At 38.3% G+C, this 72,089-nt stretch overlaps 2 protein-coding genes, 1 long non-coding RNA gene and 1 other non-coding gene across 5 annotated transcripts; 1 reads left to right on the top strand and 3 right to left on the bottom strand.

Annotated features, from left to right (window-relative positions):
• Window positions 1-9,873: 9,873 nt before the first annotated feature.
• On the bottom strand, window positions 9,874-10,659 carry LOC149815485 (uncharacterized). Its single transcript, XM_089990553.1, has one exon. It carries the CDS (start codon window positions 10,657-10,659, stop codon window positions 9,874-9,876), a length of 786 nt encoding a protein of 261 aa, XP_089846679.1.
• A 6,494-nt stretch (window positions 10,660-17,153) lies between these two features.
• On the bottom strand, window positions 17,154-17,676 carry LOC149815484 (uncharacterized). Its single transcript, XR_016428060.1, has 3 exons — window positions 17,566-17,676; window positions 17,357-17,486; window positions 17,154-17,272 (listed from the first exon to the last, which is right to left on the bottom strand). It is a non-coding gene; the product is annotated as an uncharacterized LOC149815484 (long non-coding RNA).
• A 10,253-nt stretch (window positions 17,677-27,929) lies between these two features.
• LOC149815483 (mitogen-activated protein kinase homolog NTF3-like) lies at window positions 27,930-60,139 on the bottom strand. 2 transcript variants are annotated; one of them, XM_089989577.1, is made up of 3 exons: window positions 59,362-60,139; window positions 55,626-56,052; window positions 27,930-28,929 (listed from the first exon to the last, which is right to left on the bottom strand). In XM_089989577.1, exons 2-3 carry the CDS (start codon window positions 56,046-56,048, stop codon window positions 28,249-28,251), a joined length of 1,104 nt encoding a protein of 367 aa, XP_089845703.1. In that variant the 5' UTR covers window positions 56,049-56,052; window positions 59,362-60,139; the 3' UTR covers window positions 27,930-28,248. The 2 variants fall into 2 exon arrangements, with proteins under 2 accessions (XP_089845703.1, XP_089845704.1); XM_089989578.1 differs by having other exon boundaries at window positions 55,626-56,058; window positions 59,362-60,135.
• A 5,599-nt stretch (window positions 60,140-65,738) lies between these two features.
• On the top strand, window positions 65,739-65,810 carry TRNAH-GUG (transfer RNA histidin (anticodon GUG)). Its single transcript has one exon. It is a non-coding gene; the product is annotated as a tRNA-His (tRNA).
• The last annotated feature ends 6,279 nt before the right edge of the window (window positions 65,811-72,089 follow it).

The raw sequence follows: 72,089 nt of genomic DNA, 5'->3' as shown, positions 1-72,089 counted from the left end.
GGCCTTGTTGGCCCAACTCCCAATTTGGATAGCCACATCTCTTGCTTCACCAAGGATGGGCTTGGTCTCAGAGTTCACCATTTTGATGGTCCCCTGCTTTGGCCCAGGCTTCATGCCTAACCGCTCTACCTCTTTCTGCGAGAAAAAATTGTGTGTGGCCCTAGAGTCTACCATTGCTAAATTAGACTTTTCATTCATAATGATGTTTAAGTACATGAGTTTCTTACTAACTTGCATGTTTTCAGTTATGTGACTTCTAGCTACGTTAATTGATCGCATGGTCACCATCTTTGGTTGCATGGTCTCAATATCACTGCATTCTGCTTGTGCAGCATTGGCATGCTCATCATCCTTTACGAGTCACTTTGGGCATTGCCTTACGATATGCCTATCGCCACAGAACCAACATGTAACAACTGCTCCTTTATTGTTGTTGTTATTTTTTCTGAAGTTCTGTTTCTTATCAAATTGGTGGGATGTCGATGCCTCACCTTTGTTGTTGTGTCGCTCATCCCTCTTGCCTCCATGGTTAGGCTTCTTCCCGACCTTGTTTGATGGGATAAAGGACTTGCATTGAGTGTCAGCTAAGCGCTCAATCGTCACATATGCATCTTCTAAAGTACTCGGGTTGCTCCTTTCCACTTCAGACTGTGCCCATGGTTGAAGTCCCACAATGAACCAGTTGAGCTTGTCTTTGTCTGGCATGTTAGGCACCTCAAGCATGAGCTTTTGGAACGTTCTGACATAGTCTTGCAACGAACCAGTATATTTAAGATCTGACACCATCCTGTAAGCCTATCTTTGTGCATTCCTCGACATGAAGTAGTTGCGCAGTTCCATTTTAAAGTCATCAAAGGTGTCTATCATGCATTGACCCTTCTCCATGTCACTGCATTTTTGCCTCCACCAAGCTATAGCATCTCCATCCAATAGAGTCGATGCAGCCTTGATCCTGATCTCTTCAACTGTCACATTCTGAATATTAAAGTAGTCTTTTACTTGGAACAAGAAGTTCTCAATGGCCTTGTTGTCACGAGAACCATTGAACTTTACTGGTCTTGGCACATCAATCCTTGATGGCTTCTCACCATTTACCCCATTTAGGGTCACTGCCTGTTGCAATGTGCAGTGCTTCAACTGAAGCTCCCCTACTTCAGTCTGCAAGTTGGTCACTGTTGTCATCAACAAAGTGACCTGTTTCATCAGCAAGATTACCTGCTCTTGCAGGCTTGCCACCATACCATTCAATCCACCGAATGATTCAACTGCCCATGAAATCGCTTTTTAGTGCGAAGTCACATCTTCCACCAGCTTGTTGACAGTTGCAGTCATATGCTTTTGGCCCCGAGGTGAACTCATCTCCTCAGCTCTGGCAACTATCTTGCCTTTAGTGTTATGCAAGTTTTGATAGGGCACCATGATGACTTGCTCACAAATCGTAGCTTGTCGACGCCAACTCTGGAATCCTTTCTCCAATATGAAAACAGGCTCTAGTACCACTTGTCACAGGCCTATTTCTTTCAATAAGCCAGCGCAGTGCAATGGTCCTTTCTCACCGCTGCAAGCCTACTTATCGCTCGCTTGCCAGTCGCGAAAACTTGTAATCAGAGAGCAAGAGAGAAGAATAGCAATCACAAGAAGCAATCACAACGAGGGTGAACAAAAGAAAGCTCAACACATTTGATGCTTTACAGTTCAAGTATACGAGCTGCCCGTTCGGAGTATTGATTCACCTGAACCGGGCAGCTTACATCAGACTCAACAAAAGCAAACCAGACTCTAGACGCAACTTTATAATGTAAGTCCCAAGGGAACATAGTATCCTTTTTGTTTTATCACCCTTAAGTTTCTCATTCTTCAACTGCTGTGTGTCCTCAATTAACTGTCAATTAATAGTATATTTACTTTTGTTAAACACAAGATGGTCAGATAATTGTATCAGCATATTAACCAAGATATTGAAATTTCATGAGTTTAAACGCATATTAACCAGCAATTAGAGTATCGGCATATTAACCAAGATAATTGGAGTTTAAACTCATGAGAGAGAGAGAGAGAGAGAGATCATCTCTTTGACCGGATATTTCATGATAATCAAAGCTCATTAAGTGTTTCTGAAAAAGTTGAGAAGATTTTATCTATTTGGACCACGTACAAAATTTGGTTGGTTGGTTCCTTTGTCGTTCAAAATTGATGGCTGATAGCCCCACAAACTTTCGTTTGGCTTGTTCAAACTAGTTCAGAGACTAGCATTCCAAAAAGCGCACTTGCATGACAAACGGGACAAAAGAAAAGCAAAGGGAAAAAAACATTGTGATATGGGTGGAAGAAAAAATAAAAACTAAAAAAACAAAAAAGAGCAAAGAGGGATTTGTGGGGAACAAACATGTCTTTGGAAGGTCTTCACTGCATTTTTGTACTTTATAGATGTTGCCTTTGTTGCTTTCATATGGCTTTAGCAAAGAAAATAGTGCTGCACTGAGAGGAAAAATTAGCTGACCGAAGGGTCCCCTACTTAAAGCAGCAGCCAAGTGATTTTTTCTTTCCCATCCTCTTTTTCAACTTTCCTCAAAGTAGGGATGGCGAACGAACTCAAATAACCGAACATGAAGCGTTCAAGCTCAGCTCATTTTTGTAGTGAGTTGAGTGGAGCTCAAGCGTATAAAGAGCCGAGTTCGAGATGGCTTGTTTCCAAAAAACTTATAATGTCTCAAAGCTGAAAAGTAATAGTATTCGAGCTTTAGACCTACTGAGTGTGAGCTCAAAATGCTCATTTAAAGAGAAAATGCATTGTTTAAAAGTAAGCAATAAGATTTTAACTCTAAACCTATTTCTTGCAGGCCAAACACTTCAATTATTTATTTTATACTATATTATGATATAAAATATATCTAAAGTATATTTATCAGCACTTAACAAGCCTACCTGTTATTTGTATTTGGCTTACTAAACTTGTTTTACGAGTTCGAACAAGCTCTAATTGCATGCCAAACCATGAGCGGCTTGTCTACCTTCAAGGTTCAGATAACTAAGTTAATGGACCATCTCTCTCTCTCTCTCTCTCTCTCTCTCTCTCTCTCTCTCTCTCTCTCTCTCTCTCTCTCTCTCTCCTAATTGACATATGCATCTTTATCCATTGAATATGATTGTAAAATCTACATTCGTAAAAAGATGTAAAGAAATGCAATGTGCATGTATAGTTTTCAAACCTTTATTTCAATGTCCACATGAACATTGGTCCTATTACGGAAGTAGTGCACCATTGATTCCGTATCCATTTTTCAGATTTACCGAGAAGCACGCCTCCTCCTTTTAACCGTTACTTTCAATTGCTTATCAAAAGAAAAACAGTCAGACACTTGCCATGCAATGTATATCTTAAAGTTGCTTATCTGAAAGCAGCCTCCTTGATATGAGCCTTCCTACAGCATATCTAGAAACCTCTTTTTGGTTTTTTCTTTCTGCTTTCTCCACGAAGTTTCCTTTTTTCTCAGTCGACTCTGTAGGTATGACACTATGATGGTTATTATAATACTAATTTTTTACTTCATCGTTCAACTGATTACATTATTCCAGATCATATGGCATCATGATGTTGTAAAGTAGATAAAGCTAAAAGCCACAGATTGTTAATCAGTTAAGCATCACATGGATGACATTTCTTTTGGAATAAAGGATATATTCAAATCTAAAGTTGTCAGACTAGGATGCGAAAGAGAGAAGCAATGCATTTTTAAATGTATAGGAAGCGGGAAGCGAGAAATAAAAAAAAAATATAAGAATTGAATGAGAATCAAAATGAAACACTAAAAACTAAAATAAAAGTGACAAATATTAAATTTCATGTTTTTTTAGTGTGAAAATTAAATTTTTAACAAAATCTAAAAATGATGACTACTAATTTAGAGAAAGCACATGAAAGTGAGTGAGAAAAGTGAGAGAAAATACATAAAAAACAAGAAAAGTTAAGTAAGAGAATATATAAAAAGAATAGATGAAGCATGCCGAAATCATAGGAGAAGCATGGGAGAATTGAGGTTCTCATCGAGTTTCGAAAGCGAGGAGTATCGTGATTCTGAAGCGAGTTTCTAGGAAGCGAGCTTCCCACCTATCTAAGAAACTTCTCGTAACTTTGTCCAAATCTATATGATTAATGGCTATATATTTGCTATTGACTACTGTATAATGTAGTTGAAAAATCATAGGTGTAAATTCTATCCACTCAATCTGACCATATAGATCACACTTTGGATCATCTTTTTTTTTTACGGAAAAATATGATTTTTTCAGTCAATGAAATTTTGGTACATTGTGAACTGTTGAATTTTAAACCCCATGAAAAACCTAAGTATTGCAGAAAACATGATCTAAAACCTGTTTTCTAGTAAAGAAACTATGTAGATTATATCTATAAGGTTAGATCTACAAAAAAAAAAACTCATTTTCTACTAGATTGCATTTACAAACGACTGTAGAAATTTTTTATTCATGACTAGAACTATTAACATAAATATAAAGATGTGATAAGAAATTCTATCATATATGTAATAAAATTCGTTGGACTCTGACCCTTATAGCAGGACTGAATTAGCAAACATCACTCTCATTGCCAAGCCTCTTTCAAGTGGCAATCAAATGGGAGTCCAATCTCTTTCATGCGCGCATATCTGGACCTAGACCTATATAACTAGCTCAAATTTATGAAAAAGGGTACCATCCTACCTTGCCCACAAAACAATAAAACCGTGGGTCACTAAACTAGTGAAGACAATGGGCTTAGAGCTTTGATAGGTTCCTTTCAGCTTTATTTATAATTATTATTTTTTTCATTGAAAGGAAACGAGAGCTTTCAACTTTAGTTTATGATGATAAAGCAATTTATTTTAGTGGGCTTTTATCTCGGGTATCAATGGTCAAGTTTTGCTTGCTTGTACCATCTTACTGGAAGGTTCCTGCTAGCTACACTGGTATGATCCCCCTAATATTGGATATTCTTTCTGTCGGGCATGACCAATGTATCGGTCGGTAGTAATCGCCATCCTTATCTTAAAATAAGAAAACATATACCTGTCAAATATTTCCTTTATTTTACTGACCATCTTTTAGCTCTACTGGTTCTTTTTTCCACCGATTAGTCACTTTTGGGCACAGAAAGAATTCTGACCTCTCTTTGGGTTGCTCATTTAGAAAGCATATATTCTCCATAAGGAACAAAGTTGAACTCATTAAAGCGTAGGAATTAGCTAGCAAACAAGCTTGTTTTACCTTTCTTGGAGACAAAAACTTAAATGGATGATCTGGAAAAGTTGGGGGGTGTGGGTGGATCTCATGTTCATGATTTTGAGGTAAAGACTCCTAACAGGTGCAGGTGCAGGTGCACCTACAGTCACATCCAACAAGTCAAGGAATCTTGGTGGGTGGCTGCAGTAACTGCATATATAATTCTGCGAACACTAGCTCTGAGGTATCTTGGATGCCATTCATTTATGAGATGAACGGAAATTCAAACACCATCATTTTTTAGTATTTTTTAGTTGTTCATTTTTTGTGCTTTAGATGAGGTTCATTTAAAAGATGAAGTGGTTGTGAAAATTTCTGTGAGATCCATCTGAGAGGCAAACTATCCAACTATGGTGTTTGGGTTGCCGTTCATATAGCAATGGCATCCAAGGCACCTCTGACGATAATCTGTCAGAGGTGCCTCTGACCTGATCTTAGGCAGCCATTTGCAATGATATTGCGGTATTGATTGCATAATACCCTATCATGCAGTGGGTTTAACAATGCTTAGATGTAGTCCTCTTAATGTTCATAAGTATGACCAGTTGGAGACCCTTGGGGCAGTTTAGAAGCCAGAAAGATGTAAGAAAAGTGATGCAAAATGAAAAATTCATACCCTTTCAAACTAGAGAGACTTTTTCACTGAGGGAGTTTTCTAAAAAGTACATTTTTTTAATAGAAAACATTCCTCCATGGAGTTAGAGGAATGTTTTCTACCAAGAGAAAATTTATTTTTACACTCCCAACCACCCATCTCACCATCGCCACCACCATGCATCTGACCATCATCACCGGCACCCTAATCCTCTCTCTCATTTTTTCACATTTTCTAATTATTGTTTTCTCATGCTACACAAACAAGCGAAAAACTTTTTTTTGAAAAACTTCTCATATCAAAAACTCTGTAGGCAAAACTTTCTTTTCCTATGAGAATTTTTCTCTCTTCCAAACGTGCCCTTTATTTCAGGAAGTTTTTGCGGAAAATTGCTGAGGTGGCATCAATTTTTCTTCCTTTTCAGCAGAGTGAATCAAACATCCAAGTATCTTTACGGAAAAATGTCATGTTGGCATTTGGCATAAGTGAGCTGCAGTTTGTTCTCTCACTTTATTCTTTTCGTGTGGGAATCCCTTCAAACCTCCCCTATATGAAAGAACTTTCACTGAAGTGCAAAGCTGACATAACTTTTTAGAAATCAGTGTTCTTTCCCACGATTTCTTCATAGGAATCAAAGAAACAGGAGAACGCAGTGGTTTCAAGCATTCAACTTTGTAATGCTGTTGCTAAGATTCCTTGATATAATGTATCACATACAGTATCGAATTGTAGACCACAGAATTTATGGGATCTGAGAAATGCATTGGCACGTGATAATTGGACGGACAATGAGAGGTGCCAGTTGCATCACACGAGATAAAGCTGTTTATGGAACTTCCCCTGTATACACATTAAAAGCATTGCATGATTTGATTGACAAGTATGTTCTCATGTAAAAAAATACCACGTTACTTATACATTATATATTTTTCATATATTATATTTAAAATATATTTTTTATTAAATATAATTGTTCATATTTTACAGGTATATATATTTAAAGATAGCGATGGTGGTAGCTGCTAGTTAACCGGGTTTTTGAAAGGTTTTTTTCATGTTTTTCTTAAATCCAATCATAAAGTTTGACATGGTCAACTTACTAGGAAACACACTTGGATCATGTGTTTTTTGATAATAAACATGATTTTTTAAGCCTTAAATATTTATTAAAATCTTAGATCATTAATTTTTAAAGCTCATAAGAACATACCTTTTTATCGGAATCGGCTGATCCAAAAGTGATTCCTATAAAATCAAACATGTAGAATACATTTGTACAGTCAAATTTAAGAAAAATATGAATATTAAAAAACTTCAAAAGGCCAAGCAGCTCTCTCTCTCTCTCTCTCTCTCTCTCTCTCTCTCTATATATATATATATATATATATATATATATATATATATATTACACTTAAAATTATATATCATACATAAAGTACATATATTTATATTCGTTTAAGCTAAACAAGCTGCTCTTGACTTGGCTCACCAGCTATATGAGCCGATCATAAAAGAGTTGGTCAAACTGAACCAAGTTACGAGCTGTTCGATTCATTTAATTATGAGCTCTACCTATACCTAATCGGTCAGCATTGTGAGGCCCAACAATCCATTCATTAATGGCAAATCTTGTGCCACTCTGACTTTCCATGCAAGCTCACGCTACCTCTCTTCCACTTTTCAAGGCTTCATCGATGTTTGCCTTTTTTTTAATTTCATTCAAGCTATATCCCATCGACTCAGGGGCGTAGCTAGGGGGGGGGGGGGGCAGTCCTGCCTCCCCAAACAGTTAAAAAAAAAAAAAAATTTAAAAGCCCAGTCCTACCCCTGCCCTGATTCCATATGAAATAGATTTTTATCCATTTTTTAGCCCAGCCCTGACTGCAGCTAGTTTGATTTGTCCATATGAAATAGATTTTTATTAATAATTGTAGCCATTTTTATTTTATCTCAAAAAAAAAAATTCAGGGGCGCTGCCCTCGAACCCCCGACTATCACACAAATAAATTTTGTTTTGCTACACCCCTGTTTGCCCTCCCCTCACATGAATCCTAGCTACGCCCCTGCATCGACTTGGTGCTAAATCTAGCTCAGGTCTCCTCTCCTACATGCTTGAACGATCTTAGCTAATATATCATTTTGTTGATTCTATCCTCCCGTCTGTACTGTAACTCATTCATCATCCTGCTCTTTTATATTATTTCGCACATCTTGCTATATTGTCTACCTGGCAATCATTTGTTGCATCAAACAATGTCTATAAAACATCCCAATGTACGTATAAGCAGCAGCCTTTTGATAATAGCATTTTTTTGACAAGATGGGTGTAAAAGATTGACAGAAAAGTCGAACTTTGAATCAAGGCACACACGCACACAAAAGATTTTGACGTGGTTCGGTCTTTCAACGTGAGACAGCGGGATTTATTTACAGAGAAAATCAAGTTGGGATCAGCCACTTCCCTTCTTGAGATGAGAGGGACGTTGATTAGTCTCTTTACAATCATGACTATTGCTGATTACAAGAGGATTTTATCACAACAACCCTTGGTTTTCTTGTGAAGCTCATCTTTATCAGTAACCTTCTTGACGCCAACCTTGAAGGACTTCTTCCTAATGTGGTTATGTACGATGGTTTCCTTGTGAGACTGGGTCTCATTAATTAATGGATCTGGATCGTAGGTCTTGACAGGGTGAACGCTCTGTGTCTTTTTTTTTTGTATGAAAAACATGAAATCACCCCAGAGCCGGCTAAGTCTGATGTACCGACCATCGCTTTCTCAATGGTGTAAACCCATGGCACCAGGGGCATAGCTAGGATTCATGTGAGGGGGGGGGGGGGCAAACAGGGGTGTAGAAAAAAAGTTGGTGTGATAGTTGGGGGTTGGGGGCAGCGTCCCCGAAAAAAAAAATTGAGATAAAATAAAAAATGGCTATAATTATTAATAAAAATCTATTTCATATGGACAAATCAAACTATCTGCTGCAGTCTTTTTCAATCTCAACATAAAGTTCTTAAACATTATCTAATGGCAATATATAATACTGGTGCGATAATTTGAAGTTCATAACAATGCATAAATTTTATTTATGACAAAATAAATCAAAATAAGAAAGTACCAACTAAAATGGGCCCCGACGATTGCTCGCAGCATAAAATTCATCTATAAGAGAATCTATAACTAAAGTCATAGTATATTCTCGTTCGATGTACAATGTCATACAGTCAGCAAGAAAATCGTCGTTCATTTTGTTACGAATTTCTGACTTCACACGCTTCATCACTGAAAATGCTCGTTCTGTAGTGGTCGTAGAAACTGGTAATGTCAATACAAGACGAAATAATCTATTTAGCATGACATAACTTTTTGACCTTCCACTTGCAACCAACTTTTGATACAAATCAGGTAGAGTAGGTACTTGAAATCGAGGATCAGAAACCACATCAATTTGATAATGTTGTAACTTTGCTTTCAAGTAAAATATATCTTGCGGTGTAAAATCTTGAGGATAAAACTTCTCTGCAAGCTTGCAAATATCAGTTATATTAAAGGATTCAAATGAGTTTCTAGGATCCAATGTCGCACTGAGAGAAAGAAGTTTGACTGATGTGTCATTAAATCTAGTATTTAACTCTACCAATAAGAAATCTATAGCTTTATTGAAAACATCAAAATGATAGTGATGCTCAACTGAAGGATACTCACGACCACGGGATCGACCAACCATATATGAACTACTAAAGTTAGGTAGGCAAATATCATTTGTTGAACAAAATGATGTTACCTCTTGAAGGAATTTTTCTCAATCATCTTCTCTCAAAGCTTGAAGCACAGTCTTTGTAGTGTAGACAAATCTCATAGCAGTCAAGATATCTTGATTTTTCTTTCGAAGGGTCTGACATAGAATATCAGTAACTGCAAACATTTGATTCATCAAATGCAAGACAAATACAAATTCAAAACTTATAATGCAAGTGTATGCACCATCAACTTCAGCCTAAAATCTAGCACTTGGAGAATTTTCAATCAGGCACTCAAAGACTTTACATGTTGCAACGTACATATTCATCAAGCTCTTTACAAATTCATAATGAGAACTCCAACGAGTAGCTCCAGCTCTATGCAAGTTTCCAATCTGATTAGCCCCACTTCTTGTCGACCGTTCTCCAGTTTCTAACAAATGCTCAATTTCTTTTCTATGTGCAGCTTTCAACTCACCAACACGCTTAGACAAAGAAGTAATAATGTTAACAACATTATCCAAATGAGAAAAGAATTGCCAAATGTCACGAACATCCTTAGCTGCAGAAATCAATGTTAATTGCAAACGATGCGCAAAACAATGGACATAATATGCATAAGGACAATCCTTCAGAAATAATGCTTGGAGCCCATTCCAAGCACCCCGCATATTACTAGCACCATCGTACCCTTGTCCTCGCATATTCTGAATTTGAAGGTTGTGACTACTAAGAATATCAGAAATTTGATTTTTCGAATTCAATGAGGTAGTATCACTAACACTTTTAATTGCAAAAAACCGTTCTCTTAAAATTCCATCTTCATTGACAAACCTCAATACAATGCACATTTGTTTTCGTTTAGATGCATCTCGTGTTTCATCAACAAGGATACAATACGGTGCATCTCCAACTTCATTACGAATCATACCTTGTACTCGGTTTGCCATAATATGCAAAATCTCCCTCTGGATATCCGGAGAAGTGTACGTGGCATTTCTTGGAGCATTAGCCAAAACAACTTTACCAACATCTGCATTCATTTTTCCAGAATAATCAACCAATTCAATAAAATTTCCACGATTCAATGAAGATAAAGATTCATCATGGCCCCTAAATGCGCAACCTTGGAGCGCTAACCACTGAAGAGCTAACATTGATGTTCTTACTCTCAAACGAGCTTTCTGACATTCCTCTTGGGATACAAATTCATCACTTTGTCAATGTGATGACCCAGTCTCATCAAAATCTCTGCATTTCTTACACATACATTATGATATGAAGACGGTGAAGAACCGACATGGGTAAGAAAAGCAAATTTTTCTCCTTGACTAACCCTCTTTCAATTATTAAATGCAACAGTTGCCAATGCTGAGAGATTCGAAGAAGGGTTATTATCAAGAAAAAAAAAAGCAATAAAAACAATATGCTTTATCTTCGGTCAGAGAATACTCTAGCCAACGAAACTTATCATACCAATGTTCTTGACATCGACGCACTTGTTTACCACATTGTCTACTTGGGTATTGTGCAAGTTTTGGTTAAAAAGGTCCTGCACTAAGATAAGCTTGTCTAATTCGATCTCTTTCTTTAACAGGATGATCACACATATGCTTTCTCGTACACGGATCTCTTTCAATATAAAAATCAGATTCGAAAGTTGGATTCAAATATGGAATATGCTCACATGATGAAGGAATGGTTGGAGTAGGACTTGGAGTTTCCTCAACTTGTCCATCTGAAGAGTTGTCTAACTTCAAAAAAAATGATAACAAGTTTTTTCTTTTTTTAGTGCTTGAAGATTGTCCTCTTTCCATTTTAAATTCTACAAATAAATAAGATACTACATGAGCAATGAGTAAGTGTATGACATTTTATGATATTTAAGGAATGAATATCATTTCACACAAGATGAAAAGATAAAGCATGACCATGGAGAAACAATGCTTCATTCTATGCATGCAAAGTAGATTGGCCTTTCTCTTGCAAGTAAACAGCAGGAAAAATAACTCCTAAAAGGCCTTTCTTATTTATTCAGACAAATCCTTGTGGAGTAAGCAGAAAAAAGTGTCAACAACGATCATTAAGGCATTCAAATTGTGCAAGAGGATAAAAGAAAAGTTGATACAGACAAAGAATGACTCATGGTTACTATATATTCATTAATACAGAATGAACTAAGCATAATTATGTTCTCTGAAAAGGCAATGCATTCAAATCATTGCCATGTATTCAGCCCAAGTACCAAAAGACATTGATTATACAACTTGTGTGCAGTAGTAGTAGTAGTAGTAGCATCAGCAGCAGCAATAATTTTTCTTAACAAAATGAGTGGGGATTAGTAATCATTTAGGGCATGTTTATCTTGATCACGGGTTGCATTTTTGCATGTTTGCAATGCTCCTATGAAAGTTCTAAAATGTGATTAAGGACCACAAGAAACCTGTGAAAGTTTGGATTCATGCAAGATGGGAAGTTCAGCAATTTAGCAGAAGACAATAGAAGTCTTTGGCATGGATGATTTGCATTTTCATCAGATGATAAAATTGAGAGATGAGTGGGCTAACTTTTGAGAAGTGGACTTCATTGAAACTAAGAGAACAAGAGTAAATAAAAAGAAAATGACCATATTGAGTCATTTGCACAATAGAGCCACTTCTTAAAATTCTTGCAATTTTACTATGAGATTTTCAAAAGCCAATATATTCCCCAAAAAATCAAGGGTTTCAAAATATCACCTACTTTGAAAATATCAGGATTATATTATGATAGTTTTGCATTATTGCTACAATAACAATATATTTTTAAATTTTAAATTCTTCATATATTTTATTAGAATTTGAAATATTTTTATATTTTTTGGAGAAAAACAAAGTTTGTTAATTTATTGCAAGATTTTCTTTTGCCAAGAAAAACCTGATACTTGAGAATCTCCAAAAATAATTAGTACAGATTCCTTCTAAAATCAATTTTACTAGTTGCCTCCAAATCCAAATAAGATACAGGGAAAATTGAAACAAAGACCCAACTGTTCTTTTCAATTTGTTCCTCTATTTCATATGACCCACATTAAAAGAACCTCTTTTCCAAGATTACTTTTTGTTAAATGAATTGATGAAGACAGATTTTCATTTTCAACTAATGAAGAAAGACGATGAGAATCAACCTAGAGAGAGAGTTCGATTTGAAGATCACTGACCGAGGCTTGCTGAGAAACTCTGCAACTCACCGGAAGCCGACGCTGAAGCCAACACCGAAACGGAACAAAAGAAGCAATCGTGGCGGCGACCGTATCTGGATTCCGCCAGCGTCGTCAGCTGTTGCAAGTAGGGAGAGAGAGATGGGGGAGAAAGGGAATACAATACGTAACAGGGGCCATGATTTAAAACCCTATCGGGTTTCGGATCCGGGTCAGGTCCGACTCGGGTTTGACCCGGCTTCTGAGGCAGGATTGGGCTACAGCCCAGTCCTGCCCCCCCCCCTGCATGGTGCACCCCTTGCCCCCAAGGAGTCACCTTTTTTGGGTGTGAGCAAAGAACATAATGCCCTTACCCCATCTTATCTACAAGGGAATGACTTGTGTGAGAATGATATAGTTAATAGTAGTTATTAACTACGATTTAATAAGAAGTCGTAGTTAATAATGGGTCTTGAAACTTTTAACTATGGCCATTAACTTTTAACTACGACTACAACCGTACTTAAATAGTCGTACAGAGTATACCCTCTATGGCTGCAAAGGAGCCGTAGTTGATGGTTTTTTAAGTATTCACTACGGCCAGCAATCGTAGTTAATACTCGTTCGCAAAACTTTTTGCGGGTGGGTAAAAGAAACCCTACTCACCTTTTTTTTTTTGCCCTCAAAAAGTTTCATCTTCTCAAACCCTAGCACCCAACGACGATCATCGGCAATCTACCACCAACAACACTCTCTCTCTCTCTCTCTCTCTCTCTCTCTCTCTCTCTCTCTCTCTCTCTCTCTCTCTCTCTCTCTCTCTCTCTCTCTCTCTGGTTAACAGAGGAGATCACGAGGAAGGAGAAATTAGGGGGTTTCCTCTAAAGTTTGCAATTTCGAATCATCGAAGGTATTAATTTTTATCTTAAATTGTCTGATTATGAAGAAATTAGGGTTTTTCCTCCCTTGATCGATTTTTATTTTTATTTTTCAATTTCTCGCTTTCTTCTTTCTTTTTTTTTGATTTGATGTAGGACATGTAATAATTGATGCTAGGGTTGGATGTAGTCCTTTAGTCATCGATGGGTTTATTAGAGTATTGAACATGTATTCAATGCAGGGATTGATTGAATAGGTTCAAAAAGCATTTCTATGCAAAAAACTTTGGTTCTTGCTTAATTTGGCTATGAAGTTGATATCTAGTTCAATTGTGCTTTAACTGCATGGGTGCGGAATCATATGACAATAGAACATCGGTCTTAGGAAATGTATGGCATCACTATGTTTTTTATCCATTTAAACAATATACATGTTACTAGAAACTTGCATAAAAGTTACATCACTTCTTCGTCATCTTGGCCTAGCATATGCCATTATAAAGGCCTCGGCATCTTCTTCTTCTCCCTTTTTCCTCTTTGTTCGAACTGTTTCTTTTGGCTTTTCAATATGCCCTTAAAATACCTTGGGCCTCTTTTTCTTTACCGTATGAATCTTTCTTTTTACTTGGTCATTGGATATTCATTGAAGCTGTTAAATCCACCATGGCCTCTTTTGAAACTAGCATTTTAACTATACAAGTATGAAGGTGGTTAAGGTTGCAGTACCGTTTTACTAGACCTGATCTAACCTTTTCATTATAAATTAATTTTGCTAGTGTATGTTTAGTCCACTACAACAAAGCAGTAGATTAGCGACGACCACATTCTGTCGCTAATCCGTCACTAATCCGTCGCTAACATGGTTAGCGACGGATTAGCGACAACGAGGCGACAGTATGCTTACGTCGCGAATATTTCGACGCTAACTGGCGACGGAATTATTTAGTCGCTAGGTCCGTCGCTAATTGCGACGGAATAACGAGCGCTATATTCCGTCGCCAATCCGCCGGTACTAAACGGCGACCACGGCTTGGCGATGGATTTAATTCCGTCGCTATGCCGTCGCTAGATTAATATGAATAGCGACGGATGGTTCCGTCGCTATGCCGTCGCTAGATTAATATGAATAGCGACGGAATCATCCATCGCTAATCCGTCGCAAACACGAAAAAAAATCAAAAAAATTTATTTAAAAATTAATTACCGAGAACTGTACAATTTCTATTTTCTGTACAATTTACATTTCCTGTAAATAAAAAACAAACCACACAAAAAAAATCATATAACAAGTATCTACAATAATTAATCGTTCCACCTTAAAATTAAGAAGTTTAATTATTTACAATTCAACAATTACATTTAGGAAAAATAAAAAAAATAGAACTTCTTCAACACAGTCCTCTAATCATCTCCAAGATTTTGTGCGTCTTCTTGTTCATTGTCTTTATCTGTCCCTTCAGCTCCACTACCCTGATTATCGCTAGCAGCCTACACAAGAAAAGAACAGTCAGTATTGATAAACAAAATATAATGAAATAAATTACACACTATATGTGATTCTATCATGTGCTCACGTGTGATCTAAGGCAATAAAAAAACTCTATATGTGATTCTATCATGCTCATATGTGTGCTAAGGCAGTCAAAAAATTGAATATGTGATTATAGCATGTTCATATGTGTTCTAAGGCATCTAAAAAAACTCTATATGTGATTCTACCATGCTCAGATGTGCTTTAAGGCAGGCAAAAAACTATATATGTGATTCGATCATGCTCGTATGTGTGCTAAGGCAGTAAAAAAATTGAATATGTGAATATAGCATGCTCATATGTGCTCTAAGGCAGGCAAAGTCAAAAATTTTATATGTGATTCTATCATAAATGATATATAACATGTTCATATGTGTTCTAAGGCAGTTAAAAAACTCTATATGTTATTATAGCATGCTCATATGTGTGCTAAGGCAATCAAAAAACTGAATATGTGATTATAATATGCTCATATGTGTTCTTAGGCAGTCAAAAAACTGAATATGTGATTATAGCATGCTCATATGTGTTCTAATGCAATCAAAAAAACTTTATATGTGATTCTATCATGCTCATATGTGCTCTAAGGCAGACAAAAAGTTTTATATATATATATATATATATATATATATATATATATATATATATATATATATATATATATGTGTGTGTGTGTGTGTGTGTGTGATTCTATTTTGCTCATATGTGTGCTAAGGCAGTCAAAAAATTGAATATGTGATTATAGCATGTTCATATGTGTTCTAAGGCATATAAAAAAACTCTATATGTGATTCTACCATGCTCAGATGTGCTTTAAGGCAGGCAAAAAACTATATATGTGATTCGATCATGCTCGTATGTGTGCTAAGGCAGTAAAAAAATTGAATATATGAATATAGCATGCTCATATGTGCTCTAAGGCAGGCAAAGCAACTTTATATGTGATTCTATCATGCTCATATGTGTGCTAAGGCAGTAAAAAAATTGAATATGTGATTATAGCATGTTCATATGTGTTCTAAGGCATTTAGAAAAACTCTATATGTGATTCTACCATGCTCAGATGTGCTTTAAGACAGTCAAAAAAACTATATATGTGATTATACCTGAGAGGGACCTGGAATCGAAGATCCCCTATCCTGAACAGCGGCTTTGATCTCATTTCGGAGAAAGGGGGCGACGGTGTATTGGAAGTAGTTATTCAGTGATTCATTAATGATCTCGCGTACATCATCACCGGAAAGAATAGTCGGCTGCTTGGAGCTTATGTCGGCGCAAGAAGTCGGTGAGCCGTAACTGGAAGAACCAATAACTGGTGAAGTGTTCATATTACTCCCAAACCCGAACACACGACCTTTTTTGGGTTCACCTGCTGCAGTCACCCATGCTGTAGGATCAAATGATGGATGTTGAGTAGCGTCTTCGCCATATCGCTCTACCATCAGTTGCTCATATGCCTCCTACAAAATAATGTTTAAAGTATTCATTAATAATTAATGATAACATTATGATAACTTGCATATATATTACAATGATTATTAATAGAATTAATACATACCGTTGTCGTTCTCGCCTTCTCTGATACGAAGACTCCTGTGGTCTTCCGTTTATGTGTTTGTACAAACACATCCTTATATGGTACACTGGCTCCTTTTTCTGCTTCCTGCGAAATTAAATGACAAAAGATTTAGTACACAAGTTTGCAACAATACTTATAAAATTAATATTATATATTGATGAGTTACCATTTTCTTTAGGTGGCTCCCAAATGTCTTAGATCCACCTGTGTGTAGATGGGCTTCGGGCATCTTCGATCGATTTTGTGAAGCCTTCGCAGAGCGATTTTTAAATGCATCTCCCGTCCACTTATCGCACATTTCATCCCAGTAATCTCTCCTGATAGTAATAGGACCATGGCCCTTCCACAGTAATGGATCATCTACTACGCCAGATTTTTTTTTTGCTGCAGTCTTCATAGTGTGCAGCATGTCTGCAAATCGATTGGCAGTCACCTTCTGCCACACCTTCCTTGCATCATTTTCTTCCACCGTAGTTGCAAAGCGATTCGAAGCCTACAAATATTTTCAGAAAGTTAGTAGACATTGCTTAAATAAATTAAATATGAAACACATTAACTATGAGGAACAACTGTATACCATGAATGAGGACCACAATCTGTCTAACACCTCCTTTGGGTACTCTTTCCATTGAGCAACTGGTCCTGGTAGATGTTGAAGAAGTGAATTCCTAATCTCCCGTACTACTTCTTGTGGCTCAAACCTCGTGCTGCACATGAATTGTTACACAGTAAATATCAATATAAAATATTTAAAAGATATGCAATAATTGAAAACAAAATACTTACGGTCGATTATCGATATACACTATTCGAATGAGTCTTCTTGTGCCAGCCTGAGAAGACCATGTTTCCTGTGTTGGCTGTTGACTTGTGTGATCAACTGGTGTAGGTGGGTCGTGTACAGGCGCAACATCATCTGTAAAAAAATACATTAGAAATTCTCAGAATGTGCATTTGAACTAATCAAGCATCTAATTAGTTATATGATATACCTATCACAGAAGCCCGTGAAGATGAAGGTTGAGTCTGGGTACTACTGGATGAGCGACCACTATAACCTCCACGAACCATATTCTAACAAATAACATATGTCATACAATACATTCAAATAATTCACATCAAGTATTACAATGCATTCAAGTCATTCACATCAAGCATTGCAATGCATTCAAATAATTCAAATCATTGACATCAAGTATTGCACTAATTCAAATCATTCGTTAATTGCACAAATTTTTAATCATTCACACCAAGTATTGCAATACAACTCACATCAAGTATTACAATGCATTTAAATAGAGGTTTGTAGTATAAGATTTTGCTCACTAGCTTGAGAATTCTTCCTCGTCACTAGTTTGACTTTCTTCTTCTTCTTCTTCTTTTTCTTCTTCTTCTTCTTCTTCTTCATTGTTTGCCCATCCACTTGGTATATCATTTGGATCACATTCCTCTATGAATGTTTCATCAGCCAATGGAGATATGACATGCATATCATGCGCAACATCGTGACCATAAGCGAAGTCACAGACATCATCTGATTGATAGTAATCACTGTCTTCAGCTAACTCATCTTCCTGTAACTGATCATACTCGGGGTATAGTTTGGATTTCACCTTGCAAACTGCCCACCATTCATTTCTATCTGACTTTTTTATACTCGGATATGAAGTATAATAAACTTGTTGAGCTTGCGAGGCTAATATGAATGGTTCATATGTTCCAAACCTGGATTTATGATTCACCTCCACAATGCCTGAAGCTTTGTCGAGTCTTGTTGCAGTTGGATCAAACCAATGACACTTGAATATCGTAACCCTGTTATTCATGCCTAAGTAAGTCAACTCCATTATTTCTTCTGAGGATGCCCACATGACGGGCATGATATGTCATTTTCCTGCTCCTTGAAATACAACATGCAGTGATTTGGACAAGCATCAATCCTTTTGTAACCCATACCTAGAGCGTTGACCATAACTTTCGCACGATAGAAATTTTGTGGCAATTTCTCATCTTTAGGCAACATACTCTTCACAATCATGCACAAACGGTCAAAACATGATTGACTCAAATTATACTCGGACTTCAAATTCATTAGTTGAAGAACTGCAGACAAGATAGTGTGACTCTCACAACCGTTCCAAAGTGGCTCATCAGCATCTCTAAGTAAATCATAAAATCTACTAGCTGCATCGTTTGGTGATTCTTCATCTACGGCAGTTCTTACATCACTAGAACTCATAGCAGAACCCAGTTCTGTTCCTGCAGCATCAAATATCAAATTCGTATATGGATTATCGTGCACCACATTCACCTGTGCATCAAAATCGTTTCTAAATTCTTCTCCATGAAACGTCCAGTTCTGATAATCACTCACAAAACCCTTCCTGTATAGGTGATGTCTAACGCCATGAGGTTCTACAAATCGATTATTCTTACAAATCTTGCAGGGACACCTAATCCGACCTGTGGGATCTACCGTACTGACACTTGCCGTTGCAAATTCAATAAAATTATCGACACCATCCATATATTCATGCGATAACTCATTGTCCACTAACCTACGGTACATCCATTCACGGTTTGCAGTCATTCTGTCGTATGATGTTACGAATAGTATCCTAACCAGTTAAAAGAGAACCATCAGAATGCTATGATGAACAAAATATCAAATTTATCATGCAATATATGATGTCATACAATCACAAGAATTATGATGCATGCATTGATAACTTAATATTTTCATGTGCAAACTATTCATGACACGATACATTCATTTGAAGCATGCTTTCAGTATACAATTTCACATGGAAGACATAATCAAATTGAAAGTAACAACATGTAAGCATGGATACAATCACATCAAACATTGCAATACATCGAAATAATTCATATCAAACAAATGTCAAACATGTACCTGCAGCAAACACACTTTAATATCCCACTAACTACTACCATGCATAGCATGGACTCCGTACTCCAAAAATAAGAACACTTCCATTCTCATACATTAAAATCATGCTCAGCATGATTTCCGAACTCCAACAAAGCAGTCCTAGATATCAACAACTAAGTGAGTGTGTGAACAATAAAGTGTTACATTCAATAAATTAAATAACATGTGATGCGCTTGCATCACTTACTCACCACGGGTATTTACCCGATTTGCATTGTTTTTGTCACTTACTTACCACGGGTGGCGGGGCACAAGCGAGTTCCGTTGAGAAATCTGCAAAAAACACTGTGTTAAAATGAATATTGAAGCTAATTAGGGAAACACAAACACTTATGCAATGCAAAAAACAACTAAACTGTTGATGATATATCTAATGATGAAATGCGATGAAATAAAGTGAAAAAGAAGCATTGATGATATATTTTTTTAAACTAGCGTCTTCCCCTAAAAAAAAGGGAGAAAAATTATAAGTGCACTCTGAACCTTGTTTTTGAAGCTTGAACATCAATGTGCACAACTCAACTTGCAATCTATTTTTCTTTTCTTGTTTTCATAAATGTGGACGTAAATCAACATCAGAAATTTTTAGAATTGAATAATGAGAAGTTTTCAAAGTTAATAATCTGTATAATAATAATAATAATAACACAAAAAAAAAACATTATTATTAAGCACATTAGTGGTAAGTCGATTTAGAAGGTACATGACCATGTGAAAAGCTTCATTCAGCAAAAGTTTTGGGACTCCATTGTTTTCTGAGGTCTAGGAAATTGTTGGTGTCTCCAATTCTCTATTGGGCAATTGTCAAATAGGTTTAAAATAAGTTCCAACCTTACACTGTAAATCCTTCATCATCCAGACATCTACCCATTAAATGCAGAAAAAGCAATCATATCATTGAAAGGCAAACTATGAATTCATAGCATGTACTAGAAACGTAAATTTATCAAATTACACAAGCATCACACACTTGTTGAAAGCTAAGTTCCTCGTGTTGTCCATTACAAATCAATGACTACCTAGTAGTAACAATCAGAAACTAGACAAGTTCTAAGTTTTAACCACCTTACCTTCCACATAAAACAAAAGTAAGGTTCTTTTCAAAGAAAAAGAAAAAATTTATTAGAAAGAGAGAATATGATATTCATTTTTTCATTTAGCCATTTGAAATTTTAGCATATTTCTCAAGAGGCTCAATGTAACAACACCCAAAGTGTACGGGCAAGACAACAGATAACCCTTGGGATAAACAAGAAAAACAGAATCAACAAGATAAAGAAAATGGTAGGTAGAATCTCTTAAAATGTAGAAAATTTATAAACTTGAATTTGTATTGTTGCAAGTAAAAAAGTGTAAATTTACTGCTAAATTGGAAGTATATGATACATGAAAGATCAACATGCTAATTGTATACTTCAGTGACACCAATGAGCAGCCAGCTTGCCGAAAACAACAGCAAATCATAACAAAAAAAAAAGACATATCAAGTCCAAATAAAGCACACAACACCTGAAATCACCACAATCTTGATAAATATATTTCATTCAGGACAATTTGCTAAGAAGATGAATTGGAAGGAAGGATTTCCTAAAGTTGAGGGTGCCATGATCCTTTACAGTCGATTGCTGCATAATACACAGAACCAACAATATTTCCAATACTGTTTCTCATTGTAATATCAGACAGCAAAAAGACTGGCATCAATCCTCAAAGAAAGATTCAGTTGTCAAGCTAGGCAACACGTGAAAATAAAGAAAATCTACACAAAAAAATCATTCAAATCTGGTCCATTTAGATCTAAATTAGTTAGCCAACTATCTCAAATACACAAGGAATCCACAAAACCAGATAACAGACATGAGTGCATAAAATTTTGCATTCTGGAGGTCCTGGAAATGGTTCAGAGGCCTCAGAAGTAAAGAAACACTAACGACAAATGAAGAAGAAGAAGAAGAAGATTACCTGCGCGTCGCCGGGCGGTGGCGGGAGGTTGACGGGGAGCGACAGCTGGCGAGCGGTGGATGGGGAGCGATGGCTGGCGAGCGGCGGCGGCCGGACGGTGGTGAGAGCCGACGGGCGGCGGGAGCAATACAGCGAAACAGGAAAAAGAGAAAGAGGGATGGGATTTACGCGACATTTAGCGACGGCTTAGCGACGGAAACATTCTGTCGCTAAGCCGTCGCTAAATCAAAATACAAAAAAAATGACGGAATATATTCTGTCGCTACGCCGCCGCTAATTAGCGACGGATTAGCGACGACAGAGTTCCCTCTCTAAATCCATCGCTAAAATGGTGTTCTTGTAATAAAAAGTAGCGACAAAAAATGCAGTCGCTAATCCGTCGCTAAGTAGCGACAGATTAGCGATAAAATTTGTTTCCTCGCTAATCCGTCGCGAATTAGCGACAAATTCTATCTCTAGTTAATCTGTCGCTAATTAGCGACGGAAAAAATCCGTCGCTAATTAACAATTTTCTTGTAGTGGTCCTACAGTTGTTGATTGGGTTGCACTATGTTGAGCATATATTGTTATGGCCTCTAAATTGTAACTCTGATCCTCAGCCTGCCTTCATGTGAACTGGGCCTTGATTGAAAAATATGAGTCTGGCTTGCTCTAGCCAAAGCAATGTGACATTGAAAAGTTTCAGTAAAAATTATCCAAATAGCAAGCCCTTTTTGGAGCAGCTATTGAACTAATATGGTGACATATTGTAACTTAAATTGGCCATGCCAAGGTAAGGAACTAGTCACTACCACCATATTGTAATTAATATGCTGACATATTATAACTTAAATTGATTAAATTGATTGCAAGATATGGACATTTTTATACTTGAACTTATATATCATGCATTTCCTATTGTTGTTGACTAAAGATTCAGTTGATTGCCATTCCATGGTAGCTAATGAATTGTGACATTATTGCAGTCAAAGAGTTTGTTGTTAGGCACTCCAATTTATGAGTCCATATAAATTTATTATTTCTCAGTTTCAGTTTTTACTCTATAGACTGCATATAATATTTTATGTCTACTGCAGTTGTGTCATGTTTATGTCTTCACATGCCTCCGAGCGATTTATATTGCTCATGTTTAACATTTTTATGTTTAAGCTTTTATATAATTTACTTGTTTGGTATTGTACAATTTTACAAAAAGTTTTTGACAATGGATAAGAGTTGGGTTAGAAAAGATAGAATGTCTAGAAAGTACGATGAAGGGGTTAGATGAATTTTATTAATTATAGTTTAGCTCATGACATGACCATTGATGGGATGTTGAAGTGTTCATGTACAAAATGTTATAATTCATTGTATCGAAGTCGAGAATTGGTTAAAGAGCATATGATAATATATAGGATGATGAAAAGTTATATTGTGTGGTATAAGCACGAAAAGAGTATAGTGTCGACATTTAAACATGAGCACATGCTAAGAACTGAAGATGATCAATTAGAGAATGATATGAAAGGCATTCCATATCATAATATGGTGGATCTGCAGCATATCATATTTGAAAACCAAGCCCCGATTGAAAAAGTTGGTCAAGAGATTTTAGAAGAAAGTGAGTTACCCAATGCCAGCGCTTCTGATTTATATAAATATACATATGAATTGGGCAAAGCTTTATTTCTTCATTGTAAAACTCATACAATATCAGCTTTTTTTGTCAAACTTTGGCATATCAAAATCCTTTGAGGGTGGAGCAACAAGTCATTTGAGATGTTACTTAAATTGATAAGAGAAGTGCTTCCAAAGAAGTCGAGTTGGTCATATAAGTTCTCTTAGCGCAATAGGATTATTTTAAGCTTGAGATTGGACTACAAGAAAAAATCATGCTTGTCCGAGAGACCATATGTTGTACTATAAAGAGTTAGAGTTCAAAGATAAGTATGATGTTTATGAAATTTCATGACAAAAGAATCCATAAGCTAGTGCTAAAAAAAGAATTCTAGAAAAGGTTTTGCGATGATTTCTTTTAAAACTAAGACTCTAACATTTGTACATGTGCAGGAAAACTGCAACAAACATGAGATGGCATTATGAGAAGCACACTAAAGATGAGGTGTTAAGACATCCTGCTGATTCTATAGCATGGAAACACTTGAATGCAATGTATCCAACATTTGTAGAGAACAGTCAAAATGTCTGACTTGCTTTAACAATTGGTGGTTTCAATCATTTTTGCAACATGAGTCTTGGACACAACACGTGGTTGATTATTCTTATCCCTTTAAATATGCTTCCATGGGTAAAAATGAAGCAGTCAAACATGATCGTCTTGTTGCTTATACATGATCCTTCATGTCCTAAAAATGCCATAGATGTTTATATGAGACCTTTGGTTGATGAGCTAAATGAGTTATGGGAAGAAGGGTTGAAAATATATGATTCTTCAAAAAAAGACATTTGAATTGTGTGCGTCTTTGTTATAAATAATACATGACTTTTTAAGATATGGTATGGTATCGAGTTATAGCACTAAAGGTTATAAGACTTGTATTATATGCCAAGATAGTACTTGTAGCGTGCATTTGAAACATAGTACTAAGATTTGCTATATGGAAAACCATAAATTCTTATATGAAGAACATCAGTTTCGTAGGAACAAAAAAGGGTTTAATGGTACAATTGAACTTAGAGGAGCTTACACCCTATTAACAGAAAAAGAGGTTGTTGAAATGCTAAGTCATATTATAAATACACTTGGTAAGAATCATACTAAAACTAAAGGAAAGCGGAAGATGAATAAAGCTAAAAGAGCATCAAATGAGGAGGAGATGCCAACATTTTCTAGTAACTGAAAGAAATTGAGTATACTCTACAGCTAACATATTGGTCTGAGAATAAACTCAAATACAGTTTAGATGTTATACATATTCTAAAAATGTATGTGATAATGTGCTTGAAACTCTGTTAGACCTTAAGTTTAAATCAAATGATGGTTTGAATGCTCGTCTTGACTTGAAGGAGATGAACATAAGACCCGAGCTTGGGCCACAACAACATACCTATAATAACAAAAGAATTATTTCTCCTGCTCGTTACACCATGTCTAGATTTAAGACAGAAATATTTCTCAAGATTTTAGAGGGCATTAAAGTTTCTAAGGGCTACTCCTCTAACATTGCAAGGTGTGTGAATGTCAAAGATCGAACGATATTTGGGCTAAAAAGTCATGATTCACATGTCATTATATGCAATAGTTTCTACCTCTTGTTGTTCGGAAGACACTGCCTAAAAAGATAACTTCCATCTTGATTGAACTTAGCTCATTTTTTCGAGAATTATGCTTTAAAGTTTTGCGGGTTGAGGATCTTCAGCGTTTGCATGAGAGCATTCCAGTAATTTTGTGCAATTTAGAGCAAAATTTTTACCTACATTTTTTTTATGTTATGGTACACTTGCTCATGCACTTGCCTTCAGAGGCAATGCTTGGTGGACCTATCCATTATCGTTGGATGTATCCAGTGGAAAGTTATGAGCCAAGTGATTTGTTAAATTATATTCTATCAAGGTGTAAATGAATTAACCGAGGAACCTGTACACACTCAAAACTCATGCACGTAATCGAGCTCACCCTGAAGGTTACATTGCAGAAGACTACCTCGCATATGAATGCCTCGCATTTTGCTCAAGGTACTTAGGAAATGTTCAGAGTGATTTTGTCGAGTACTACGGTGCAAGGTGTGGATCGTTGATGATCTGTTGTATACTTGAAGCATAATTGTGTTGGAGCCCATTGCACCAAAGGCATTGATCTTAGTGAGGCAACTCTCATTTTAAAGATAGCGCATTGAACGTGTGCCTCTGATCCTACCCAGTTGTCATTTTGTCCGACCCTCTATTTATCTTCTTCTAACATCTTAACCATCCTAACTTGTGAGGAAGAGTTTCCATGGCATGAAATTATTGTTAAATGACTTGTTCAGGTCTAGAAGGCACAATAGCATGAATTTATGGTCACCAAGGCAACTTGACGGTACTCCAAGGGGGGACTTGATTTTTGGTTAACCAGTAAGGTTGAGTAGGCAGAGTTTCAAGTCAGATTGCCCCACCCGCGGTTTTCCTCGCTTCGGTGACGGTTCCTTATACAACAACAACTACGCCTTCATCCCAAAACAATTGGGGTCAGCGATATGAACCAAAAAAGAAATTCATTTATAATAAAAAAAAATAATAAAAAAAAGACAATGTTTCCTTCAAAAATATATATACAATGACAATGTGAGACATGCGATAGACCCTGAGGATGGCTTGGGTTGACGACACCTACACAACCCGCCACAGTAATAAGATATTCTCTTGGATAGCGATCATTGATCATCAAATATAAAAACTGCTAACCATGAATGATGGCAGAGCCGCAGAGCAGATACAGTGATTGGGCCTGACTACTTCACAAAGTACTCGAACCACACAGAAAAATACTGTGTGACGATTTTCTGTGTTTTTTGTTTCACATAGAAAATCATTGCCCATGTAGCGATCCTCTGTTTGTGTTTTACATGGAAAATCGCTACATGCATTCACTTAACCACACAACAAAAGGAGATATCTCATGCCTGCCAGTAAGTTTATAATTTGTTTTTGTGAGACAGAAGGCAGTGTAGCACTTGCTCACCCTATTGCAGTGTTCTGGCTTTGACAACCTTGAACGAGAGGTGTTGTTTTTCCCCAACTCTTATCATTCTCTCTGCTGTTCCGAAGAAGTGGTTTTTTCCAAACACTGCATTGAAAATGAGTTGACATCCCACTGCCACATTTCAACACCATTCACAAGAGGATGTTTTTGATAACTCTATCCTCATATTTTGGCAACACATGAAAATGGTGTTTCCATCTCAATGCAAGGCTCCCAAACAGAGCACGTATGTGGCAGGATTGCATCAGCAGACTGAGGAGAAGATCAGACACCTAAGGACGATCCAAACACAATGGTGTAGGAAATGTAGATAACAGAATTAGATGAGGTTTTGACGTGGGTGTTTAAAATAACTTTGTGATTCACATGCCTAGAAAGAAAAGTGCATTTTCAACAAAAAAAAATACGCACTAGCAAGTCTTATTTCAGTTTGACAACAGAATTTGGACAATGATGCTTGACCAAAGTTCAGGTATATCAAGGGAGGTACTCTTTTGAGGGGTCCAGCCAAACCCTCATACTCGGAAGCAGATCAGGTCATGCTGAACATGAGCGTTTTTTCTCATGCCCACATCGTGGCCGTCTGTTTGTATTTTAGATGAATGCCACGTGGTTTGGTTGACTTTTGAGCTTTTTAAAATGCAAATCGGATGGCCACGATGTTAGCATGAGCAAAAACGCTCATGTTCAGCATGACCTGATCTGCTTCCCTCGTACTCTCACAGTTAATACCTGGTGCCTTTCTCCTTTTGTACTTCTAAATGTCTTCATTTTATTTAATAAAAAATAATTTTGAGAACAAAAAAAAAATCTATTATTAGGGTGCATTTGTGTGGCAGGGGAAAGATATATTTTCCTTAGTAAAACAGGAGAATCTTCCTATCAAGAAAGGCCATCAGCCTCCCATTAGTAGGAATTGCCAAAACATGGTTCTTACAAAATTTGTAGTCAAAATATGGCATTGGAAATGGAGTTGCCAAAAAAACATCTCTAATAATTGGTGTTGATGTGTTCTTGGGGTTGTAACTCCATCGTCAATGCAGTGTTTTAGCAACATCCACCGATCCAAAACAACAGAAGGTATTGAGGAAAGTGCAACACTGCTTCCAAACTGCAGAGGGTGTTGGGAAGACGGCAACACAACACTAAATAGGAGGTTGTGTTGTGGTTTCCCCGTGATCTCACAATCTCTTTCTTTCTCCCATGTTGCCGAGTCTTGCTGTTTGTGAAACAATGCATTGGGAATGGTGTTGGCAGCCCCAACACCATTCACAAGAGGATGTATTTGGCAACTCATCTCTCAACATCACACATTGGCAAAAACAATATTTTGGCAACACACTGAAACTGTGTTTCCATCCCAATGCAAGGCTCCCAAACATAGCCTTAAAGACTTCAAAACAGAGCTTCAATTTCGTCATTCAACCTCTCCATGCAGCTTTGTGTGTGGAGGCAAACGTACCCTTAACAAGGTTGCAAGCCAGAGCAACAAAGATGGACAACTAAGCAAATAAGAAAAGGACAAGAAGATCATAACAAAATCATGGATCAACATTGTCAAGGATAAAGAGTTTGATCAAATTACACAAGATCTTCATACATTTAACGTATCAGCAAAACAGATGCACCAAATATACAAGCGAATACTTGTTACAGACACGTATGTACATATCTTAAGTCAAAAAGACATAGCCAGCTTACAAGGACTTTGACAGATGCATTATTGATTAAAAGACTAACGCATGTTTATGCCAAAAACTCTTCTTCCTTAAAAATACCTCGATTATTCTGGCTAACTTGGGATAATTAGCTCACTGAACTGTAGCTTCTTCACACATAAGTAGAGCCAAAAATTTTAAAAACTCAAATTGGTCTAGGAGTTGGCTAGAGCAACCTCCGGATGGTAGTGAAGCATTTCCTCCCACATCATCTCTCTGATCACTTCCTCACTTAGGTCTTCGTCTATGTCAAGAACAACGGGTACCTGTGCCACAGGATCAAGTTTTGGATAGTAGAGAGGCGACATGTACGGATGCTGGAGTGCCTCAGTGACAGTAATTCTCTTCGAGGGATCAAATACAAGCATCCTCTGTAGCAAGTCAATAGCCAAAGGATCGGCATGTGGATATAAACATGCTAATGGTGTCCCAGGAGAGAAAGGGAGGGAGTTCAAGTACTTCCGAGCCCTTGGGTTGTCAATGAATTCAAAGTTAGAATCATCCATGGTACCCAAGATACTGATTATCCGCTCCAGTTGGTCGAGACACTCTGTCCCAGGGAAAATAGGTTTCCGCCCCAGTAGCTCAGCAAAAATGCACCCAACAGACCAGACATCAATCGAAGGGCCATAATTGTCACAGCAGAGAAGCTCAGGCGCTCGGTACCAGCGGGTTACAACATACTCAGTCATGAATTGTTCTTTGCCACTGCTAGTGCGAGCAAGCCCAAAGTCGCAGATTTTCAAATCACAGTTTGCATTCACAAGGAGGTTACCAGGTTTCAGGTCACGGTGAAGAATGTTAGCTGAGTGCAAGTATTTGAGGCCTCTAAGCAACTGCAAAAAGTATCATATGTTAATAACAGGAATTCATGTAGCTTACTGAAAATAAGGAAACAAACATGCCTTTTAGGAATAAAAGAGAAGTTGTATTGACTACCCCACAGTCATTCATTGGAGCTTTCCCAATCTGCATTCGTTATTAGTTTCCTTATAATTTTGTAGATACTCTAATTCAAAAATGTCACCCGCACCTAGGTTTATCTTTGTTCAAAATGGACTCAGTCAACTTTGACCGAGTCCATTTTGGTTCATTTAAAAAAAAAGAAATTTGTTGTGGGGGTTTGGGCACGATCGCGACCCCGACTCCTCTTCATCCTCCTCCCCTCTCCCCTTGTTAGAAAACGACTCAACACACTATCAATAGATCGAAGCAACAAAAAAGGAAAGAGGAGAAAAATAACCACACCAAGAACAAGGATTTTACGTGGTTCGGCAAGAGTTGCCAATGTTCACGGCTGCACTAAGATCCACTATTAAGATCAAGATACACACATATATACAAAAGACATTGCCCTCTTTAAATACAAAAGGTATAGGACAACCTATTTTGGATAAAATTACAAAACTACCCTAAAAAATTCATAGTTGGATCCACGAAAATTAGAGATTTATATCAAAGTAGAAATCAGGTTCCACAACACTCCCCCCCCCCCCCCGACTCTGACTCTTCTCCCTCCCCCTCCCCATCCTAGATTATTAATTTGATTTATTGCATGAATTTATGCATGATGAATTGATGATATGATAATTGTTTTTATGTCATTAGTGTTAACTTAAAACTATTAAAAATTATACCTCCCCACACCCAAATTTTTTAAAGTGTTGCATCGCCTCTTCCATATGACATAGAGTCAATAACATGACCTATATGCAACAAGGACCTTTGTAAATTCTATAGAATGTTTGTCTCATGTATTACACACCCTAATTAAGATTACTATGAAGATAAGATATTGAGGTGTTTGCCCCTCATGATTAGAGATACAAGGGGTCCTGGATGCTCTATCTTCTTTCTCTTAATCCCTTCCTCTTGTTGTAAGGTACCATTTTACGTTGTATTAGATTCAAATCTCTCTTTCTCTCTCATAGTCCTTTTCTTCTTTCTTTCCTCTTTTCTTCTGTTCTTTTCCTCCCTTTGTTTTCTTTCTTTTCCTCTTTTCTTGCTCCGCTTATCCCTTTTCCTTTCTTTTTTCTCTTTTGTTCCTCATGTTTCTTTCTTTCGACTCCGTTTTTCTTCCTCCCTGTTTTTTTCCTCTGAGCATGATGACATATCACAGACGTCACCTTGCACTTGCTCACATCAACCCTCGAGTTGCAGACATAAGCATGTTGATGTCACCTGTTCATTTATCAATTGTTTTCCTTGTCGCTGCATAAAAAGCCCTTATTTACAGCCATGGCACAGCTGAACGGTCCCTTTGTTAATTGCCTTCACCTAGTTGATAATGGATATATACTGGACTTAAATTAAAGTGCTGAAAGTCTTTAATCAGGTTTACTTTTTTAGCAAATATAAATCTAATTAACCCTGATATAGACTGGTTATAGTATTGAAAGGTCTTTAACCAGATCTGCCTACTTAGATAACTTTGGATCCACTATAGTGCTGAAAAGTCTTCAACAGATCCAAGTATCTATTGGAGCAAGTGGATATGGGTCTTTAACCAGATCTGCCTACTTGGATAACTTTGGATCCACTATAGTGCTGACAAGCCTTCAATGAATCCAAGTATCTATTGGAGCAAGTGGATATGGGTTGAGGTGAGATCCAAATGGTGGTTCAAATGATCCAGATAGACCCAAGTAAAGGATGCACCTAATGAAGTTGGAGGAAGGTTGTAGAAGATAAACTCATATTTTGTTTCCTCTTTTCATGGTGGTATCCCTTGTTTTATGCAATTAATGTATCTTTCCTATATATGAATGAGATCGGACAGCCTCACTCCTTGTGAGAGTGAGAATCCTTCGAGAGTGGATGTAGGTTGAGAACCAACCAAACCACTATAAGCCCGTGTGTTCCCTGCATTTTGTCTTTTCTTTGTCTCTCATACCTCCGTATGGTATTAGAGCCGTAAGAGAACTGTGTGTGATTCATCAAACCTGTGTGAAGAACAAAGATTATCTTCTTGATCTCTTTTCTGCTTGTCCTCGTATTACTGTGGTGTGCAACCAGGTGTTGGCGTGATCCAGGTGCTTGAGCAGTCATGGCCAGGTTGCTGGTGTGACTGTATGGCTGTTGCCTAGTTTTGCTGCTTCCAAAGTGCTGTGCTGTGGCTGTTAACTGTGTGCAGTTGTGTTGTGATCAGGGTGCTGTCATAGAGTGCTGCTGTTTTTTGGTTGCTGGATGATCTTCATGGCTTCTTTAAGGACAGGAACGCATTTGCTAGTTTAGTATCGATTAAACTCGATAGAAATAATTATCTTTTATGGCGCTCCCAAATTGAATCCATTATGTTGAGTCAAGACTTGTTGAAATTTGTTGATGGATCGTTTCCTTCTCCCAATAAGTACCTAGATGAGGCTTCCAAAAATCCTAATCCTGAATTCCTAACATGGTGTTTTGGCCTTAAGCTGGATAAAGGCCACAATCAGCGAGCATGTTCTTGGTCAAATCATAGGCATGCCAATTGCCGAAGATGCTTGGGTAGCATTGGAGAAATCTTATGCATCCTAGTCTAGCTTGTGTATCACACAGTTGAAAGATCAACTTAGAGATGTTAAGAAAGGCGGTGATGATATGGTTGCCTATTTGAATCAGGTTAAATTGTTGGCCAACTCCCTTGCTGCTGCTATTGAACCAATTGATGATGATTTGGTTCAATACGTGATAAATGGGCTCTCATCTGAATATGAGAGCTTTATTACTACGGTGACTGCTAATAAAAATTTACTATCTTTCTATGACCTTTATGGCATGCTTCTCAACCAAGAGAGAAGAGTTGAGATGATATGATCTCGATCTTCAAGCAGTGAATCAAATTCTGTTGTTTTCTATACTCAAAGAGGAAGAGGTCATAATAATAATGAGAGGAAACTATAATGATAAAGGAAGAGGTCGGTCTCAAGGAGGTGGTCGAGGTCATCATAATCAGAATCATGGTGGAAGTAATAGAGATGAGATCATGAGAATCAAGCCAATCAAGGTCATGGAAATAATCGGAATTCCAATAATGTTACCTGTCAATATTGTGGTCATCCTAACCACACCTCTCGACAATGCTTTGACATTGCACGAACTTTCTCGGCCATTGTTGTGTCTTCTCAACAGGGTCATCCTTGGTACCCGGGCACCCGTGCGACACACCATGTTACTGGTGATGATGAAGATATGGTGCACAAGACCGAATACTCAGGACCAGATTCAGTGATGGTTGGAAATGGGGCTTAGCTGACAATCTCTAACGTTGGTAATCTTCTACTTCCTTCCAAACATAACTTTATTTTGTGTGATGCTTTACATATTCCTGGTATAGCTCAAAATCTCATTTCAGTTGGGCATTTCACAAGAGATAATGACTGCACCTTTACCTGTAATAAATCTGGTTTTGTCGTAAAGGATCATCAGACAGAGGATATTCTAAATCAAGGACTGATGCATGATGGACTCTACCCGTTCATGACTGTTAAAATGTATATATATATATATATATATATATATATATATATACACACACATGAGTGTATATGTATATATTATATATTTTTGTAATTGTTTTATTATTGTAATATGTTTTGCCCATGTAGAAGCATTTTGGTAATTTTCACTTATGTAATAGGTATTGCCCATTAGGGGCAGTTTTGTCTTTGTACAACAACTACGCCTTCATCCCAAAACAATTGGGGTCGGCGATATGAACCAAAAAAGAAAATCATTATGGGTCTTCCACATGAATCCTTCTCCTCCAATCATTTTTATCCAATGCCATGTCCTCGGTGAGGTTCAAAGCATTCATATCCTTTCCTATCACCTTCATCCATGTCTTCCTAGGCCTACCCCGACCTCTTTTAACTAATATATTTTCCCATTTCTCCATCCTTCTAACTGGAGCATCATTAGGCCTTCGCCGAATATGTCCAAACCACCGTAAACGATTCTCTCTCATCTTCTTTTCAATGGGTGCAACGCCTACCTTCTTACGTATCTCCTCGTTCTGAATCTTATCTTTTATTGTATTTCCACACATCCATCTCAGCATACGCATCTCAGCTACACTCATTTTTTGAATATGATGTCTCTTGGCAGCCCAACATTCCGTACTATATAGTAAAGCGGGCCTAATAGTCGTCCTATAAAACTTTCCCTTCAACCGCAATGGCATTCTACGATCGCACAACACTCCAGTTGCACTTTTCCATTTCATCCACCCAACCTTTATCCTATGATTTACATCTCCATTAATTTCTCCATACTTTTGAATGATAGATCCCAAATATTTGAAACAATCATCCACCGGTATTTCTTGCTCACCAAGCTTCACTACACTCCCATCACTACTTCGTTGCTTACTAAACTGACATTCCATGTATTCTGTCTTACTCTTACTCAACTTAAAACCTCTTGCTTCCAATGTTTGTCTCCATAATTCTAACTTAGCATTAACCCCAACTCTAGACTCATCAATCAAAACAATATCATCAGCAAACAACATACACCACGGCACATTTTCTTGAATTGATCTCGTAAGCTCATCCATCACTATAGCAAATAGGAAAGGGCTTAAAGCAGATCCTTGATGTAACCCAACCGTTATAGGAAAATTGGTTGTCACCCCTCCACAAGTGCGGACATTGGTTACTACTCCTTCATACATATCCTTAATTATACTAATGTACTTGAGAGAAACACCTTTCTTCATCATTGTCCACCAGAGAACATCCCTAGGTACTCTATCGTATGCCTTCTCCAAATCAATAAAAACCATATGCAAATCTTTGTTTCTCTCTCTATTTCTCTCAATAAGTTGTCTAAGAAGATGTATAGCTTCCATAGTTGATCTTCCAGGCATAAAACCAAATTGATTCTCCGATATCATGACAACCTTCCTCAACCTAGACTCAATCACCCTCTCCCAAAGTTTCATAGTATGACTCATGAGTTTTATACCACGATAGTTTGTGCAATCTTGTATATCACCCTTATTCTTATATAGAGGCACCAAAGTACTCTTCCTCCACAAATTAGGCATCTTATTTGTCTGCCAAATCTTGTTAAAAAGATTTGTCAACCATTCTAAACCTTTCTCTCCCAAGCATTTCCAAGCCTCGATAGGTATACCATCTGGGCCAACTGCCCTTCTTGATTTCATTTTCTTCAAAGCCTCTGCAATTTCTTTCTTTTGAATCTTGCGCATGAAGTCACGATTCATCTCATGAAAAGGAATAGAGAAGTCTCCAAGATCTTGAGCATGACTTTCATTAAATAGCTTATCAAAATAATCTTTCCATCTCTCCTTAATCTCCTCATCTTTGACTAAAACCCTTTGCGTTTCATCTTTGATACATCTAACCATACCCAGATCCCTCGATTTCCTATCTCTCATCTTTGCAAGCCTATAAATATCCTTCTCGCACTCTTTGGTATCCAACTTGTCAAGTTTTGTCTTTGTACATTGTTTTTTATTTTTTGTCTTTTCCCTTTTTTATGAGGGTATATTGAACAAAGTCCAATATAGTCATTGGGATCTCCCCAACGGCTTTATTTATATCCGTTGGGAGCATCCCAATGGCTATATGGCCTCTTGTAATGCCTATTTAAATGGGTTAAAACCCTCTCTTGTTTCTTAATGTTTTTCTAAGCATTCTCTCGTAATAAAGATCAATGTTTTTAAAGTGTATTTATGTTGTTTTGTATTCCCATTAGTGGCTATTGTAATCTTGTGTATTTGCCATTGATTGGCTTGTGTATTGTCCCTTTGTGGACTTGTATTTGTACACATTTAGACTCTTTGTTGCCATTATATGCACTTTGTGCTTGTGTAGTGTCTTAGTGCCTTTGTATTGTCCCTTGTAGGACTTGTACTTGTGCTTGTGCACATTGTAGTTTGTTTTCCGTTTGATTTCATTACATGGTATCAGAGCCAAAATATTCATCTTGGTATTTGACTTCTTGTGATAGATTCGGGATTCGTTGAATAAGGGAATCTTAATCCGATAAGTATTTTAAAATATTTGTTTATTCTTGTTTTGTTGTCTATCTCATGAATTTTGTATGAAAAAGCATTTGTTTATGATTTTTTAAAAGAAAATTTATTAAAAAAAGTTGTTTGTTTGTTGTTCCTTTTGAAAGCTTTTTGAAATATTCTGTGTTTGATTATAAGCACATGATTAAGCTCTTTGAAATTTCTTTATATATGTTTTCTTGTTTTTTCAAATGTTATTTGTGTTTTTTATCCTTATCTTGGACTTAGTTGAACTTGTATTGGTGGTCTTTTTCAATCTTGTTTAATATTTTAAAATGATTTGAAATATTTATTTTAATTTTATTTAATGGTTTTGTGTGTTGTTCACACGCACAAGTATGATCTTATGAGATTTTGCTTAACTTGTGTTTGATTTTTCTTTGACGTACTTGTATGTGAAACCTAGAATACTTTATGTATTTAAAGTGTTAAGATTGTATTTGGTTGGGTCTTAGTTATCATGAATATCTTGTTATTTTTTGGAACTTTGAATACATAATTTTTTCCCTATGACATATGATCTTTGTGCATTTATGATTGTCTTTCATACACATTGATGAATGAGTTTGTTTATTCGTGCATAAAGTTTTGAGCATGATTTCTTCATGCATAACTTGTTCTTTTATGGGAATTATGTGCTCATCCTTGAGGAATTTATGTTGAACTCCTCTGAGGTTTATGAATGCATTTTAAATGTGCATTTTAAAAACTATTAAAAATATTTATGTTTGAACACTCTCTTGTTGTCTATTGTATGTCCTTGGTAGCTCATTTTGTATTCCTTTTGTTCTTAAAAATATTTATGTTATTGTGTGCTCTCTTCTTGGCCCTTTTAGTGGTGCTGGAGGAAAATTTACCAGCCTTGAGTTTTCAGATTTTTTAAAGATACAAGGCATTTTTCATCGTCTCTCCTGGTCATACACGCCCCAACAAAATGGACTTATTGAACGAAAACATAGGCACACGGTTGAGCTAGGTCTCACTATGTTTTTTCTTGCGACACTGCCTCTACATTTTTGGGTTGATATGTTTCAGATTGCTGCCTATTCTATAAATTGTATGTCATTGTCCAGATTGATTTTAAATCTCCATTTAAGATTTTGATGAACAAAAGGCCTGATTACAATCAGATGAATACTTTCGGGTGCACCATTACCTTAATATGGTTCCCTACAGGAAACACAAGATGCAACTCAAAATTAAAGCATGTGTTTTCATTGGATATGGGATCCAACACAAAGGTTTTTACTGTTATGACCCTGTTACTAAGCGAACCTTTGTGTCCCATCATGTGATTTTTTATGAGATAATTTTTCTTTATGCTGGGACCCAAGAAACTTTGACTACCGGAGATGTTGTAAAATGGATATCCCAGAAAGAAAAGTCCCTTATTCATGCTATAGGTCAAAGTAGAAATCCAACAAGTTCCGAAGTCACCCAAAAATCTCTTCCAATTTCCCTACCAAACCTTCAAAATATTGCAAATAGAAATAACCCAAATCATGATCAAATTGATCATATTGAGTCTGAAACCAACCTAACAGTTGGTCTAGATGAACCTGATCCAAATTCTCCTGAAACCATACACGAACCCAACCCTCCTGTCACACAACCTATTCTTCAGACCCATCCCATGACCACCAGATCACAGGATAGGACACATAAACCAAGATTGTTCTTTGCTTCTAAATACCCTTTTTCTGCTGCCCTAATGCATCATCTTGTGTCAGTGAACCTGCCACCTTTACTCAAGCCGACAGAGACCTTAGATGGCTCTAAGCTATGAAAACCGAATTTGAGGCCTTTCTCAAAAATTGTACCTAGACCTTGGTGCCTGACACCCCACATCAAAATCTTGTGGGATGTAAATGGGTATTCAAAATTAAAAGGCATGCTAATGGATTCATGGCTCGGTGCAAAGCCCGACTTGTTGCCAAAGGATTTCACCAAGAAGGGGTTGATTACTTCGAAACCTTTGGCCCAGTCATCAAGCCAACAACGATTCAAGTCATCTTGTCTATCGCTACTCAGTTGGGATGGTCTATCAGGCAATTGGACAACAACAATACTTTCCGGCATGGTTTTTTGAAAGAGACCGTCTAAATGGCTCAACCACAGGGATCTCTTGATCCAAATTATCCATCATATGTTTGTAAACTTCAAAGGGTTATTTATGGGCTTAAACAAGCTCCCAAAGTGTGGTTTGAACGATTGAGTACTTTCTTAAAAAGGTTGAGATTTACTGGATCTCATTCAAGTATCTCCTTATTAAATCGGAAGCTCAAACAAGAAGTCACCTATGTTCTTATTTATGTGGATACGTAATTGTTACTGGCAGCTCCAAATCCAATATTCAAAGCCACACAATGAATTGGCAAATGAATTTTCTATTAAAGACCTCGTGGACCTAAGCTATTTTCTGGGAATTCGGATTGTCAGGACGTCTCATGGTCTATTTTTGACATTACACAATGTGCTTCGATGGAAGGTGCCAAACCAATTAGTACTCCAATTGGTTGTTAATACTCATCTTTCAAAATATTCAGGAAACTTGGTTTCAGATCCAACTTTATATATTAGTATAGTTGGGGCCTTACAATATGCAACAATTACCAAACCCGATTTGAGTTTCATCGTTAACAAAGCATGTCAGTTCATGAATTCACTTAATCAAGACCATTGGAGTGTAGTTAAGTGTATTTTAAGGTACTTAAAGGAAACAATTTTGCATGTGTTATCAATAGAGGAAGATACTACGTTGGGAATAATGACTTATTCTTGTAATGAAATAAAAACAAAGGCAAACAAGAGCCTGTTATAAGCTTACAAGAACACAACCAACCCACAAAAAGAATCACTTATGGATCAATCCGCACCACCCATGCAAGGGCCAAGAGACTAAAAATAAAAGCTTTTGTATTACACAATGCTTGAGAAAGCATGGAGAAGATAAAGGGGAGAACCCCCTACTTATAACAAGAGAAAGAGATAGGGAGCAGCCCAACTAGCTGTCGGGCTGGATCGTTGGGAGCAGCTCCAACAGCTAGTTGGAGTTGTCCCAATCGATACAACAACAACAACAACTACGCCTTCATCCCAAAACAATTGGGGTCAGCGATATGAACCAAAAAAGAAATTCATTTTGGGTTTTCCACATGAATCCTTTTCCTCCAATCATTTCTATCCAATGCCATGTCCTCGGTGAGGTTCAAAGCATTCATATCCTTTCCTATCATCTCCATCCAAGTCTTCCTAGGCCTACCCCGACCTCTTTTAACTAATATATTTTCTCATTTCTCCAACCTTCTAACTGGAGCATCATTAGGCCTTCGCCGAATATGTCCAAACCACCGTAAATGATTCTCTCGCATCTTATTTTCAATAGGTGCAACACCTACCTTCTTACGTATCTCCTCGTTCTGAATCTTATCTTTTATTGTATTTCCACACATCCATCTAAGCATCCGCATCTCAGCTACACTCATTTTTTTAATATGATGTCTCTTGGCAGCCCAACATTCCGTACCATATAGTAAAGCGGGTCTAATAGTCGTCCTATAAAACTTTCCCTTCAACCGCAATGGCATTCTATGATCGCACAGCACTCCAGTTGCACTTTTCCATTTCATCCACCCAACCTTTATCTTATGATTTACATCTCCATCAATTTCTCCATACTTTTGAATGATGGATCCCAAATATTTGAAATAATCATTCACCGGTATTTCTTGCTCACCAAGCTTCACTACACTCCCATCACTACTTCGTTGCTTACTAAACCGACATTCCATATATTCAGTCTTACTCTTACTCAACTTAAAACCTCTAGCTTCCAATGTCTGTCTCCATAATTCTAACTTAGCATTAACCACAGCTCTAGACTTATAAATCAAAACAATATCATCAGCAAACAGCATACACCACGGTACATTTTCTTGAATTGATCTCGTAAGCTCATCCATCACTATCGCAAATAGGAAAGGGCTTAAAGCAGATCCTTGATGTAACCCAACCGTTATCGGAAAATTGGTTGTCACCCCTCCACAAGTGCGGACATTGGTTACTACTCCTTCATACATATCTTTAATTATACTAATGTACTTGAGAGAAACACCTTTCTTCATCATTGTCCACCAAAGAATGTCCCTAGGTACTGTAATAATCAAAAAAAAAAATTATGTTTGGATCCGGGCCGGATCCAGACCCGGATCTGACCCAGGTAAACAAGTCGGCTGCTGCGTGCTTTTAAAAGCACGCAGCGACGAAGGGGGGGAGGTTCTGGAAACCTCCTTCCCCCTCTCGTCTCTCGGTCTCTCTCGTCTCCTTCCTCTGCGTTGCCGACCCGCCGCCACCTGCGACCTCCCTCCGACGCCGACGATGCCGCCACCGGCGACCACCAGGTACGCACCTCCCCCTCTTTCGTTCGCCACTCTCTCTCTCCTCTCTACCTCTCCCGTCTCTATGCTCCCTCTGTCACGGCAGGGGAGGGGCCGAGCCCCTCCTCCCTGCCTCCTGTTACGGTAGAGGAGGGGCTCGCCCCCTCCTCTCTGTTCCTTTTGATCGGCAGGGAGGGGCTGAGCCCCCTCCTTGCCCTTTTGATCGGTAGAGGAGGGGCTCACCCCCTCCTCTCTGTCCCTTTTGATCGGCAGGGAGGGGCTGAGCCCCCTCCTTGCCCTTTTGATCGGCAGGGGAGGGGCCGAGCCCCCTCCCTGCCCTTTTGATCGGTAGGGGAGGGGTTGGGCCCCCTCCCTGCCCTTTTAATCAGCAGGGGAGGGGCCGAGCCCCCTCCCTGCCCTTTTAATCGGCAGGGGAGGGGCCGAGCCCCCTCCCTGCCCTTTTGATCGGCAGGGGAGGGGCCGAGCCCCCTCCCTGCTTCGTGTTACTTTAGGGGAGGGGCTGAGCCCCCCCCCTGCTCTTTGTGTTGACAGGGGAGGGGGTCGAGCCCCTCCTCCCTGTGTCTCCTTTTGACAGCAGGGGAGGGTCAATCCCTCCCTGCTCCCTTTTGACAGCAGGGGAGGGTCGACCCCTCCCTGCTCCCTTTGACAGCATGGGAGGGTTGAACCCTCCCTGCTTCCTCTTTTGGTCAGGGGAGGGGTCAATCCCCCTCCCTGTGCCCTCGTCGTTCAGGGGAGGGGTCGAGCCCCCTCCCTGTGCCTTTTCTCTCTTTAGGCAGGGGCATCACCCCTGCCTCTGTTGTTCTTCGGCAGGCAGGGGCAAGGCCCCCTGCCTCCCTCTTTGTATGTCGTCTGGCAGGTGCGAAGCCCCCTGCCTCCCCTTCGTTGCTGACAGGCAGGGGCTCTGCCCTTGCCTCTCTTCTACTTTGTCAGGCAGGGGCGCAACCATGTTTGCCCTCGCTTTATGAGGGTAGGGGTGCAACCCCCTGCCTCCTCAGAGTCCGCTGACAGCAAGTCAGCAGGGGCTCGCGGCCCCTGCTTCTGCTTCTTGCGCTTATAGCAGGTGTGCATGCGCACGATGCCCCTGCCTCTGTTTCCCTTACGTCAGGGCGGCGATAGTGCCTCTGACTTTCTATTTTGGTATTAGCTTGCTAAGATCGTTACTTTTGCAGCTCGTACGACGGATCCCGCTCGCGCTCTGCGATCCGAGCCCCCAATCGCATATATCCGCGGACGACAGCAAGCTTGCAATTCTCAAAGGTAGGGGAAGATTGCACAGAAGACTTGGACAATTGAATTGAGTTCAATTAACTAAAAAGGACAATTAAATAAATATATATGCATATATATATATATCATATATATTTATACGAGTACACATTTAATTCAAGGACGCAGTTTCGCGATCCTTGTCCTTTACTTTGCCGTTGTGCATCGTGCAAAGGTTCTGCGTTGCAATCCTGCTTACAGTCTTTACTTGCCATCGCGCGTTGTGCGAGGGTTTGAGTTGCACTTCTGCTTACCGCCTTTACTTTGCCGTTGCGCATCGTGCAAAGGTTCTGCGTTGCACTCCTGCTTACAGTCTTTACTTGCCATCGCGCGTTGTGCGAGGGTTTGCGTTGCACTTCTGCTTACCGCCTTTACTTTGCCGTTGCGCCTAGGCTCTTGCTTTTGCATATGTGTTGGTATTGCCTTGCTTTTGCAGATGACGTGCAGGTTCGTGCTCTTTGCGTATGCCTTAAAGGCGTCCTCGTGGAGGATGCAAGAGACATCTATCACTCACTCTTGCGACAAGAGTTCAGTTGGGAGCTGGCGATACATCCTCGTCTAAGGAGAGGGGTACCTCGCAAGGATCCTGGCTCTTCGTGCGTGCAGTACTGCAGAGTCGACTTGAGGTTTCAGGGAGCTGCGCAAAAGCATCAAAGACTGCTCCAAATCGAAGCATTTGGAAGGATGTGACTGGCTGGTTCTGCTTGCCTTTTTGGCATATCTCGGGTGATCCTGAATTGGAGGTTCAAGGGAACTTCTTAGCGGGTGTTCTGTTGAGAGACCCGTATCCCGTCTATCGAGGCCGGTATCGAGTCATGCGAAACATGTAGATACCCCGATAGCAGATGTGATTCGAGATAATCACATGCATCATGTTGGCACAAGGTACTGCTGTTTCAAAAGATAGAGTAAAGTTGATAAACTTTACATTTTTGTGAAACACTCCTGTTGAGGCTTCTATTGAAGAGCTATACCCCCTTCATCCTAGAGTACTTGTAGTCGTGCACGACACGTCTTGTACTGCGATGATCGGATGAGACGGTCGTGCGACCTCGAACAACGCTAAATGCAAAATGCTGTAATCACATAAATGGCCTCACATTCACCTTCACAGGCAAGATGCTCGAGTGGTTTAAAGACCACAGCATAGAATGGGTCGTTAGTTAAGCAACCCCTAACGCACTCGTTCGCTTCTGGTTGTCTGTCAAGGGAGAGGACAGATCGGTACAAAAACTCCAATGGACAGGTTGTTAACAACCACCCCACGGGCAAAGATCCGGCCTCCCCAGTCATTGGAGTTAGGGGATAGGGGCTACACAAGTTAGCTCAACACTTCTGCAGAAGTTGGATGCATCCGTGGCACTGCTTTTCAGCCTCTGGGGAATCCTCTCTCGGCTAATGCCGTCCCCTTTGGAGCGGACTCAACTAGCTATTCGGGTTATCAAAAATACATAGAATAACAGACGCCCGAACTAGTCTCAGTTGTTTCTATGTTTTGCCTGCGCGTACCCGCAGGCCAGTAATTATCAAAACATAAGGTCTGTTCACACTGGTCACGGGTCGTGAGTTTCACTTGCACTACTGATTCACTTGCACTACTGATTCACTTGCACTACTGCTTCGCTTGCACTACTGCTTCGCCTGCACTACTAATTCGTTTGCTTGCTCGATAGTTCAGTTTGCTACTCGTTGAACTGTGCACGCCTGTCAAGGCGTTACTCTAGTTGATTAAACTGCTTACGCAGTTCTTTGCGGAGTAATAAGGAGTTTCTCATACTAGTTAAATGCTTATAATAGTAGCATTATGCCAGTTGCTACATATTAGCATGTGACTTGCTTTATCCTTTGGTCGAACTGTTTGGTGCTTATTGTAGCGTAGCACTTGTTGGCTTGCATCTCTTATGATTGATGTGATTGCATACAGCTTGTAATCTACGAACTGGTGGCAACTAGGATCGATGTGGCTGCTTGTCTTATAAGTTGCTTACATATTGTGATATAAATGTTGTCGTATGATTGCTTATGAATGGTTTGTGATGTAACGGTTTATGCCTTACGATTAATTTAATTACTTGTTGATGGACTGAGCCATTCTATGGTAATTATATGTTTTACGAGCATTGTCATGAGTGCTTGTCTTACTCAGTTGTTTTGTTTGGCTGACGGGTAGAGTTAGTTACCCTTCGCCCATAGAATCAACTGAATTGCCATATCTGCGCGTTCTCACATATGTCGTTTACACATGCTTTGAGGGCCTATTTGAGGATTGTAATATTCCTCGTGGCAATCATACGATGCGTAGGATTATATGCTTCTGCGCGGAGTGATACAATGCATATTGTTGATATACATGCTTGTGCTCATATTGTGGCTAATAACCTCGAGAGCAGTCAACTGTTCGGAGCAGTCGATTGTATAGATGCGTGTATCACCGAGTAGGGTGTCTGACGAGCACCTGATCTCCAAAGGATTATCTGCGAGGGCGTGTATGATCAAGACCAGGTACCCGGCTAGAGTGGTAGATTCTTTGTGAGGATGTACACTGTCCACGAATGGGTAGCCGCAAGGACGGTGAACTCCTATGAGGAAGTGTATGGTCCAAGATCAGGTATACCATCTAGAGCGGAATTACTTGTGAGGTTATACATTTCCCAGACCAGGTGATCCGGCGTTGATCTTGTTGTTGGTATTAGTAGCTATCGACCCCAAGAGCGGTCTTTTGTGTTGATGCGTGTATCGCAATGATTTTCATTGGATATGGCATATGTTGGGGATCGTTTTCCCAAAGGTTTCGCTGTGAGGTTATACATTTCCCAGATCGGGTGACCCGGCTAGAGTGGGAGATCTCTGTGAGAATGTACACTGTCCACGAATGGGTAGCTGCAAAGACGGTGAAGTCCTGTGAGGATGTGTAGGGTCCAAGATCAGGTATACCCTCTAGGGCGGTAATTCCTTGTCCGGTCGTATAACTCCCGGACCGAACGATCCGACGTGGATCTTGTGTTTTCGCTTACCATAAAAAGTTATGGTGAGCTGTGACGATCTTCTGAGATTGTTTGTGATAGCCAACTATGAATTCATAGTTTCGGCTTTCTGTTTTATCATGATTACATGCATGACTCAGATGTGAGAATCAGATCGTTAGTGATTTGAGTTAGTGATCAGGTTTTGGACCTTCTACGGAAGGGTGAGCTTCTCTGAGAAGGTATGACGCCTTAGTGCGTCATAACCGGTAACAGTTAGCCGCGTAAGGCTTTGAGAGATGAGAATAGATTAAGGTTGTTCAGGACAAAGCGTTTGTTAGAAGTAGTGAGCGACAAACGATGTCCTGATGGTAATTAGATGCAGAGACCTCGTTCTAGGAACGAGGACAAGCTTGTTGCGTAGTAGTTCACAGCTTACGATCAAATTAATCGTATGTTGCGTTGGTCAGTTGCACTGCTTACTTGCTTTGAACTGCTTACTTGCGTTGAACTGCTTACTGTTTGCACTACTTACGCATTTGCACTGCTTACTCGCTTGCACTACTTACTCGCTCGCACGCCTTATTCGCTTGTACTGCTTACGTGTTTGCACTATTCACCTACTTGCATTGCTTACCATTTTAACTGCATATCTGCTTTAAACTGCGTAGCCTACTGAATTAAATGTACTTAATTCAGTTCCTTGTAGTCTTTCTTGTGCACCTACTAGTTTTTCGCGAAACTAACCCATTCTATGGGTACAGGTGATGATTAGGTACACTACGGGCGATGGCGCGATTGCAAGATGGCTTCAAGACTTCTTCTTCCTGCTCTTAGCTCGCGTCCTGGACGCTTGGGTTTGTATCGGATTTCCCTTAGGATATCCGAATCTTGTGAGTTTTGGTTCTTTTAGCTAACGTGCCCAAAGTTGTCAGCTTGCCTTATGATTTACCAAAGAAAAATCTTCCGCTGATTACATAAACAAACTCTGAAGGAAAGAGATATTTCTAGTCTCTTGCCTGTTTTTCTGAAAAGGGTTCGCAAGTTTGAAATTTGGGGCGTTACAAGTACTCTATCGTATGCCTTCTCTAAATCAATAAAAACCATATGCAAATCTTTGTTCCTCTCTCTATATCTTTCAATAAGTTGTCTAAGAAGATGTATAGCTTCCATAGTTGATCTTCCAGGCATAAAACCAAATTGATTCTCCGATATCATGACAACCTTCCTCAACCTAGACTCTCACCCTCTCCCAAAGTTTCATAGTACGACTCATGAGTTTTATACCACGATAGTCTGTGCAATCTTGTATATCACCCTTATTCTTATATAAAGGCACCAAAGTACTTTTCCTCCACTCATTAGGCATCTTATTTGTTCGCCAAATCAAGTTAAAAAGATTTGTCAACCATTCTAAACCTTTCTCTCCCAAGCATTTTCAAGCCTCGATAGGTATACCATCTGGGCCAACTGCCCTTCTTGATTTCAGTTTCTTCAAAGCCTCTGCAATTTCTTTCTTTTGAATCTTGCGCATGACGTCACGATTTATCTCATGAAAAGGAATGGAGAAGTCTCCAAGATCTTGAGCATGACTATCATTAAATAGCTTATCAAAATAATCTTTCCATCTCTCCTTAATCTCCTCATATTTGACTAAAACCCTTTGCGTTTCATCTTTGATACATCTAACCATACCCAAATCCCTCGATTTCCTATCTCTCATCTTTGCAAGCTTATAAATATCTTTCTCGCCTTCTTTGGTATCCAACTTGTCATAAACCTCCTTATATACCTTAGCTCTTGCGTTTCGAACTACTTTTTTAGCTTCCTTCTTAGCTATCATATACTTCTTCAAATTCTCATTATCACGACTCTTAGATTTCTATAACACTCTCTTTTAACCTTAATAGCTAATTTGGCATCCTCGTTCCACCATGATGTATCCTTACCTAGTGGTGCACCGCCTTTAGACTCACCCAATACCTCCTTAGCCACTTTTCTCATGCCACCCGCTATCTTATTCCACATTGATTCTGAATCCTCCTCGAGACACCAATCAGCTTCCTTAACTACCCGCTCTACAAACATTCCTTTTTTAGCTCCTTTCAGTGCCCACCACTTAATTCTAGGATTTATCCTATGTCTATCCCTTTTGCGGCATTGTCTAATTCTAAGATCTAAAATTAAGACTCTATGTTGTGTAGCTACACTTTCTCCCGGTATAACCTTACAATCGATGCAACAACCCCTATCTCTCTTTCTAAGTAGGAAAAAATCTATCTGACTCGTATTAACCCCACTTTTAAATGTTACTAGGTGAAACTCCCTCTTCCTAAACCAAGTGTTTGCTAAGATCATATCATAGGACAAACAAAAATCTAAAATCCTTTCTCCACTTTCATTTCTTTCTCCTATACCATAGCCTCCATGGATACTCTCAAATCCATCCCTACTAATGCCTACATGTCCATTAAGGTCACCGCCGATGAAAAGCTTTTCTTCATAAGATATCCCTTGTACTACTCCATCTAAATCTTCCCAAAATTGATACTTAATGGAATCATCTAAACCTACTTGAGGTGCATAAACACTAATAATATTAATAATATCTGTACCTAATACTAATTTAATAAGTAAAATTCTATCACCCTTCCTACGAACCTCAACTACATTATCTATAAACTGACGACTCATAACAATCCCTACTCCATTCCTATTCTTATTTATTCCTGTATACCAAATCTTATATCCCCACGGTTCTATCACTTTTGCTTTCTCACCTACCCATTTGGTCTCTTGTAGACATAAAATATCAATCTTTCTCCTACACATAACATCTACTAACTCTACGAACTTACCAGTTAAAGACCCTATGTTCCAAGTGGCTAACCTAATTTTATGGTCTTGGACTAACTTCTTTACCCCCACCCGTCCAACAAAGTGAGGGAACCCTTGCCTATTTGACACCACACCCGGGCGCCGGTGTGATGCGTCGCTTCTGGGCGATGACCTAGCAACCCTTGCCCATTTATCACTGCCTCCGGGCCTAGAGAGTACAGCGCGTCGCTCAGTAGGGAACGCCCCAACGAAATTCTTATATTGGTTCATTTTCATAGGGTATGACTAAGTTTTTATGTTGGCTGTCACTGGCCTACCGCACAGGCGGAGTTAGTTGTCCCAATCGATGACAAAAAAATAAAAAAATAAAAAAATAAAATGTACAGCCAATCTCTAATGGGTTGGCCTCTATTATAAAGTAAAATGATTGAAATACCCCTAATGGTATTTCAGTTTACATACATATATATTAATATATACATATAGATATATATATATACATATGAATCTATATATTAGAAGCACAATCTTAACACCCTCTCAAACCAAGAGTTTGCCAAGTAGGAAGTGAAATCTAGATGACGAGAGAGGTTTAGTGAAGAAGTCTGTAAGTTGATACTCATATGGTACATATGGCAATGTGATGGTCTTCTTCAAAAATTCTTCACGAACATAGTGGCAATCCATTTTAATGTATTTGGTCTTTTCATGGAATGTATGATTGCTTGCAATATACTGCGCTCTTGTTGTCATAAGATAACCTCGAGAGTTCTACAATGTGAACTCCCAAGTCTTCTAACTATTGTCTTAACCACACTAATTCAGAAGTAGTTGTCGCCATGGAACGGTGCTTTGCTTCAATAGAAGATAGGAACATCTTTTGCTGCTTCTTGCATCTCTATGAAATTAGAGAATCACCTAAAAAACACAGGAACCAGTAGTTGAGTGTCTATCATTCACATCTCCTATCCAATCATAATCAGAATATATAATAACTTCTAACAAGAAAGACAGAATCAGAATATATAATAACCCATAATTAATAGAATTTCTGATATATCTAATAATTTTCATTATAGCACTCATACGTACTGTAGTGGTAACATGCTGAAATTGACTAACAGAATAAATAGCATGAAAAAAAATATGATGAGTAATAGAGAGATAAAATAAAGCTCCAATTATTTGTCTATATAGAGTTGGGTCCTTCAGAGGTTCTCCATCATCTTTTTTCATCTTTGCATTGATGACCTCTAAAGTATCAATTTGTTTTTTCATCTAAGAGTCCTAACCGTTCAATAATCTCTGTTGCATACTTAGTCTGCGATAACAAGTAACTACGAGGTGAGTAAGTCACTTCTATTCCAAGAAAGTACCATAAAAAACAAGGTCTGTTATATTAAAGTTGGCTTTGAGCACATCTTTGATATGACTAACTCAATGCTTATCACCTCCAGTGATAATCATATCATCAACGTAGAAAAATAATATCACGATTCCTGTATTAGAAGACTTAAATAAACAATGCAGTGTCAGTATAATAATATTTAAAATCAAGTTATGTCATCACACTATTGAATCGATCATAAGTCATACAATGCTTTTCGTAACCGAAGAATCTTTCCATGTGCTAAACTTAATCATGGTGGGGGATCCATGTAAACTTTCTCATTGAGATTACCATTCAAAAAAACATTTTTTACATCCATTTGAAAAATGACTTATTTTTTAATTGATGCTATAGAAATAAAAGTTCTAACAGTAGCCATTCGAGTTACTGGAGCAAATATTTCATCATAGTATATTTCATATTCTTAACTATATCCTTTGGCTACTAGTCTGACTTTATAGCTTTCTAGTGTCTCATTACTTTTAGTTTTAATCTTATTTACTCACAAGATCATCGCTCCTCTGATGGTCAGTGCTTCATGTGAAAGTAAAGACTGAGAGTCAATTGCAAAATTTGGGATTCAGTCTAGTGAACTTATGCATATTATGCAAAAAGAATATTGAAAGTACATAACATTTATGTGTCGAGTGCACTTGGATTCAAGAGTTGTACGTTAGATTCTGAAAACGGGATCCTTTAAGTCAATTTTGTCACCCACGTGATTTGTTCTTGTCAGGTCGACTTAGTGGAGGAGAGACCTCGACTGGAGATGCTGCATATTAGTTATCTTAAGGCAGATTTGGCTGCACTAAAACAAGATTATTTTTTAAGATGCCATCTCGAGTGTGAAGTTTATACAGAACAAAAATCAAGTTAAACGGACATCGGGATGAAAAGTTATGACCAAAACAATGTGACTTGCTTAGTAAAAAACATCATATAGTTTTCTTCCCTTTAGGTAATGTTTGAATTTTTCAAATTTTTGCCTTTTTTTAAAGCTTTTAATTCATTATCCATTGCCTTTATCCATTCTTGATGACTTTTAGTGTGATGGTAAGATGATGGTTTTACATATGAGTATAAAGTCATTAGACAAGATCTATATTTGGGTTCAAAGGAATCATAGGATATAGATCTACTAAGAGCTTTTGAAATTCTCATAGATCTTCTAACACTAGAAGAATTTATATCTTGATTTTGATATTATCTTTCTAAAGCACATGGAGGATGATCTTCGGTACGTCGAGTATAAATTTGAATTTTACTATAAGGTCGATCTATATTATCAAGACCCTCGTTCACATTCCTATGTGCATCATGAGTGTCCTTGTTGTCACTCTTATGGACATCATAAATGTCATCACAACTTTCATGGTCATTGGCAAGGTAAAAAAGAAATGAATAGCCACAATGCTCTTGGATTTTATCTTTAACAATTCATTTTCGCTTTCAAGAAAAGTGACATTTCTTGAGAAATATAGCTTGTTCCTTTTAATTTCATAACATCTATACTCTTTTTATTTTCGGCATAACCTATGAAAATACAAGGAATAGCTTTTGGGAAAGTTTGTCATTTTTGTCAGTAAGGACAAAGCACAACTAAAGACTCAACATTTTGTAATCGGGAGATGTTTTAAATAATTTTTAAATGAGAAAAATATTTTCAATAATTTTTTAAGGTATCTTATTTATCAAATAAACAGTCGTAAGAGCCGCTTCAACCTAAAACAGTTTTGGAACATTTCTTGATATAAGAAGTGTTCTAGTAGTCTCAACAATATGTTTATACTTCCTTTCGGTTAATCCATTTTATTAAGGAGTATAAGGACGTGATTTTTTATGAATAATCTCATGTAAGTCAAGATAGTTTTTAAAATCCTTTGATACAAATTCTCCTCTGAAATCGGTTCTAAAGATTTTAATATTGATTTTAAATTGAGTCTTTGTATAACAATGAAATTTTTGGAAACAATCAAATACTTCAGATTTGTGTTTAAGAAAATATATCCAAGAGTATCTACTATAATCATCCACAAAAACGACATAATAAGATACTCCTCCTTTGGATATAACCGGAGTCGGACCTCATACATATCAAATGTACCAACTTAAATGGTTTCTTTGATATAAAACTACTATGCCCAAAAGGTAAACATTTCATTTTACCAAGGATGCAATCTTTACAAACAAAATCTTTATAACTTGCAAGAAATGGAAACAAATATAATTTTGACACACTAGGATGTCATAGTCTCTTGTACCAATTTTCTGTATCTTTTTTTCCACAAAATTATAAAAAGTATGTTTTGATCATTCAAGATTGTCCATAACATAGAGATTTCTTCTATGGCATTGCCCAATCGGCTTCCTGGACTGGAGATCCTGTATCAAACAATCATTAGATGAAAACAAGATTTTACATCCATGATCCACAATTTGGAAAACAAATAAGATGTTTAAATTTAATTTTGGTACTACTTTAATATTTGGTATAAAAAAGGTTTGATGTTTTTGTAAAGACCCAAAACCTTTGATTTTTAAAGAAGTTTCATCGACGGTTGAAACATATGAATCATTTGGGTTATTATGGCATTCGGATAGTGTGGACTCATTTGGGTTATATGAAAAGAAGCACCGGAATCAAGAATTCAAGAAGTCTTACCGGGGTCAATGCATGTAGATAAGGTCGCGTCTGAGAATGAAGAAGTTTAATTCTTGAACATTGGTTGTAGTGCCTTCATGAGTTGTGCCAAGGATAATGAGTTGATGCATTTGAAGTCATCTACACCATTTCTTTCAAGAGATGATCTCACCGAAGCCACCTTCTTATCATCTCTCTAATCTTTTTTCCTTCTTTTCGGGCAAAAATGCTTGATATGACCCAACTCATAGTAATTATAGCATATTAGTTTGTCCATTTTCTTGTATTCATGATAACCTCTTTTGTTGTTTTGGCTTCTCCTATAATCATTGGAATTTCTTTCATTTTCATTACTTCTTCTAAAGTGAGGGGGCTTATAAGCCCTTGTGTGATTTCTAGGCCTTAACATAGCAAGCACGAATTCTTCCTCTTCTGAAGATGATGGTTTTTTCAACCTATTTTCCTACATAGTTAATTCTTCAAGAATTTCAACTATGGTAGGTACACCTCTATAAAAAAGGATCGATTTGGTACCTTCAAATTCGAGTCTAAGCTCATTAACAAATCGGTAGAAATGCTCCATTCTAATTTGTTTTTCATGGGGTTCTACACCTTGGGGGCAATGTCACTTTGGTTCTAGAAGAGTCAATTCATCCCAAAAAAGCGAGAAGGCATTATAATATTCCCTAATGCTCATCTCTCCTTAGGTCATAGTTCTCACCTTAATTTGCACATCGCATATGTGAACTATATCAACTCCGCCTATGTATAACTGTTTAGTTATACATTGCTGGTCCCAAGCCCAAATAAAGGAGGAGGGTTGCGGTAGGCCAGTGACAGCCAGCATAAAAACTTAGTCACACCCTATGAATATGAACCAATATGAGAATTTTGTTGGGGCGTTCCCTACTGTTCATGTGGAAGACCCAGAATGATTTTCTTTTTTGGTTCATATCGCCGACCCCAATTGTTTTGGGATGAAGGAGTAGTTGTTATTGTTGTTGTTGTATATGTGAGCTATATCCTTGAGACTATACATATCTTTAAGATACTTCTATGCATCACTAGCAAAATCAAATTTTGCTAAGCTAAAGCATTTTTTTATGTCAACACTATTGATGACCATCCAATTATCTTGGAATAACCCATCCTCCATTCTTTTTATTTTTTCTCATATTCGGTGATGGCCTTAGACATCTCTTATCCTTAAAGAGCATTTTTTTTCATTTTCCATCTAAGTATAAGTTTAGGCTCTCTTTTGGTGTCATCAACCAAACCCCGTAGACTTGTTTCTCATATTTTATGTTTTACTATAGATGCCCACATCACATAGTTAGTATCATTGAGTCCCACGAGAATGGAGATGACCACTTCTCTTTCATCCTTCATTTTTACAATAACGAGAGAGAGATATAGAAAAACAAGGTAGTAAGAATTTGTTGAAGAGAACTTTGATGGTGTGTTCCCCAATGAAATGATCCCACAAACCAATGCTCCACCAATCTCACTATACTCCTCTTGGCCTTTCCGAATGAATTACAACCCAAGAGCACCAAAGCTCTAATACTATGTAATAAAATAAGAACCAAGGCAAACAAGAGTCTCTTATGAGCTTAAGAGAACACAACCAACACAAACTAGCAGCTCCAGCAGCTAGTTGTTGTTGTCCCAATCGATGACATCAAAAAAATAAAAAAGGTAAAACAATAAAATAAAAGGTAAAGTCATCCCCTAATGGGTTGACCTCTATTACAAAGTAAAGTGACTGAAATACCCTTGATGGGTATTTTAGTTTATATATATATATATATATATATATATATATATATATATATATATATATATATATTAGAAGCACAATCTTAACAATTCTAATGCAGATTGGGTTGATGAAAGGAGAACCACCTCCGCCATGTTGTGTATCTTGGGAAAAAATTTGTCTCTTGGTGCTCTAAAAAGAAAAGCACAATTGCTTACTCAAGCACAGAGGCAGAATATAAGGCGTTTGTGGGGGTTACTTCAAAATTAATTTGGTTTTCATCTCTTCTACATGAACTTGGCTTCTCTAATGTCCCTAAGCCTATTTTGTGTTGCGGAAATTTGGCAACCACATATCTAGCAAAAAACCTTATGTTTCACACCCGCATGAAACACATTGAGATTGACTTTCACTTTGTTTGTGAGTTTGTTAAGCAGAAGTTGCTTACTATTCAGTTTGTATCCAGTAAGGATCAGATGTAGGATATTTTTACCAAGCCACTAACAGCCCTAAGGTTCTCCTTCTTAAGAGACAAGCTTCACGCCATTGACGAGACGCTCAGCTTGAAGGGGCATATTGTAGCAAGTGGATACGGGTTGAGGTCAGATCCAAATGGTGGTTCAAATGGTCCAGATAGACCCAAGCTATGTCACATGGGTGCGGGTGCGGGTGCGGGTGCGGGTGCGGGGGTGTGGGTGCGGGGGTGCGGCACTTCCAAAAACCTTGGGTGCGGGGGTGCGGCAAAAAAAATATATATATATAGAAGGGGGTTCCCCCGGGCGCGGGTCCCGGGCGAATTTTTTTTAAAATTTTTCAGCCCATTTCATAGGGCAAATTTTAAAAAAAAAAATCAAAAAATGGACCAAAATGACCCTGAGTGCATTGACCGCACCGAGTGCCGCACCCGCGTCGCGTCGATGCGGGTGCGACACCTGTCTGGTCGAATCTCTGTGACATAGGACCCAAGTGAAGGATGTGACTAATGTATTTGGAGGAAGGTTGTAGAAGATAAACTCAGCTTTTGTTTCCTCCTCTTTTCATGGTGGTATCCCTTGTTCTATGGGATTAATGTATCTTTCCTATATATGAATGAGATCAGCCCTATGTAACCGGAACACGGCACTTAGGGTGCCGTACCCGTGTCGACACAGGTACTAGTACCTGGACACGGCAAATGCCGTGTCCTATATTATATTATATTTTCAATATATAATATATATTTTAGATATATAATATATATTTCAGTATATATTTTAGATATATAATATATATTTCAGTATATATTTTAGATATATAATATATATTTCAGTATATATTTTAGATATATAATATATATTTTTTAGTATATATTTAGCCGTGTCCACATACCTACATTTTTTGGAATTGTTGTGTAGTACCCTCTGTACCCGCACCCGCACCCATACCCAGGTGAAATAGGATCAGCCAGCCTCACACCTTGTAAGAGTGAAATCCTTTGAGAGTGGATGCAGGTCGAGATCCAACCGAACCACTATAAGCCTGTGTCCCTGTGTTTGCTCTTTTTTTTTTCTATCATACCTCCTTAGTATCCTGGAACCATAAATCTGTTGTAGTGCTGAAAGGCCTTTAACTAGATGTTCAAATTCCCTCAGTTTGGGATCATAGACCAGATACAATACTGAAATGGCTCTGACTAGATCGCACTATTCTCTCAGAGTAATTGAGATTTGATGCAGCCTTCACGCGTTTTGCCTAAGGTAGTGAAGGCACAACCACGTGATGCAGTCTTCAGCCCTCACGTTTGCAAATGGTGGCTGTGAAAGGTAATACCCACACGATTGTGCACTGAACAGGCTGGAGTAACAAAGCCCAACCACAATGGCGAGGCTGGATTCCTTTTATTTCAATCTCAATAACAATGAACAAGGTACTTAATAAAATGAAAGGTAAAGATAAATACTGACAGTAACAGGGAAGCAAAGAAAATGACTGGGTAAAAAAAAAAAAGGAAGGCTGCTGAAAAGAAACTGCGGTTATTCCTCAAAGAAAAGGTCCCTCACGCAACCCTAGATAGGGTTTTTAAAGCTGATCACTGGATTCGGGCCTCGGGTCCGGATCCGGACCCGAGACCGTTTCAATTTGGAACCGGGTCTTCCCTCTTCTGGAATAGGTGTGTATTACATCCCTGCATCGGGTCCCCTCACCTGTGATCGGATCCTGCTGCTGGATCCGATCGTCTATTTCTTGTGATGGGTCGGGTTCCCTGGCCGTGCCAGGGTCACGCGGTTCAACCTGCTCTGGTACAGCCTGCTCTGCATCAAGATTAATTAGAACTGATCTTATTTTCACTAAGTTCTAATATTTCATTAAGCAAACTAACTAATTGAAGCATCATGGATTCTGGAAAAGAATCTTTTCAAAAGTTAAGGTTTTGTCCCCAGATAATTTCTTGGTTTGAAAGGGGACAGTGGTTCGTTATATTAGATAGATGAAATTGTTGCATCAGTTGGATGGGCCACACCCACCCAACAAATTTGTCTTTGAAAGAATAAGTTAATAGAATTGGAACAAAGAAAATTTGTATGGCATCCAATCATGAGTATGAGGATCAGGGCTTAATTAGATGGATCAATTCCACTGTCTGATAATATTCTGGCCAAATTCATAGAAATGCTTAGAACATTAGAATTGTAGGATGAATTACACAGTTCTTATGCTCAAGAATTGCAGCTAATATGATGAATTTGTGTTCATGGAGAATCTTGGTATAACTTCACCTTCAGAATGACATAGACAATGGGACAGCAAAACAAGTGATAGAAATTCTTCTTTTGTCCTATATAAAGGTAATGGCTGTATAATCATAGGTGATGAAACCTTTCATGCCATCACACACATGATGATGCTACAAATCCGAATTTGTTCAAAGATCTCATGGTCATTAAAAATATCTTTTTGGTCCCTAACTTTCACATAAACTTTATATCTCTCAAATGTACAAAGAGATAGCAGAACAGGAAAGATGTAATAACACAGCAAACACAGTGCAAGAAAAAGCATTTTGTTTTGCATTTTAATTGAAGTTGAACTGAAAATGATAAATTTCAGTTGCTTTCTTCAAGAGAGATGCTCTCTGTCAAAAGTCAAGCGTCAACTATTAGTGACAACAGAGTGAAGGGGCATCAAATTGTATATGCTTCACAAAACACTCCAGGTTTCATAATTTAACATTTAAATATTTTTACATAAATATGAAAGTTATACTATAAAACTCATACCTGAAACAGGAAATATTGGCAATGATCATTTGAGAGTGCCTGAGATGACTTGATAATTTTATGTAAATCAGTGTCCATGAGTTCGTAGACCAGGTAAACATCCCTAAAATTGCTCCTATGGACAGGCAACATGATATCCTTCAAAGCGATCACGTTTTCATGCCGAAGATGACGAAGAAGCTTCAATTCTCTCAGTGTTCTGAGAGCATCCACATGATTCTCAAAGACATTGTGTATCTTCTTAATAGCGACCTTCTCATTAGTTTCTTTATTCATGGAAGAACAGACAATACCATATGCTCCTCTACCAATTGGCTTGATTGGGACATACTTTGTATCAAGCTCAAACAATGTTTGCCACATTGAATAATAATGCTTGCCTTTATTTGCAATCCCATTTGGAGGGTCCAACAGAGTTGCCATTGTGCTGTAACTTCCAGTAAACCATTTATTACAAATGAGAGACAGCATAGAGTACAAAACCCACAATAGTGATATCAGCAGAACAGAGAAAGAATCTTATCGCATTCAACATTTCCAGTAGATTAATAAAAAAATTTGTAAATTCATAAGCAAGGTCATATGTGTGTGTGCCAGAAACCAGTGAACTGCAAACTGTCTCGAATGGGCTTCCATTCTCTCTCAATAGACAGCTTTATCAAAGATAGAAACTGGATATACGATGGTTGGTTGCATGAATTCCACTTAACTGCAATAATTAAGATGTCCTTAGACTCAGTTTGACCTCCCTTTGACACTATTTCAGCCATTGGATCGGCTGGGAACCATACATAAGGGTTCTCATCCCAATCCAATGCCCAAAGTTCACCAGAAATTGGACCATAATACACTCGAGTATAGCAAACATTTTTTCACATATACATACATAAATACATTTTTCTTATCGGCAGCCTTCCCTATAGGCCGATCAATGAGGGAAGAAGTGGGTTGCACAAGGCGAAACAGCCACACACAGAGGATGCATGCAAGATGAAGTGAGCAAGGGTGGACTGTGCCACACTAGGGGCATGTGTCAAGACTAACGCAACTGCAGTGTGGGCCTTATAGGCATGGGGAGTTCCTTCCTTAAATTCCTTTGCTGGGCATGTGTGCAGGGGTACAACCAGAGGCGCGCCCATCCTCTTGTGATGGGCAACAGGGCCCTGAGATGTCATGGTGCAGTAAAGGGGCACACACAATGGTGTGCAGGTGTGTACAGAGTGCAAGGAGGGTGAGAGAGGAAGAAGATGATGCAAGAGAGAGATAAAGGGGGACAGAGATGATCTTCCGCTTCAAGGGGAAAAGGCCTCCTTAAACATTAAATTTTCCATAATCTTTTTTTACAAATCCCCAAAGCCTCAGTAAGGAAAACCCTGTACAACCTAGTCCTACTCAGCCCTACTAACCCAAGGCCCCACATGTCAGAACTCAGAAGCCCGGGATACCACTAGCTGCACACCTAGTATATGTGGCCTCTAGTCCTCACCAACCCTTCATTAACTGCTGCTGCTAACTGTGCACCATTGATTGTGTGTGATATCAACAGTGTGCATGCTTATAAGACCTATAGCAGCATGTGGTAAAGGTCCAAGGCCTTTGGTGACACTTTACAAGTGCACTAAAGGCTTAGGCAGATGCACGGTGTGCTGCTGTGCATCCATTTTTGTTTACCTGTTTTGTTGTAGGCACCTACTCTCTCTCTCTCTCTCTCTCTCTCTCTCTCTCTCTCTCTCTCTCTCTCTCTCTCTCTCTCTCTCTCTCTCTCTCTCTCTCTCTCTCTCTCTCTCTCTCTCTCTATATATATATATATATATATATATATATATATATAATGTCCATGAATTTTCCATATTTTTAAGAAGGATTTTGTTCAAAATTGAGGAAGATGCCAAAATATCATGATAAATTGGAAGCCCTAAACAGTATCTATTTTAATTTTTATTGTGAGATTCTTCCTAGGAAATCTTTTTTTTTTTCAATTCTGGCAAGAAAACCCTTGCCAATATTATCACAAGATCAATACTTGTGAAAACACATGCACGCACGTTACAGTTTTGCAGGTATAATAACTGCAATAAACTAAAGAATGAAGGAATTTCAAAGATATTATCTATACGCTAATTTTCCTTCAGCTTAACCATATATCTAGATTAAATTTAACAGGTTCATGGTGCTTTCAGCTTGCCCAAAATCCATAGTAGTACTTATTGGCTTTCTTTCTTTTTTCTTCAAAGTCCCACACATACACTTGATCTATAAATTTATAATAATAAAATCACTTTCCCAATTCATATAACTTTATTGTGGTAAAATACCATTCCAACAAAGAGATGGCTAGAGATGAGCCATCAAGACCTTTATTTTCAAACTTAGTTCAGATGTGAGCAGATGCTTTTAATCCAATTCAAGGTGTGGCTGTTCAGTTCTCACGATATTCATTGAGAATAACAGTGGTGGAGTACAAAGTAACACAGTTATCTTTTCATCTGGACCATGAGAAGGATATATAGGCTAGTCTATGTGGTTAAGATTGAGAGGCAGTCCAAATTCAACATAGATAATTTTACAGTCTATAGGTCACTAACTGATGCCAAAGTCATTTTCAAGAAGTTAATTAAAATTGACCCTCATTGGTAAATTAAGACTTTCAGAATGAAGATGTTTGGGTGCAAGTTTGTGGAGAATTAAATCCTTAAAAGGTAATCCAGATGGAAGATTTCAATGCTTAAGTTCGAGGTAGCTATCTAAAGATAGATTCCTCAATCCCTGAAGCTATAAAGCATTGGTTTACTCAAAGCACTTTACAGAAACAAGAATTTAATTTTCTGAGTTGCACTGAACAAGGAACCATGTCCCAGAAAAAAAGTTGAAGCACAAACATGATAGACTGTTAGTTAAGAACGCTCCTGAAAAACTTTTATTTTTAATCCAATTGAGACCATTGATCACTCCTATGACATATTTAGTTTTAGAATTCAAAACCATTACCACTAAGACAGAAAGCTAATTATGATCCATGTCAACCCACATTTCAAGAATGAGAAAGTGAAATTTAACCAGTAACAAAGAGTGTAATTACCAGTCAAGAATTCTTGTTTCTGTTGAACCACTTTTCGGTTCAAGAACCAAAGATATTATTTTTGTGTCCCTAATTACTTTGATTCCCCTCCCTTGACAACCCCTGGACCCTTTTCTTCTAAAAAAGGCAAATCAAGAAGTAAATCCTTCTAATTTAAATCTAAGATCCATCAGTTAAGATGGTTCAGTTGTACCAATCCATATATCGCATTAGCCTCCTAGTTGTCGTTGTTATAGTTATACTATGGCATTTTTTTCCTTTTGTTAGAAAAAAAATAATTTCTATTCAAATCCTGAACCAGATATTGCCAAAAGCATTTCTATTCACAAAAACAACCACTCACCTGAGCACACCAAATCCTGTGGCAGCTAACCTTACGCATGACAACAGCATCATAAGGAGGAAAAAAGGTGAGTGGTTTATTGTCCGAATCCCAAAAGATCCCTACGCTATCATTAACCTTTTTTAGCCTTATCCATCGTGCTTTTCCCTGTGCAATCTAAGGTTCTTTGTGAAAAGGAATCCATTTTAATAGGTTAATATCAAAAATTAAAGTTGTACAGAAACTACTATAACAGCTCTGTGATACAAAAGATGAACTTTCCATGGATTTTGTAAAATTTTAACTGGAGAACGTTCAAGTTCAGGATCAAATACCTTTCCTTAGGGGAGTTATTCGTCCAAAGAGATGACGAATCGGTAGAGGGTTATCCGTCCAGAGAGAATGTAAATCGATGCAAAACGGCCATTCAGAGCCTCCACATTCCTCTCCGTCAAATTCCTTCTGGTTGCTAATTCACGCCCCCAAATTTCCTCTTTAAAATCTCCTCTCTTGGAGTTAAGCAAGCAAAAGACACTAAGATTGCCCAAAAAATCCCTTTTTTCTTCAGGAATGTGTGCTCCTTCCCCTATTCTTTCCCTCGAACTACTTCCTTAATCCATTGTGACCTAAAAATCGGTCATTGTTTCGAATATCTATTCGCTCCTGTCGAGCGTTACGTCAATTCATTTCTCTTACCAAAAAAATCTCCTTTTTGTAGCCAAGAAAGAGGGGGGGCGGGGGGGTGAAAGCAACAACAACAACAACAGCAGCAAATAATCCAAAATATTGCCTTTCTTCAACAGAACCCTAATTCGCTATTGCTCTTGCATTATTCTCGTATTCAAGGCCTTCTTCTCCGAGACCAAGGAACGTCCACCCTCACTTCTTTGCCGAAAACCTCTCGAACAACCGAAATTTCGCCGCCTTTCCTCCTCTTCTTCGATGTCTCTTTCCTATTCCTCGATTTCCCTCAAATCTCTACATCATCAACACCCCATTCCACAGCGCTCATCCACAGGAATAGAAACCATCAGATCCTTCGAAAACCCACCTGCCCCTTCTCAACAGAGAGAGAGAGAGAGGGCTCCGGTTTTCGCTCTGCAAACGACAACCGAACTTCGCGTTTTGGTTATTTTCCCATTTGGAAAGATTCCGCCTTTTACCTTCACTATTTTTATTATTAAAGATTTTGCACGCTGGCGACTGTGGCAAAATTCCCATTTGTTATTAACATGCTCCTACAAAATTTGCTCTCGCAGCCATTGGAATCAAGAATATCTCTCTCTCTAGATAGATATATATATATATATACCACCCTATTTTTCTTAATTATATACTTGATTTTTATAAAAATCCAAATGTTGTGTGGTGTAAGTTTTATAAAAGATATTTTAAAAAATATATTTTTTTAATAAAAACTTTCGTGTAAATTGAATACCAAATAATAAAAAATGATTCACACATGCTGAGATTCGGGTCAAACTCAGGGAACGGGATGAAATCTAAGTATTCCAAATAAATGCACAGCTTTATTGTCTTAAAAACAAAAAATTAAAGTGCAGCAAACAAGTGTGAAAACCCTATTACAAAATGTTGAGCAAAAAAAATTAATACAACACAATTAAATGTAGCTTAAAGCCCTACTTTAACTAAAATTAAAAAGAAAATAAACAGAAAAAGAAGATGCCACTGCTCACAAACCACGATCCTTGCATGCGGGTGTCAAAATCTGGGTGCATCTACCTCAACACCAACCTTCTAGCTCATGGCAGCCACCTGTACAAACACAAACAAGAAAACCAAAATACACTACTACATGACTAGGTTAGTTCAAAACGACTAAATAAGAGCAGTAAACATAAAATAAAAGAATTAAAAAAAATCCTACACACAACTCCCCAACGTGACCTGGTTGGGTTATGATCTGAAACAGAGTGTCATCTGTTTCAAGACATGACACAAACTAAAAAGATCACGAGACGACACTTAAAAATCACAAAAGGTATAAATCTGTCTTACGCGATTTTAGGAAGCTACCTATTCTGGATAGATTCTCATAAATCAGCAGAAGAGACCAATAAATGGCATTGGATCTCAATATTTTTTTGCAGAATTATTCCTGATACACTCAAGAATCCAACACATTTTATGAAATAAAAAATTTCCAAACGAATCATAGAAAACAACTATGCTAAATATAGAACAATGCAAAAATCGATAAACAATGTATTTATGGCCAGACTTCGAGAAAATTGTGCAACAGTCCGTCAAATGAGTTCGGATTCTGACGAAATTTTTTCAAAATATTCTACACTCGTCAAGAGACCTAACCCAATTTACGAAATTGAAAAATACGTCTGAAATCTCCAAATACGCAAAGAACAATATCATGAAAAAAAATAAAAAACAGAAGTTCTAAATTAGCGATCTAGTACAAACTCGACAACTATTCTAATTAAATTTAAAAAATAAATCATAACCAATCAGATTCACAAAAAATGAAAACAAAGTGATCTCCTAAATAATAGAAATAAAAAATAGAATTAAAAATACAGACAATAAAAAAAACTAGCTATTATATACTCGACAGCTTGGGTTGCGCAATAGCCGACTCTAACCATCAAGTGTTCTCTTTTTTTTTTTATTTACAAAAAGAAACATGAATAGATATTCAGACTATATGCAGAAAAATAAATTGAATTAGATCTAGTCTAATCAAGAAAAGAAAATTCAGGAAAAAATACAGAAATTAAAAGCTATATCTAACGATACAAAGAGACAAGAAAGGAGGTACCGAATCGGTCGATATGGCATCTCCTGACAGACTGGGTTGAGGAGAGAGCGATTTATGGCCTCGTAGAGCATGAAACAACCTTTCAGAGGTGTTTTCATGTTGAACCTGCAAAAAAAAAAAAAAGAAGGAGAAAAAGAATAAAGAGTATAGAATAAAGAAGAAGAAGAAGAAGAAGAGGAGAAGAATAATTTGGTTTTCACGCGAGGAGGAGGAGAGAGGGGGGCAGCTATTGAGAAGGCCAAAAAACTGGTTCACGCCCCTATCAAACTAATATTTATATTACAATTTTAGGTTAAACACAAATTACAAAAATTATTCATAATTTAAAAACTATTTCAAAAGACTAACTACATCTAGCTTAAATTATAAAAACAAGGTGGCGCCAAGTAAGAGGGGTATTTTTAAAATTTTGTGTTAACCACAATGGATTTGGATCAAGTGGACTGCTGATCAGGTATGGATTAGATCAAAGATCCATCATACATTATTTAGATTGGATCTGGAATCAGTTCTTCTTGAAATTTGCTCCAAAACCATAAAACGGCTATAACTTTGTCATTTTAACTCTGAATTGGATGAAATTTGAACCATAACTCCTTGACACCTGAAACAGCATAAACATGGGCATCAAAACAATAAAAGTTACATAAATGCATGTGAATATAAATGTATTTTCATGCATTATCAAATTTCTCAATGCTTATTGTTTGCTAGTCTTCGAGCAAACGTTATTCCTGAACTACGATAAAGCAAAACCTATATGCAAAGCAAAAGCAACAATGCAAAACTAATGCACAATATCTAACTCACTTTCGTAAGAATCATGGTTGCATTTAACATATGCAACAAGCCCTTTAAACCCCTGTGTTACCTCCATTAAATAGTGTTGTCTCGTGAAGGTTTCAAATGATGATACCCACAAACATTTCTGTCATGCATAATTATACAATTTTAAAAAATATTAGGCAATTAGAGTTATTTTCAATAAGTATATTTCATGAAATCAAATTCTTTCTCATTTTTCGAATCAGCAGCACCTTCACAGTAGAAATTTTTTCTATCTATTTCTTAAGAATTAAAGATTAGTTTTCTTTATTGAAAAAAAAAACAATTTATGTCAATGGGCACACTCCGAGGTCAGTTATTCATTCGTATCAACCCTACACGCTATTTTGTGAGGAATGAGTTTGGTATTGGGCTTAGGAGAAGCTCCGTGGATAGACTGATTCAGATCGACATGAGGGTCTAACAATATTGCATTGCCAAAATCCATGTTGTATATTTGATAAACAATCCTTCTAAAAACCATGGTTAAACATATTTTTTTCAGTTTGTTTTAATGGAATAGGATCATGTATATGTAATCTACATTGTCCATTTAGTGAAGATTGACATTTGAATCATCAGGCTATGACTTATGTGTAGGATTTTTGGCAATTCAAAAATCAATGGATGAAAAAATATGAATATTTCATAATTTGAAGAATATTGTTTTTTTTTTATCAAAAAGCACGATCCAAGGGTTGATTCCTATCGACTATGCTGAATCCATCTATGGGGTCAGATTTGATGAAAACAAGTTGCATCAACCAGATTCCAAAGGGGGGTACGACATTGGGGGATGACTGGAACCAGACCGTGTGGGCCTGAGTTCAGTTCCAATTTCAGTGCATTTTGAATGTGGGTGCAATCACATTGCCTTTCAAATGCTGAATCCATCTAGCTTCAAGTGGAAAAAAGATCAGGTGCAATCACATTGCATTTCAAATGTGCTTCTGCACTTAAACACGCACCATCTGCTGTTGGGTCCCCAAACTGACAGGCTGCATGGAAAAGATGGAGAGTGGTCAGGTGTAGCAGCACATAAAAAATGTCCAATGCGATTGCACATGATCCAGCCTTCTTCAAGAGTTGAACTTTTGGTTCAATTTTCCCTCTTTAATTCAAGCTAGGAATTGCCTCTAGTGAGATTGGCACAGAAAATCTCTCAATTAATATAGCGTGACTAACTGTCACGGGCTAATTTTCGCTCAATAAGCCCATGTGGCGCAACGGTCCTCCTTACCGCCACAAGCCTTCTAATCGCTATCTCATAGCCACTTTTGCCACGGGTATAGAATAGCTCGCAACCTGTAACACACTAGACTAGCCAATATGGCCGGACTAACGGCCACAAGCCACTCACCAACACTTTCAATGTGCTGAATCAGAATATTGGCCCTGTGCGCTACCCCGCGCACAGCTGCCTAGCGGAAGCTCTTCAAGCGCATCTTCAAATACGTTCTATGTTATCAATGCCACTTTGTGCATAGTCGTCCCATACCAACTAAGCACTTCCGAGAAGGGCACCAACCTGCCTTAGCTTGGAATGCCATGGAGCACATCGCAGCTACATGCGCAAGCCAGTTGAAACCTCGCCACTGAAGGATCCAAGTCTTTCGAACCCCAGTCCAAAGACCAGTTGATGATTTCATGCCATAGCGACGAGCACCACCCAAACTCATTCGCTGACGCATAGGCTCTCTCTTGCCTAGCTCCCAGTATCTTTACTCGGTTGGAATCACCTAGTGTGACTCGTGGGGGAATTACTCCTAACCCACACACACCCTCGCGCATCCAATCGCCTCGTATGGGACTCCCACAAGTTGAGAGGTTCTTAAGCAACTCTTCAAAGGCAACACCCTCTGGTCCGCTGGCACTACTTAGCCAAACAACGCTCCACGTCTGTGCCGCCATACAACGATGCACTAACGACGATATCGTTGCCTATCGCATGCCATGCTACCACCGCACGTCACCGATCAAGCTGACGCATACCGCGCGTTCTTACACTCGATGCATTTTCCACTCAGTAGAGCTCCGCACTGCTCATGCCCCATTCAAAACTCGGCCCGGGACACTAACCGTCGTAGCCATATTTAGTTGACCTCTAACCTGAGCGATTTGGACACGACCATGAAGACTTGAAAGCATGAGCACACGAGCTGCGTTCGGCTCGAGTTTAGGCTGGCTTGGCTTGGATAAAAAAAGTTGTTCAAGCTCGGCTCTAGCCAAGATTGAACAACTTTTGTCCAAACTTGGCTCGAGTTGAACTCGCGCTTGGCTCAGCTCAGTTTGAGCCGGGCATTTTTTATTTAAAAAAATTGAACTGCACTGAAAACAGTGAGTTTCGAACTACCCACCTCTTCCATAAAAAGCTAATACCTTACTCCTTTAAGCAAAGTCATTTGATGTGTTAAATTTGCAAACATAAATTCTAGATATACTATGCTCTGTGCATTATATAACTACGCAAACCAAGCTTAATCGAGCTAATCAAGCTCAACCGAGCTCGATTGCCTGATCAAGCTCAGCTCATTTACGTGTACCAAGCTTGAGCTTGTGCTCAAGCTCGGCTCGTTTATTTACCTGAATGAATTTTAGCCTAGCTGAGATTGAGCTGAATCTGAGCCCGAGCTCGAGCCAAACCAGAGCCGAGATCGAGCCCGAGCTTAAGCTAGCTCGGCTCGTTGTGCATTCCTATCATTTAGTGAGTGGCTTGGATCAAGTTGAAACTACACCGTTTTACAGTTCAACAAGATACCAGGTTTCTATGTAACCAAACAAGCAATGCTAGGCACCATCCGCGTGCCTACAACACAAGCTTACTTGAACCAAGCTCACTAGATCAGCTCAGATTGCTATGTGGGATTACTGAACCATGCTCACTAAATCAGCTTAGATTGCGATCCGGATCAAGTGGGCTATTGAACCAAGTCAAGGGATAGTGGTGTTTCCTTTTTATGACTAACACGGCAAAGGCTCAATTTCGTCCACCAACTTTCATGAAGAACGTCCTCCTGAATTCGGTAAAGAAAAAATAAATACTATGAACTATAAATATATAAATTTATAAACAACTAGTTTACATCACAGAATGTGGCTGTAGTTTAGTGGTGAGAATTCCACGTTGTGGCCGTGGAGACCTGGGCTCGAATCCCAGCAGCCACATAAAGTCTTTTTCTCCTTTGTTTTGAAAATTGAAGCCTTATTCTATTTTGCTGTCCGTTTCGCCTTTCGTGTTTGTCATTTCTTTCCGGAGCCTCTGTGGTATGTTTGACTCTCTCTCTCTCTCTCTGAACGGGGTGTGCCGGCCGATCGTCATCCACGACGATGACCCGACGGCCTTCAGCTCCGGTTAGAAAACCGCCTCTGTGGGCGGTTTCGTTGGCCACAAATCTGTTCTTTCTTTCTTCTCCTCAAGAAAGAGAGCCCCTCCCCTTTTCGAAGGTAGTTCTCTATCTTCTTCTTCGTCGTCTTTAAATAGCGAGGGATTTGGCAAGGATCCGTTTCTCTCATGGTTGATCGGTGTCCCGAAGAACGGTTTACATGTGGTTTCATGAGCGGAGATGATCGCGTTTTCGGGAGGATGCGTTAGGGTTTCGGGCTGCGAATGTGCGTCCGGGAAGAGTTGTTGCTTTGGGATTAATCTTTCTTCTATTTCGTCGTGTCTGTTCGAAGGGGTTTCCTGGGGAAGGGGTTCCTTTGAGGTTCAGATTGGGCGCTTTGGCGGAGATTCAGGTCGGGTGCTTCTGTGTCGACCAGAGACGGGGCCCGTGGTCGGCGTCAAAGATGATGAATGTGAATGGGGAGGGTGGCGAGGCATGTTGTGGGGGTCAGGATCTGATGAATGGGATCTGGAGCACGGGAATGGCTGGGTCGAATTCGGATGCGCATGAAGATAATGATGGGTCCTTCATTACATTTTTTTGGGTTTCCTGTCGATTTTGGGTTTTTACAATATGATTTTGCATTGAGAAGATTGGATATAAGTTTTTTTTTCATTGATTAGGGTTTCTTCTTCTTCATTCTCCCCCCCATCAAACAAAGGACATTTGTTGGGCTTGGAACAAAAAGAACAGAACCAATGTTCTGTTCTGTTCTTTTTGTTCATTTCATCCAGCCCTGGACAAGGGATCAAACATACCCTAAATACACAATTGAATATGCCTTTTAGAGTAATCAGATTCAAAATCGACTTGGATTTAGATTTAGTTTCCATACCCCTAGGTGTGTCAACGGGTTGGACCTTCACCAGAGCTAAGTGGGTCTGGACTCATATCTGACATTGAGATGACAACGGGTCAGTTGTGAGTCCTACGGCTCTGATTAACTCAAACCCATTGAGATCCAAGTCCACCACTAAAATGGTTCTTATACAATTTTAGTGGTGGTTTGGGTCTCAATGGGCACGTTCAGGTACATATATACCAGGTTCAAAATTGCTATATATTAGAAATTTGTTCTCAAGAAAATCTCTAGAAGATGTCAGGACGTGTAAATTTAAAGCTAATAATTTGGTATATAACTTCCAGTTAGGTGTTCCAACAGGTTGGATGCGGGCCGATCATGGCACATCTGAATCACAAATTTAATTTTAAGCAGTTCCAAATCCGAGTTTAGATTTGAAATAAATCTGATCTAGAATTGAAACCCAAGTCTAAATTTTATGTGCCTGAATTGGTGAGTAAAAACTGTAAATTCAACTCTTGACTCTCACAACAAAGTGTTACTTCAAGAAATAGAAAATCTCAAGAAAGAAAACTTTTGTCAAGCATTTGAGATAAAAGAAATTAGAATTAGAATCAATCTCTTACAAAAAGAAATAATTAGTCTAAAATAAAAATCAAATGATCTTCTTTTTATAGTGACCAAATTCACAAATGGACAAGAGAATCTATAAAGACTTCTTGGTTCTAAAAAATGCTCGGTTAATAAAACCGGATTGGGATATAGCTTCTTTGATACTCAAAATAGACCAAACTATGTAGTGAAGAATCAAAGACAATATTCTCAACCATTTGTTCAAAGAACTAAATTTTCTAGTTATAATAGAAATGCATTTAATCATGGAACTTATAATGCTTATAAGCCTAGACATGATTACTCTAGAAATGCTAAATCTTTTTATAGAAAGAATATTTATTATCAAAGGAAACAAAAATCTAAATGGATATGGATTCTTAAGTGTGGCGCCCCAAACCCCGACCTTGAAAAAACCTTAGATTTTCTATGATTTTTTTTAAAGGTTTTACTGAAAACAACGAAAACAAACGGTAAAAAATGTAACAAGGCCGCAAATCTGGATGACCACAGGTAAGTACAACAGACATGACTATTAAACAAAAGAAAAGTACAATCACAAGTATAGAGGGTATACAACCCAACAGTTTAATGTTACAAAATGTGACAGTACAACAAGTCTCAAAATAGGGAGTGTATCCCAACAAAACCCAAAACCAACAAGATCAAGAACTGCAGCTAAGTGTGGGTTCTCAAGCCTCCATCGTGTGCCATCGCATCAACACTGTACCTATTCATCACCTGCATCCCCATAAAATGGGGGCAGTCCTCTTGTGAGGTGGTGAAGAAACAATAACGATATATATCTCATTTCTATGAGGAAAAACAGGAAGCAGTAACATGAAATAACAAGTAGATGTGTCGGTTTTAGGTAAGTGCATATGTGACAAGTGTTAACCAAGTAAAGCAGGTAACAGAACTGAAGTAACTGCAGAACAAGTAACTAAGGGCAGTAAAGAAACGTAACAAGAACTAAAACAACTGATGAACAAGTAAAGTAACAGCTCCAATATGTCAGCTGTGATTGGTTAGTCTTTAAGTTCTTCTTATTACTTCTTCGGGTACGCGAAGGAACCTCACATTCTGTGAGACATGCACCCGACGTTTGTTATTCAATTTCTAAGGTTGTAACCGGGGATGCTACAGACCGAATAAAACCTCATGCGAGTAGCACGCAGCTGAGAGAAACTCTCACATAGGTAAGGATTGTAATTCATACTACTGCAGCAGTGAGGTCCTAAAAAGGCAACCTTGACCTCCCTGACTCTGAGTGACTGGAGGTCAAAGGACGCTACAACTCCTGTCAAAACACGTGTCGTAGTAACGATAAGTCACTCAGGGTTGTACCATCCACCCTCTCTAAGGTGAACCATTTTGTGAATGGGGTGAAGCGAGTTTATCTTTGTTAGGCTCATTAATCAGTCACACCTCCTGACGAGGAGTTTATGCCTCGTGGTCCCCGCGGGGTACGCAAACGAGGACTTAGCCTGCCCATCCACGTGTTCAGCCTCACACGGCTTACAAGAGCACATCGCTTGTGAAAGCGATCATAACACCATATTATTTCTTTCATAATTTAGGGTATAGCCACACATGAGTTCACTTACGACAGAAGGGCCCTTGCCTAGAGACTCTAACAGAGTCCAAACTACAACAATACTACTCATACTTTATGGTGTTCAAGTTTTGTGTATCAATCTTTTTATTTCATAAAGTAGGTGCACTTCGTGCACTCATCAATGCCTCAAGCGATGTACCAGTCGAGGTACACACTACTCAGTACGAGTGTCAGGATGTGCTGTGTGCAAAGTGCAACTAGGTACCACATGATTTTTCGTCAATTGCATAACATAAAGAACAAAGGCATAATACAACTGTGTAACTGAGAAACATGATGCAATTACATGATAATGTGCATGTGAGTGTACAATTCATCAATTTCAAGAGATATGCAAGAGTTCAAGAATGTAATTATCATTTCAAGTACAACATACTGAAACAATCGTTGCAAGTTTCTCATCACAATTTCAAACAGATCAGAACTTCAAAGGTCTTGATTTGGCGTTTCACGTAACATGAGACCACCCTTATAGAGAAGACTCGCGATTTGGTGCACTTATGTGTTGATATTGAAATCTACAATATTCCCATACGTATGGGAATTACATTTGCATTTCCACGGTTTGGGTGTCGCGCCTGCGGACCTGAAACAAAGATACTGAACAATGTTCGTGACTTATAACTAACATAGGCTCTATACACGTGGGGTTAGCAACAGTGCTTACTCGCGTACACAACTAGTCAACAGAAACATAAACCAAGGAAGTACAAAGTCCACTACTGATTTATAGTCAACATTTTAGAGCCATCCAACTAGACGGTCGCAAGGTAAAACACTTACGTGACTCATACTCATACTAGAGTGTAAAGGTTGTCGCGGAAACACTTGGACAAAGCACGAGGGTGCCACATGTCCGATCAGTTTCCCCTAGGTAGTCGCACCGAGTCACCCAACCCTACTATATATATATACAGTTAAACCTACATATATACATATATATACACATATTACACATGTATATGTACACATGCACTTGCGTGCGTGCTAGCTGATTGCTCGCAACCATAATCCCATACTTGGGGCCCTAAACGATTTGCAATCAGATGCGGGAAAAAAAGGGGAGTTCAGGTCTGGCCATTAGGACTAGACCGAAACTGTTGTTCGGCCACTTGCAAAGGCCTCGTGTGGGACTAACTGGTCACCAATGGTGACAGCCGACTAGTGGGACCCCAAAGTTGCAGGGGATCCAGGGGCAAATAAGCACTCGGTGGCCCCTCGCGGACCTGCTGCCAAAAGAGCTTTAGAAGGGATATGCAGGTTTAGTCCTCCGGACCAGACTGCTAAAACCACCAAGAGTCTTGGTATGAGCTCATGGTTCAGACCAGACTTCTTAGTGAAATTCCACTACAGGGGGGGTGAATAGTGAAATACGATAAAGATCGATAAAATAAAATAATCAGGCAATAAGGCACAACACATACAACACAGAATTTATACTGGTTCGGTCAGTATCCAGACCTACATCCAGTCCCCAAGCAAACCACTTGAGCTTTCCACTATAACATCCGAGTCACCGGATAAATAGTACAACACCCTCTTCCTCAGAGGTCTTCTTCTCTCAACAGAGAAGGGGCACACCCTCTTCCACAGAGGTCTTCTTCTCTCAACAGAGAATGACAACACCCTCTTTCACAGAGGTCTTCTTCTCTCAACAGAGAAGGGCAACACCCTCTTTCACAGAGGTCTACTTCTTTCAACAAAGAAGGAATACAGTGAATAATAGAGTTACAATACTTCCTATAGAACCTTCAGAATGATATGAATGCACGAATGAAGAATTCTCAGAATGTTCTGTTTGTCACTCAGAGGATGCTCTTTGTCAAAGAGCTGGACTTGACTTTTTCTCTTTTCTTTCTTTTCTTTTTCTCTTTCTTTTTCAAGGCTCTCTTTTCAAATATCGAATAGGAATTTTTCTCGTTGTAAGCTCACACGTCTATTCCATTCCATTGTTTGAATAGTTTATTTGAGTGTGTTTATATAGCTTTTAAAAAGTAGTCGTTACATTTTTGAATTGTAACTTTTTTGAAATGTGAATTGTTATGTCATTTCAAAAATATCTTTTAGAGAAGTTCGAGAATGCATTTTTCCATAAAAGTAAAATAGAGGGTACACTAGTCGTTGTAATATTTTAGGTAATACATATTTTATGTAAAAAGTCTATTTCTTACAATAGTACATTGAACGTTGGGTTGTAGTTTTGTCTTTATTCTAATTAATGATTTGAGGTACATAAGTACTTCTTTGCTTTAAATGAGTGTAAGTACAATGAGTGCTTTGAGATATTTATTTGTACATAGTCATGTCAAGTGTTTTCTTTATGTTGTGTTTTTCAAAGTCTTCAGAGAGAATGAGGACCAAAAGAAGGTCGACATTCTTTGAGAAGGATATTAACAAGGATTTGTTACAGGAGGTATTTAATGCTTTGTAAAGAGAATGATGACTTCAAGTAAGTCGACATTCTATGGTTTTGTAAAAAGGTAACTAGAGTCCTTTCAAAAACATATTTTATTTGTTTTTCTTTTGTGTAGCCGATTTATGTTTTTGTCTTCTTCTTATATTAGAAACATTTCTTTAAAGAAGGTAACTAGAGTCTTTTCAAAAAACATATTATATTTGTTTTTCTTTTGTGTAGCCGATTTATGTTTTTGTCTTCTTCTTATATTAAAAAAACATTTCTTTAAAGAAGGTAACTAGAGTCTTTAAAAATATATTATATTTGTTTTTCCCTATGTAGCCGATTTTATGTTTTTGTCTTTTTCCTACATTTCTTTTTCATGTTGTCTTGTATATAGTGTAAGGTACAATTATTACATGACAAAATATCTTTTTCATAAAGGGTTGTAAGAAGGTACAATTATTGGTTTTCAAAAAGGAGCTTTTTGAAACTATCGTATACTTTTATGATATAGTGTTTATGAATGAGTATGTAATATGCAATATGCAAGTTCCTGAAGGTTCTGTTACATATGACTCTAAAGAAGAAAAAAGTCTTCATCTTGAGGTAGCTGATCTCTTTATTTGAACTT

This window comes from Nuphar pumila, chromosome 15, assembly GCF_984573655.1.
Source record: "Nuphar pumila chromosome 15, dmNupPumi1.hap1.1, whole genome shotgun sequence".
In the NCBI taxonomy this organism is placed as follows: Eukaryota; Viridiplantae; Streptophyta; class Magnoliopsida; order Nymphaeales; family Nymphaeaceae; genus Nuphar; species Nuphar pumila.
This window is presented reverse-complemented; position numbering and strand designations above follow the sequence as displayed.

Excerpts from the sequence above, each read along its gene's own strand:
- LOC149815483 (XM_089989577.1), bottom strand. The coding sequence starts at position 56,048 with ATGGCAACTCTGTTGGACCCTCCAAATGGGATTGCAAATAAAGGCAAG. Across the intron at positions 28,930-55,625 it reads GCCAATATTTCCTGTTTCAG|TTGCTTAGAGGCCTCAAATA; the intron begins GTATGAGTTTTA and ends TACTTTTTGCAG.
- LOC149815485 (XM_089990553.1), bottom strand. The coding sequence starts at position 10,659 with ATGAATGCAGATGTTGGTAAAGTTGTTTTGGCTAATGCTCCAAGAAAT.